Raw genomic sequence first — 72,089 nt, 5'->3', positions numbered from 1 at the left:
AGCTAGGCAGGCCGAACATGTACTTGCCGCTTCACGCTTTCCATACTCATGGTTGGTCAATATTTCCCTTGCCCTTACCTGCACCATAGAGCACCTGTTAGCCGAGGGCCAGCAAGAAAACTCAACATAAAACATATAATATATACATGACAATTCATAGTATATAACAAAATAGCCCCAGACACTATACCAGGCCCTGGGTTCGCGGTCTTTCCCAAGAGGGTGTTGTAGCACCCTAGGAGGGTCTCACCCTAATGGCCTGCACTCTGCGTGCTCAACGCCGATCCCAACCCATTGCCGTTCCCAGCTCCTTGCCGATGTCGGCCCTTTCGCCGTACCCGGCCCTTGCCGTTCACTCACAAACATGCGTCACATAGCATAATATTTATAGATATTTAAACACATACTAAACATAAAAAATAGGGCTACACCCTGAAATTCAAAGAATAAGGCCACGCCCTACAATACAAACAATAGGGCCACGACCTGCTCTACGGGTACAACAGTTCTCTAACCTTTAATCTGAGTGCTAGCAGTCAGGCAAGAAATCACAACTTCAGAGAATGATCCTCTCCTAAGTCCCATTGGTAACCTAGTCACACACCATAAGTAACGTTCTCATTACTACCCGATTTTAAAATTGATCCCCGAAGCCAATCCTGTGCTCTCGGGACCTCCCATTTCTTCGCACGGGGTGGTGAAATCGTCCCCCTAGCCCTTTGGGTCTAATCTCTAAAAAACACAAATTTAAGGGCCCTGAAAATGGCCTAGCATCACGGCTCTGCCATACAGGCGCCGCGACACCCAGCCAGGGCTCCCTGCCCTGGATCATCCTTGTAATGCCCCAAAATTTCCTAATAAGGTTTAGGACCTTGATTAGAAGGTCGGGAGGGCCATAATTGATTTAATGTGTTATTAAATGATAATATGCATGTTTAGGTGTATTAAATATGCATGTGAACCCATTTTTGAGTAATTGAGTGATTTTCATATTTTGGCAATTTCGGGTATATTTGGCATATATGTGATATGTGTGTGGTGCTTTATTATTGTTTGGTTATGCCAGGGTTACTCAGCACAAGACGATCCTAGGAGGTAAGCTAGTGGGAAAGTCACAACGGGATTTATTCTTGACTCGGAGTGAGTCAAGGGGTATTTAGAGCATTACCAGGTTATTGGGTAATGGGATTTAATATTTGGTGATAAATTAGGAGTTAGTAAGATCAGGGGGAAATTATGGAGGTTTTGACTATTTTTCCCCTGGGGATGTTTTCGGGACCTCGAGCGTTAGGATTTGTTTGAGGCTACTTAAGCTTGAAGTAACCCTTTACGAAATAAAAAGAACATCATGCACGTTCTCTTTCCCTCAAAGTTCCATTTTCTTCTCTCGATCGCATTTTCAAAGGTAACTTGAGTTCTAGGACTCGGATTCAAGCGAGGATCGAGGCATTGCAATCCTAGGGAAGATTAGAAGCTTATTAGCCGGAGGATTTAGTTGGGAAACAACTCAATCGGAGGTAATTCAAGTTTTAAGTTCTAAGTTTTTAAAGTTTTTAAGATTGAATTGGATTTTGTGTTTTGATGTGGTTTTGGGTGATTTGAAGCTTGGGTTTTATGGGTTTTGGATCATGGGGATGTTTGGGAACTTTGATGTTTGAGTTTGGAGATGTTTGGATATGTTTTTGAAAGGTTTTTAGATGAAGAAATGGAGGTTTTATGGCTGGGTTCAAGGTTGAGCTGCAGCTCTGTTCTTGGGCGCTGCGGCTCAAGCTTGAAGAAGCTGGTGGTTTGGGGCTGTTGGGCTATTTGAGTTGCAGCTCTATTGGGTAGAGCTGCGGCTGTAATTGCTGTCAGAGAAGATTTTTTGGGCCCGACTTGAGTGGGGCTGTGGCTCTAATGATTGCGGCTGCAGATCAAAAGAGGAAAAGTGACCAAAGTGGGTTTTTAGTCATGGGAACTTAAACCTTAGGCCTCAGAATCATTCCTAATACCCGGTTCGGTGGGATTTGATGTCTTAGAGGCTAGGTCTTGTTTCTGGGATTGGTTTTAGAACTTGAACTCATTGGATCATTGTTTATAGTTGTGACTAGGTTATCACTAGAGGCTTGGAATCAGGATCGTGCTTGTGGCTCATTTATTGGCAACCTCTGCTTGGACCAAAGGTTAGAAAACTGCACCCCATATGTGACATGCATGGCTATTCTTGATGCATGTTGGATGTCTAAATGTGAACATTGATAGCATATTGGATGCTTAGCAATCTTTCTCACTTGTATATGGTTATTATTGAGGCATGTTGGATGTTTAAATGTAATGCATGTGATGCACGAGAAACAAGTGATCAGGGCATGCCATGAATATTGAATATGACACTGTTCAGAGCTTGGGTCTCTCTGTTTATGCGTGATTCCAATTATGCTAGCAATTGTTAAGTAAGCATGCTGAATGCCCTGTATTTGGAAATTTGACATATGATATATGTTTGGTAGCATTGCTTACTTATGCATGGCCTTGATCATTTAGATTTGGCATTGGTCGTGTGTTACCGACTTGGGAGCCAGAAACGGCATAAGCGTCATGAACACAGAGCCGGTAAAAGATTAGATCTAATTAACATCTTCATTAGATGACCCAATAAGAGCATTAATGCCAGACCGACCTCAAGTTTGATGAAAACTAAAAGTGCTTGTGTGACTTACCCATCAGTCACTCATCTATTTAAGCTAGTAACTACCCATCAGTCACTCATCTATTTAAGCTAGTGATTACCCATCAGTCACTCATCTGTTTAAGCTAGTGACTTACCCATTAGTCACTCTTCTGTTTAAGCTAGTGACTACCCATCAGTCACTCATCTGTTTAAGCTAGTGACTACCCATCAGTCACTCAGCTGATTAGAGCCATTGCAGGAAGCCCAGGTAATAGTTTCGTTACACGTCTATGGGCACCAAGCCCCATAGTGACTTGCTTGTCAGTCACTCATTATGGTTTAACATAACCTCAAAGTGATATTCACTCATCTATTCAGGGCTATAAGCTCTGTATGATCATTCTGATCATCATTTGCATGGCTTTGGGTACTGAGCCCCGTGATGACTTGCTTGTCAGTCACTCAATATGGTTTAGCAGAACCTCAAGTGTTAAATCATTCATCTGATTAGGATTGACTTGATAGTCATCCAATCAGGAGGGCAGGATTTCTTATCCTTGATTCCCCAACATTATCTGAATTTACTTGCATGCTTGAATATAGCTATGTTTGATAGGCATGCCAGATATGATTTGATATCATGATATGACTATTCATGAGCATATTGAGTTTTCTTGCTGGGCTTCGGCTCACGGGTGCTATGTGGTGCAGGTAAAGGCAAAAGAAAGTTGTACCATCCTTGAGTTGGAGAGCTTAAGTGACGATGTGTACATATGCAGCGGCTTGACCGCCACGGCCGAGGTTCGAAAGAGGAACTAGGGTTAAACCCTGTTTTTCCACTTAGATCGACTGGTTGTAAATATTTTCTTGTAATAGACCTTTAAATTATATTTTTGGGATCCCAATGTATACAGTAAACGTTCTAGTGAAACGTTACATCTTAACCAAAATTTTTAAATCCCTAAATCGCTAATCATACTTAGTTACAGGATTTTGGCCAAATGACTCGATTAGCGAGTTTAGCACTGTTTATAAGGCACACCGTAATGGTCCCTGGAGTTTAGGGCGTTATAATCCCAATGCCGCAGCCCAGAATAACAGTGCCGTGACGCTCCTAAGCAAACCCAGAAAACTGGGTTTTTCCACAATTTTTTCCCTGAGCCAAAACTCACCCAAGCCATGCCTAAAGTGTACCCAAGTCCCAAAGGGTCTTAAAATTCCAAATAATACCACATACACAACATATATGCATTAAAACCCAATCCAAACTCACACCTAAACTCAATTTCAATCAATGGTTTAAAATTCTACAAAAACTTAAACCAAACAAGAACTTTCAAAACTTGATGGAATCCTTACCTTTGGAACAGATTTTTGACCCTAGGCTGCCTCCAATGACACTCCAAGCTTCAATACTCAAACTCCTAAGCTCAAGTTTTCAAAATCTTCATACCAAAACCCAAATTCAGAAATAAAAAATCATATTCCTCAAGAACAACATAAAAGTCCTAATCCACACAAATGAAATCCTTACCTCTTAAATTTTGAGATTTTTAAGTGTGAATGGCTACTACTCCCTATCCACAATGTGCTTAAATTATCAATTAAAGGAGCTAGGTATACATCAATATCATTTCCAGGTCATTTAGGACCAGATATCAACAAGGTCAACATAGTAAACTTCCTCTTCATACACAACCATGGTGGTAGATTATAGATGACTAGCATTACAACCTGTTGACGGTGAAATCTCGTCAACGAAATTAGATCGGAAAACTCAAAGGTAAGTCAGGCGATGTTTATGTAAGAACTGAGAATAAACTTATGAAAGGATAAACACAGATGAACAATGGAGTGAGAAATGTATATTGCTTAATAGCTTCTGCATACAATGAATTTTCCAACCCCCTTTTCAGGTGGTCTTAGGGTTCATTTTATAGTAGGCTCTAATGGCCTTAGATACATAGTGGTCCAGGGGACCAAGTGGTACATACGTACTGTGTCAGGGAAGTGGCTTCAGAGGTTGTGGTCATACATCCCGTACAGAAGCAGGTGTCAGGAGGATGTCTCCACTACTTGTAGGTACCCATGTCTAATGCGTGGTGGCAGGCGTAGTGGCGCAGAAGGTAGTGGTGTCGGCTCTGACATATGGCCGTAGACGTACAGACCATAACTCCTATCCTCGCATACCCACTCCTGGCGTTCCCACTACTTGTCTGGTAGGGGTACTATATCCGTACTCTGACTTCTTTAGGTTTGTAGGCACATTCCATATTCATGCATGTACCTTGCCCCTTGTGAGTATTCTCACCTCCAAGGCCATGGGCGAGGCCATGGGCCATGCCATCTCGCGAGGCCACCTGGTGCTGGGCCTCATGCGCGCGGCCGAGGCATGGCTGGGGCACCATTTCGCGAGGTGCCTTACTAGCGAGGCCACCACCAGCGAGGCCATCATGTGCAGCGAGGCCACCATCAGCGAGGCCACCATCAGCGAGGCCACCACCAGCGAGGCCACCATCAGCGAGGCCACCATCCGCGAGGCCACCATCAGCGAGGCCACCAACAGCGAGGCCACCACCAGCGAGGCCACCACCAGCGAGGCCACCATCAGCGAGGCCACCACCAGCGAGGCCACCACCAGCGAGGCCACCAGGTGCAACTAAGGCGTGGCTTCGCTAAGTACGTGGTTGGTGCGAGACAATGGGAGCCCGAGGGCATCGCGGCTCCATCACGTAATTAAGTGCTTATGGGACCTTAGTGCGTGCCTTTGATCCTTTGAGGGCGTGGAATTTTGAGCCTCAACACTTGCCCCTCCAGGCTCGAGTCCAATTGTATGATGAAGTGGCCTTTATCCCTCTGTTCTAATCAGGGACTAGAGATTTCTTATTTGGTGGATTTTTGGTATCCACACTTGCCCCCCAGTCTATAGGGAGGCCTTTAGGCGTTCTTGTAGACTCTTCCATTCCTTTTTATCATTCTTATTCTTCTTCTTCTTTTTTTTTTTTTTTTTTTTTAGCATGTTCGAGGTCCTTTGGAACCCACGCGAAAGGCGGTTCGGTAGGTCTCTCTTTGGTGCACCTTGGTTGCACCTATAAGGATATATTGACCCCTTGGGTTATAGTTATCCTTTTATATATTTTCGCGCGCGCTTATTATATCTTGCGAGAAGCGTCCTTCTCGTCATTAGGCATAGTACTATTTTTGCAAGCGTCTTCTTTGAGACCCTTTTTGCAAGCGTCTTCTTTGAGACCCTTTTCGGAAGCGTCTACTTTGAGACCCTTTTTGATAGCGTCTACTTTGGAGACCCTTTTTGGAGGCGTCTACTATGGAGACCCTTTTTGGAGTTGTCTACTTCGGAGACCCTCGTTGGAGGCATCTACTTTGGAGACCCTTTTTGGAGGCGTCTGCTCTTGAGGTGATTTCCCCTCGGGTGGGGGACTTTAATGGCTAGAGGGTCTTCGTTCAATCTCAAACATGGTCAGCGACCCCTCTAGCGCGACGCCCCTTTCTATATGGAATCTTCGATCGTGTTAGTAGTAGGGCAACTGGAGGAAGGTTCTCTTTCTTCCACATAAAAGTTCTTATGGCCCTCTTTCACACGTATGTACTTCTGTGCTCTCTCGAAGAAGTCATCCAGATTCGTGACTTCTCTTTTGAGCATGCTCCCCCACAACTTACTTCCTGGGCGAACTCCGGCTGTAATAGCCATCTTGTGCTCTGCTTTGGTCAAACCTCCCACCTTTGTTGATTCTATACTGAACCTATGGATGTAGTCCTTCAGACTTTCATTCTCGCCTTGTTTTATGTTAGCGAGGCTGGTAGTTGGCATGACGTAATCACATGCTGCATGGTGTTGCTGAAGAAATTCATTAGAGAATTGTTTCCATGACTCAATTGTTCCTGGCCTTAACCTCTTGAACCACTTGTAAGCCACTCCTTTTAGTGTAACAGCAAAGCAATGACACTTTGCCCTGTTGTTGACCCCTCTTAACCTCATCAAGTTATTGAAGGAGTCTAAATGATATTTTGGGTCTGTGGTACCCTCGTACGGAGTCATGCGAGGCTCTCTAAAGCTAGTGGGCATTTGCTCAGCTTGAATCTCCCGTGTGAAGGGTGAATCACGGTCGAATTCTTGGTCATCCTTGTGCCCCCCAAGTGCAGTGGTGATCTTGCCTTGAGGGCTCCACATTTTGGTGTCTAGTCCCCTCCTCTTTTTGCATAAGGAGTTTTGCGGGTTCTCGGGCTGATCCTTTGCCTTGGTTGTGTCCCTTGGGGGAACCGCGGGGGGTACGTCTCTCACTTCTGACATCTCTCCATGGAGCTTTTTCCTTAGGCTAGGGGGTGCTTCTTTTGAGGGGACTTCGACCTTATTCTTACGACCATCACCTTCCCTCCGCCTTTGCTCCTGGGGACATTTCGCTGGCCTAGGTCCCTTCTGGTACTTTGCCTGGGGGGTTTTACTGGTGGAAAGTTGGGTCCTCCCATCGTCTACAGGGACGGTGCTTTCCCCTTATTCATGCCCCTTCCCTTTACATTTAGGGAGGGGTGTGCTTGACTTCCCTTGCAGTAGGTCGTCTAAAACCTCCTGCATGTTCTCTATCATGGTTTCCAGCCTTCGAGTCTTTTTATGCAACTCGTGAATCTCATCCTTGTAGAAGCGCGTCCTTGAGCTGACACTTACCGAGCGTACCCCGGGACCCTTGCCTGGCCAGTGCGTCGAGGGACCGGGGTCCTGGTGGCCTGAGCGCGGGGTCAACCGGGGCCGGTTAATTGGATACACTAGTGGCACTGAATGACCTCCGCCGGGCTGGATAGCTGGGGACGATGCTTCCTTCTCCTCCCCTGGGGGAAGAGGTTCTTCTGGCCCACCTCCATGCCCGGGCAGAGGGGAGTCTTTCTTGGAGGCCTTCCGCTCTACCTCGCCTCGGTGAATCTCAACCTTTTGTATTTGCCGTAGGCGTTTTGAACGTCTTAGCATCTTTCTTTGTTGGAAGTGATGGAAGAACACTGGCTTGATGCTTGTTCTTCCCACAGACGGCGCCAAACTGTTGACGGTGAAATCTCGTCAACGAAATTAGATCGGAAAACTCAAAGGTAAGTCAGGCGATGTTTATGTAAGAACTGAGAATAAACTTATGAAAGGATAAACACAGATGAACAATGGAGTGAGAAATGTATATTGCTTAATAGCTTCTGCATACAATGAATTTTCCAACCCCCTTTTCAGGTGGTTTTAGGGTTCATTTTATAGTAGGCTCTAATGGCCTTAGATACATAGTGGTCCAGGGGACCAAGTGGTACATACGTACTGTGTCAGGGCAGTGGCTTCAGAGGTTGTGGTCGTACATCCCGTACAGAAGCAGGTGTCAGGAGGATGTCTCCACTACTTGTAGGTACCCATGTCTAATGCGTGGTGGCAGGCGTAGTGGCGCAGAAGGTAGTGGTGTCGGCTCTGACATATGGCCGTAGACGTACGGACCATAACTCCTATCCTCGCATACCCACTCCTGGCGTTCCCACTACTTGTCTGGTAGGGGTACTATATCCGTACTCTGACTTCTTTAGGTTTGTAGGCACATTCCATATTCATGCATGTACCTTGCCCTTTGTGAGTATTCTCACCTCCAAGGCCATGGGCGAGGCCATGGGCGAGGCCATGGGCGAGGCCATGGGCGAGGCCATGGGCCATGCCATCTCGCGAGGCCACCTGGTGCTGGGCCTCATGCGCGCGGCCGAGGCATGGCTGGGGCACCATTTCGCGAGGTGCCTTACTAGCGAGGCCACCACCAGCGATGCCATCATGTGCAGCGAGGCCACCATCAGCGAGGCCACCATCAGCGAGGCCACCACCAGCGAGGCCACCATCAGCGAGGCCACCATCCGCGAGGCCACCATCAGCGAGGCCACCAACAGCGAGGCCACCACCAGCGAGGCCACCACCAGCGAGGCCACCATCAGCGAGGCCACCACCAGCGAGGCCACCACCAGCGAGGCCACCAGGTGCAACTAAGGCGTGGCTTCGCTAAGTACGTGGTTGGTGCGAGACAATGGGAGCCCGAGGGCATCGCGGCTCCATCACGTAATTAAGTGCTTATGGGACCTTAGTGCGTGCCTTTGATCCTTTGAGGGCGTGGAATTTTGAGCCTCAACACTTGCCCCTCCAGGCTCGAGTCCAATTGTATGATGAAGTGGCCTTTATCCCTCTGTTCTAATCAGGGACTAGAGATTTCTTATTTGGTGGATTTTTGGTATCCACACAACCCAACAACTATATTTATTACTAAGGAAAGTATGTGGATTAATTCCGTAAGAAGAAAGACCAAAATGAATATTCCTCAGTTCATTGCAAAATTCAGGCCATTTAACATCTACTATTTTCCAAGCTGGCGAGTTAGCTGGATGTCTCAGCTTACCATCCTTTACTCTGTTTTTCACATGCCAAATTAAATTTTTAGCATGATCATCATTTCGGTAAAACCGAACAAAACGAGGTATCGATGGTAGATACCATAAAACATTTGCAGGGACACCTTTTCTAACTGCATCTGATTTTTTTTTCTTTTGCCATCTAGACTTGCCACATGTCAGACATGCAGTAGCATCAACAAATCTCTTTCGATATAAGATGCAATTGTTAGGACAAACATGTATTTTTTCATATTGCATGCCTAACGAACGCAATGTCTTCTTTGCTTCATTAAATGAAGCCAACATTTCATTACCTTGTGGTAATAATTCTCCTGAAAACGCTAACAACTCTGTCATTCCCTTATCACTCCACCCATGTTTGGCTTTTAAGTTATACAACTAAGCAGGGCTAATAATTTAGTGAACCTTGTACAATTAGCGAAAATAGGTTTCTCAGCATCTTCTAATATTGACTGAAATTTAATTGGATCCACATGTGATTCATCTTGTGCATCATCAATCATTTCTGCAATATCAACAACTTCATAATCCACATCAAAACACTTATTATTCTTAGATGGTCCCTCATCAGTGAGTTTCATTCTTCTAATCTTCTCAATAGCCTCATTGGTCTTATGAACTACCTCAGGTTCCAAGTATCACCTTTCTTCTGTCTCTTCCCAATGAATGGGAGACATGCATTTCCTACCATACAACATTTATTAGGAGCCACTACAATGTTCAATTGATAACTGTTATAGTATGGAAACTCTATCAATGGTAGATACTTGCTCCAGGATCCATCAAAGTCCAGCACACATGCTCACAGTATGTCCTCTAATATCTTAATCGTCCTCTCAGATTGTCCATTTGTCTGAGGATGATAAGCAATACTGAATTTTTATTATATACCCATGGCCCTCTACAAACTTCCCCAAAACTTGGAAGTGAATGTAGGATCCCGATCTGACGCAATCGACCTCGGTGCCCCATGAAAGCACATTATCTCTTTCACATAGATATCTACGTGCTGGTCAACTGTATAAGTCATGCTCATTGGTAATAAGTAAGCTAACTTGGTGTATCAATTCACGATAACCAACAACGAATCATGTTGACCCACAATCCTAGGTAACCCCACCATAAAATCCATCGTGATGTCCTCTCATTTCCACTCTGGGATGTCTAGAGGCTGTAATAGCCCTGGTAGTCTCTGATGTTCAGCCTTCAACTATGGACATGTCAAGCACTTAGCCACATATTATGTCACAACCCTCTTCATCCCAGGCCACCAATACAACGATCTCACATCCTGATACTTCTTTATGGTGCATTGATGCAAAGAGTAAGGAGTAGTAGGAGATTCTTCCAGAATCTCCCATCTAATAACAATGTCCATTAAAACACAAATCCAATCTTTGTATCTCAACCAGCCCATATCTTACACTGTATAGTCCCTAGACAATTCTGCTAGGATTAGGGCTGCACATCGGGTGGGTTTTCAGGTTGTCGAGTTCGGGTGCACGAAAATGGTACCAAACTCGTCTGATACATTTTTCGAATTTGGGGTATTTTCGGATATCAAGTTTTCGGGTGGGGTCAGTTTTGGTTGGGTTCGGGTTTGGTCGGGTTTGGGCCTTGAATGGGCTTTGACAGCATTTTTTGAGGTTTTTTTTAAACTTTTGTCATATAATTTTACCAAAATAAAATAATTTACAGCAACATGCCAACATTCAAAAGCATAATTGTTGAATTGTTTTTGGTTAGACAAGTGCTTTATTTCACACAAAAATTATAAAACAAAAATCTATAAAAACATAATATCATAACATAATTTCAAGTTCTCTTTCGGGTTTCGCATTTAAACCAAACCCACAAACCATAAGAAGTTTAAAGCCGAACCCAAATGTGTTCAGATCGGTTCAGGTGCACCAGAATTTTTTTTCAGATTTTGGCTAAAACTGGGTTTTGCAAGCTCGAGTCGGTCAGGTTAGCCGAGTTTTCCGATTTTGCAGGCTAAATGTTCAGCCCTAGCTAGGACGTCCTTTCTAATCTTTGTTAGTTGAGGATCACCCAACTGATCTTTATTCTCTCTAACAACGTAGATTGTAGCGTAATATTGGCCAACCGACCCACCAGTAACTCTATACTAGCTCTGGTCATATCCTATGTCACCTCTCTAGATATCAGCCTCACACTGTAAATCTTCTCTGATCCCTTCCAGCTTAAGGCATTTGCCACCACGTTGCCCTGTCCTAGATGATGCAGGATTTCACAATCATAATTTTTCACCAACTCTAGCCAACGCCTCTTTCTCATGTTCAGATCTTTCTATGTGAAAAAGTGCTTCAGGCTCTTGTGGTCAATGTATATCTCACACTTCTCCATAGCTGGAGTGGCTAATGACTATATTATTTTAGAAATGGGTTTGCTGAGGTATAAAGAGCGGATTTGTGTTTTGATGGACTCTGCTATCAGACGTGAGATTCTGGATGAATCTCATTGTACACCTTATTCGCTACATCCAAGCACCACAAAAATGTATCAGGATCATAAATCGTTATATTGGTGGCCTGGGATGAGGAATGATTTGAATGAATATGTGGCTAAGTGCCTAAACTATTAGTAGGTGAATACTAAACACCAGGGGCCAATTGGGTTGTTACAGCCTTTAGGTATTTCTTAGTGGAAGTGGGAAGACATCATTATGGATTTTATGGTGGGCTTGCCTAGAACGGTGGGGCAACATGACTCGGTATGGGTGATTATAAACATATATAACAAGCTGACACATTTTCTGTCGGTGAGGACCAAATTTACAGTGGATCAGTATGTAGACTTGTATGTGAATGAGATAGTACATCTTCATGGGGCTCCAAAGTTTATTGTGTCAGATCGGGACCACACCTTTACTTCCAAGTTTTGGGGAAGTCTGCAGAAGGATATGGGTACACAGTTAAAGTTTAGTACATAAATCAAATATTAGAAGACATGCTACGATCATGCATTTTGGACTTTGGAGGGTCCCGGAGTAAGTATTATCCTTTGATTGAGTTTTCCTACAATAACAACAACTATAAGTCTACTATTGGAGTAGCTCCATATGAAATGTTTTATGGTAGGAAATGTGGATCACCCATCCATTGGGATGAAATGGGTGAGAGGAAATATCTGGGTCCTGAAGCAGTTCAGAGGACCATTGAGGCTATTAAGAAGATTAGAGCTCGAATGCTTGTTTTACAGAGTAGAAAAAAGAGCTACGTTGATCCTAAGCATAGAGATATAGAGTTCCAGGTTGGGGACTATGTCTTCCTTCGAGTTTCACCTTTTAGAGGAGCTAAGCGGTTTAGGAAGAAGGAAAAATTGAGCCCTAGGTTTGTGGGACCTTTTGAGATCCTGGAGATGATTGGATAGGTAGCCTATAGGTTGGCTTTACCCCCGTCACTGTCAGGGGTTCATAATGTATTCCACATCTCGATGCTTTAGAAATATGTGTTAGATGCAACTCATGTGATGAGTTATGATGATCTGGAATTACAGACAGATTTTTCCTATGAGGAGCGACCGGTTCAAATCCTAGATAGAAAGGATAAGGTCATGAGGAAGAAGACGATACCTTAGTTAAGGTATTATGAAGGAACAATAAGATTGAGGAAACGACCTTGGAATTAGAGTCAGACATGCGGGATCAGTATCCCAAGCTGTTCAAGTAAATTTTGAGGATGAAATTTCTTTTAGGAGGGGATAGATGTAACATCCCAAATTTCCTAATAAGGCTTAGTGCCTTAATAAGGTTGTTGGGAGGGATCTATTGGAATTTTGTGTGATTATAGGTGATATTATTGGATATTTATGCGATTATGTGAATTGCATGAGTTATATTATAATATGACTAGTTATGCATGTTTAAGTGTATTAAATATGCCTAAAGACCTGCATTTGTTAAAAAGGGGCATAATTGCAATTTTAACCCGGTGAGGGTATAATTGTGATTATATGTGTATTATATGATTGAGACCACATTATTATGTGGATATATTTGAGATATTCGGCAAGAGTTGGTCTTTTGAGAAAAGTAATGGTAACATCACAACAGAAGATATGTACCCAGCTCGGGGTGAGTCAATGAGTATTTTGATAATTTAGCGAGTTGCCAGGACTCATTGGAGTATGAGTTATATTTGATGGAAATAATTATATTTGGAGAATTAGAGGAAATTAATTGGGAATTTTAAGTTGAATTTGAGGTTTAGGGGATTGTGGTATGAAATGAACATTTTTCCCTGGGGGATAGTTTTGGGGTTTGTACTTGACAGGGGTATGGTGGTCTTTTTGAGACCACTATGGTGAGTTAAGTCAAGTGTTGAGTTGATAACTCAGATTACTTGTTTTCTTTTCTCTCTCCCTTGTTGATGGCTTTCTTTCATTTTGGGAAGGAAAGTCTTGAATTTCAAGCTTGAGAGGCAAACCTTTGAGGGATTGGAGGTTGTTTAGTGTGGAAATTCAACTAGGAATCTCATTGATCACAAGGCTAAGCTTTCTCTACAAATTTTTGTAAGTTTTAAGTTATTTTTTTGGAGTTTATGGAGAGTTTTTTAATGTCTGGGATTTGGTTGAGTTTTTGAGGTTTTTGAATGTCATTTTTTTGTGTATTTATGCTTATGGTCTCATTTTGGTGATCAATTCTAGTTGAAACTGTGTTTGGGCTGAGTTTGGGAGAATTGCGAATTCTAAAATTTTCTTATTTTCTGGGTTTTGGGGTGGCGCCGCGGCGCTTGGCAAGAGCGTCGCGATCTGCTTGAGTGTTCTTGAGGCAAGGGATGCCTCGGCCCGCGACCCTTAGTGGGCAGCACCGCGGCACAAATTCAGGGGGAAATTTGGCAGGCTCTTTGCCTAGTCAAGCACCGCAACTCTAATTGGGTAAAATCTGATAATGAAGTTTTGGGTTATTGGAACCAAAACCTAAGGGCTCATGAATGATTCTACTTCATAGTTTAGTAGATTTTAAGGTCCCGGAGACAAGGGTTTGGTTGTGAAACCCTTTATAGGTTCATGTGTTGATGGATACTTTGTATATGGTTGTGAATGGGGTGTACCGCTAGGCTCGGGAGGAAAGAATTGCACTCAGGGTCGTTATATTCACGTGCTCAGGACTCGAGGTAAGAAAATTGTACCTATACTGTGATTAGGGCTTGAGCCCTGGTTATGGAACATGGTTATAACCATGCTTAAAATGTTTGATGAAACATGATTGAATTTCACTATGCATATGTGTATCAAGTGATAAATTCTTTTCTTGATGTATATAATTGAAAAGCTCGGCTTATATGTCGTTGTCGGCATTAGCATGCAGAACGCAGAATGTTATGGTTGGGCCAATCTGGAAGCATGATATATGCTTGCACAACTCTATAGCCGCTTGGAATATAGAGTGTGGCTCACACTTGGCTGACTCTATAGCCGTTTCAAAAGAGACAGTGCAATGGGCACCTATGCGGTTCTATGGTTGCTTAAAGAGATTGAATGCATGCCTGAGTGTTGGTTATAACTTCTAAGCCTGCTATTTATGATTTGAAAACTGTTTAATACATGTTTATGTTATTATCTGTGTTTTCTTGCTGAGTTTTGGCTCACGAGTGCTACGTGGTGCAGGTAAGCGCAAGGATAAACTGGACCAGCCATAAGTTGGAGAGCTTCGAGGGCGATGTGTACATATACGACCCGCTCGGTCACCACGGTCGAGACCTCTTTTGTGGATCTAGGACCATAGTTCATTTTGTCACTTAGGTCTGCCACTTTGTACCTTGTTTATGGTTGTAATGACTTATAAACTCTTTCAGGGATCCCATGTACAATCTTAAACCTTTTTAATGATATGATTACTGTTTGACCAAAAATTTTAATACCTGATCCTTGAGTTAATTTTAATTACACATTTTAAATCCATATGACTCGTTTAGCGAGTTAACCACTATTTAAAACACACAGTGTAATAGTCCTTAATTAGCAGTGCATTACATGTAGCATACATTGGACCTCTGTCCTTCTCATGCATGGTGCAACCTTCCCATGTGTGCATGCTACCAAGTCCCATGAATGGCTATCGATGCCATCTTGTGTTGAGACTCATAATCCAACACACAACCAGATTGTCATGGTAATGCCCACGAGTATTCCTACTCATCGAGACATATATGTCCCTTCGCGGTTCTTATATGCCCACCTTACTCGCCCCCATGGATAGGAGTAGCTTACTTAGCACTCTTGTGCTAAGGGATGGTCAACAATTGACACCAGTGGCTCCTCCTTCACAAAGCATTATGAGAATTTAGCCTTCTACCACCAACATATATAATTTTGGCTTGGTTTATATATGGTCATCAACAATCACCAATTTTCTGAATCTCTAAAATCTAATCACACCATAGCGCCCATTGACCCTTAATTACACTAAGGTAAAATTCAAGTCGAAATACATTTTACTTTATGCAATTATGAAATGGTTTCTACAAGGCTTATGAGTTATTTAATCAAGTGGGGGAATCTTATATTATAATATAATGTTTGATTGATTAAATGAATGTTGCAAATCATGTGTTACAAAAGAATTAGTATTTAATCAAGTGGAATGTTATATTAGTTTATAAATAATATAGTATTTTGATTAAATGACTATGTAATAAATTAGAGGTGTGACAAAATCATACTTTGTCAAAATGTAATATTTATTTGGAGAGTATAAATCTATTATAGATTTGTAACTCTTGTAATTCCAAAAGATTCACCAAATTAAATATGTAGATGAGAGTTACATATCATTAAATTTGAATTTCGTAAGCTATTATGTTTGATAGTTGTTGGAGACGTGATTTTTACTGCAATTAGGTACATGGATTTAAAAAATCAAACGAGAATGAATTGGAAAGTTTTATGTGACAAAATGTAAATTGGATTTTGGCTTAGCACTCTAGGCTACAGCCTACAGCACTATGCTAGGCATGTTGTCAACAAATTTCAATTTTGCATTCTAGAAGGTTTTGAACGTTTTCAACACCTCTTCTAACTCTCAATTCATCATTTTAATTCGTTCAACACCTAATTAATCATTGGTAACAATCGAGGGTGTTGGTGGAGTTTGAAATTCAAAGGATAAACAAAAATTTTATAAATAGAGATCATTTTGCACTCGTGAATGAGATTTTTTAGCACTTTGCTGGAAAATACAATGCTTGATAATTTCAAAGAGTTATTTCCTAAACTTGAGAGTCCCTTAGTGCTAAGAGAATATGGAGAAATAAGCTTTTGGACAAAGATTTTGAACCTTGTTCAAATCTAGTGTTCCACACTCTACTCTTTACTCAAGGTTTGTGTGAAGAGTGTTCTTCATATTCTTTTATCGTTCTTATTTCATTTGTATTGTTATTGTCACGAGTTTGTAATCTCCTTTTCTTCTACTTCTCCATACATCTATTATATTTGTATCTTTTCCATTAGAGTTGTAACTTTATTTATCCATCAAATTGTCCAATTGTAATTTCTTGCTTTAAAGTTGTATCTTGGTTTCATATTTTTATTGGAATATATAATATTGTCGAAAAGTATCTAAATACTTAAATGTTCATAAAATAAAAGGTAAATGTGTAGTGATTCGCCTTAACTAATTTTATTTAAAAGAAAAATGTTTTTAAAATTTGAAGTATAATAAAAATAATAATAAACAAAACTTCACAAAGAAATAAAAAATAAGAAGCATAAATTTCATGGGGGTAATTTGTGGAACACTAAAATCTAAAACTGTGAAAATAATAAGAAAAAAGAATTGATATGTTTTATCCCAGTGTTGTTTTTTCTTGTATATGAGTAGATACGTTGGATCGTTTCATGATAATAGATTAGAAGTATCTCCTTCTGAAAAGAAGAAACAAAAAGAAAACAGAAATTTCACTATTTATACCTAATAATGTCTAATATTAATCTTTTCAATTTGATGCTAAACATTCCTATCATACCCAAAATACCCCTCCTATTATATCAAGAATCCTAAAACCTTATCTTCCTCTTCCTCCCTCTCTCTCCCTCTCTCTCTTTCATTCTCATGAAATCCTCCCTAACACCTACAGGTTTGTATGATTTTCTTGTCAAAATCTTTGTAAGCCATATCCATTATCTCTATGAAGTCACTTATATCAAAGGCAACATCCATTTTGAGGGTTTTTGAAGGAGAAAAACCATGGGTAATAAGATTTTTCATTTTATGTGTTGGGTATTATTTGTTTACATTTTTTTTGCCTATATGGGTGTGTTTTTTGGGTTTTTTAGAAAGATTCTGTGATCTGCATTTTTTTGGGTTTCCTGCAACTTTTTTACTCAATAGGAGCTCGATACCAGTTCGACAGGGGCTCGATGGTATGTATAAGAAGGTTCTTTATGAGCTCGATGTGGTTCGATTATAGCTCGATAGTTGTAGGCTTTGTTGCTCGATTGTGTTCGATGGAAACTCGATAAGGGTTCGATTGGACCCTATAATATTTGGTGTAGTTGTTTTCTCGATATGTGCTCAATAAGAGCTCGATAGGGTTTAATGGAGGTTTTGGTTAGGTTTTATGTTCAGTTTAAGAAATGGTAGCTCGATACTAACTTGATAAGAGCTCGATTATGGGCTCAATGGTGTTCGATAACAACTCGATAAGGGTTCGATTGGACCCTAGAATATTTAGTGTAGTTGTTTTCTCGATAGGAGCTCGATAGGGTTCGATGAAGGTTTTGGTTAGGTTTAAGAAATGGTAGCTCGATACTAACTAAATAAGAGCTCGATTATGGGCTCGATGGTAACTAGATAGTGTTCGATTATAGCTCGATAATGTACTTTTTCATGAATTTATGAAAAATTGACAGTTTTCTTGACAATTTCAATGTTTTTTTTTCCAACACAGATTCCATTGTCTATGTTTTTGTATCCTACAATGGTGTTTGGGAATTATAAGGGAATAAATGGATTTTCAAGGACCCTCAATGCATGGTGATACCAATGGAGGATACTGTGACGTACTTGCAACTTCTTGACATATTTCATAAGGAACTTAAAGTTGATAAATAGATGTATGGGTTGAAATTGGAGGTTCCTTACACATGCGGCGATCAACCGTTTACACCCATTCATGTTGAAAGTGATCTTGGTGTTCGTACATTCTTAGGAGTAACATCTAAAGAAAGGTTGGCCTTGTGTGTCACTCCTGTTAAAAATATTTTCATTGCAGATCCATATTCCACTCCTGGACCTGAGGGAGCAGCCAATACTTTGGGATGTCTTATTGGTGACCTGAGGGACAACCAGTATGAGTACAACCCCTATGCGAATGACGATCCATTAGCTGAATATAATGAGGACTTAGGATACAATTTAGTGAACGACGATCGACTAGCTGAACATTTGCAAGTAGAACAAGCACAAGCACAAGAACAGCCAATATGTCCTATTGCACGGGCGAACCCACCAAGTCAAGGACATCGAACACCTGGCACCAGCTCTAGTCATCCTGGTGGAACAGAATATAACTATACAGGGAACGTTCCAATATGTTCAACAGAAGATTACAAAAAATGGAGTGCTCCCATGTTTACAAAAGAAGATATCATGGCTTCTAGTCTTTCTGAATCACCCTCATCCAGTGTATCGTTGGGAGAATTACACCTTGGGAAGACTTTTGAGAACAAGATGGAATTGAAAACCAAAGCGGCTCTCTTCGCAATGAAGAATAATTTTGAGTTTTTGGTTAAGAAGTCTGGTACTGATGTGTTGTATATCACCTACAAGGATCCTGATTGTGGTTGGAGAATAAGAGGGAAAAAAGTTGAGCGACTGGAGATGTTTGAAATCACTATTTATAATAGTGCACATACTTGCTCACTAGAATTGCGACATAAAGACCACTGTCAAGTAGCACCTTCGGTCATTAGGCACCTTATCAAGAACAAATATTCTACTGATGGCACTAGCCACCCAGCAAACAACATAAAGGAGGATATGAAGAATAATTTTGGGATCGATATGAGTTATATGAAGGCTTGGAGATGCAGAGAGAAGCACTCAGTTATGTCAGGGGGACACCTAAAGAATCATACTCCAAGTTACCTTCTTACTTGTACATGCTGCAGCAAAAGAATCTAGGTACAATAACTGATTTTGTCACAGATGATGGTTGCTTTCTTTACTGTTTCTTCTCGCTGGGATTTTGTAGAAGGGGTTTTACATCATGTCATCCTGTTATATGTGTGGACGACACTTTTTTTGAAGTCAAGGTACGGTGGCTACATGTTGTGTGCTGTCGCATTGGATGCGAATAACCACATTTATTCAATTGCGTTCGTGATTGTTGACAGTGAGAATCATGCTTCTTGGAAGTATTTCATGATGAAATTGAAGGAAGCCATTGGAGTTGTTGATAATCTGGCTTTTTTGTCAGACAGGCATGCTAGCATTATTCATGCTTTTGAGTTGTCTTCCCTGATGCCTACCATGGCGCATGCTACCATCACATAAGTATGAATGTAATCACTAAGTTCAAGATTGATCACTGTCACAAGGAGATATGGAATGCGGCATATGCATTTCGGAAGTCAAAATTTCACAAGTTCTTCAACAAAATAAAGCAAATGGATCCTGCCATAGCTCAATATCTCGAGGGTATTGGCTTCGATAAGTGGACTCGTGCTTACTTTCCTGAGAATCGATACAATGTAATGACAAGCAACTACGCTGAAAGTTTCAACAACAAAACCAGAGATGCAAGAACCTTCCCAGTCACTACTTTTGTGGAATTCATTAGTTTCACAATTCAGTCATGGTTTGCTATGCGTCATGAAGAGGTAGAGAAGTGCACAGCCAAATTAGCAACAATATATGAGAAAGATGTCTCAGGCATTGTGGATGAAGCAAGGTACTTGAAAGTCCAGAAGGTTATGGTTAGGTGAATTTGATGATCAAATCATGCTCTTGTAGCCAGTTTCAAATAATAAGTTACCTTTGTGTTCATGGTGTGGTTGTGGCCATCCTGCGCGGTGTCAACATTTACTCACTGTGTGCCCCATATTACACTACTGAGATGTGGAGGGAATCTTACAAAGAAACAATTTACACAACTGGCAACGAGGATGATTGGGAAGTTCCCGAGAACATGCAGTACATGCAAGTTGGGGTTCCCGTTGAGAAACAACTAGTTGGTCGACCGAAGAAGAATAAGGTTGGAAGAAGGAAGACAAACCGCTATCCATCCAGTGGTGAAATCATTCGCAAAGAGCGCAAATGTAGCATGTGGGCTGGGCTTGGCCACAACAAGGCTACATGCAAAGATAGGCTATAAACTCTTTTTTCCCATTTGGACTATTTATATTAATAACCTATGTTGTTTTCCCTTCTTTTTTATTTGGTTTTTCTTTAAAGTTATGTTAAGCTCGATGTAAAATCGATGAGCTCGATTGTAGCTCGACATCAACTCGATAGTAGCTCGATTTGAACTCGATAATATGTTTGTTAGCTTCAAAACTGACTTCAAATAACTCGATAATAGTTCGATAGTGATTCGACATAACTCGATGGTAGTTTGATAATGGTTCGATATTAGTTCAATAACAGCTAGACAATGGTTATGAAAATGATATTACTCGATTGAAGCTCGATATTAGTTCGATAACGGTTCGATATAGCTCGATATTAGTTCGATAATGTTCGATATGAACTCGATAACAGACATATGAAAGTTACAAAAAAATGTGAACAAAAAACTGCACAATTAAAGACCCTATATATATATACAATCATCAAGGTAACAAATTTTGATACCACAATCCTGTGGTTCACTTGTTCCTGAACACCTCCATATTTTCATCGCAAATAGTTTCTAATGGAAGGTCGACCATTAGATGCTCAATATGCTTGACAGCATACACATCACAATCTCCACTGTGAAAAAAAAGTAAACATTAAGTGTACATTGATATAATTTTAGTTAGAAACAAATTTAGTATGAAGATGATATTTGTTACCTTCTCTTTGACTAAGTGAGCTCTTGTTTCTGTTTGCGACGCCATGTGAATTGATGCGGCCACTTTCCTGCTGCAGGAATCTTCAACATCAAGCTATCAGTGAAAAGTTTACTCTGGAATAACAGAGAAGGAAGCAAAAAGCACCATGGATTCATAATTTCCTCCAGCTTTGTGTCACTAATCACTGAGTTGTCCGAATTATAAACAGTGAGGGTCCAACTACAAATAGAAGCCTCAATGGCAAACCAATGTTGTTGTCGATAGTTCTGGTACCAATATACATCCTCAAATCCTCCCCAAGATGCCAGAAATTGTTGCTCGATGCTGGTCAACATGGACATAACGTCAGAATCTCACGTATACTTTGTTTTGTCGGCAATATTTTCTTATACTGATCATATCGGGCAGGTATCACTTGTGAGAAATACATGTTCATCACAACTTCATTTTGTCAATATATATTGGGAAATTACTTGCGACGCATACAAAGCATGTGTTATGCCACATCAATATGCTACAAAGAGAGTATGATATTAAAAGTTAGCAAACACCATCATAAATGGCTACTATCGAGCTCCATCGAGCTCACAACGAAATACTATCGAGCTCCATCGAGCTCACATTGAGCTAATCTCAAAAAGTAAACAACATCCTTAATTTAACACCCATATCGAACTACTATCGAGTTCCATCGAGCTATTCTCCAACAGTAAACAACAACCCTATTTTAACACCCATATTGAACTACTATCGAGCGCCATCAAGCTCACATCGAGCTAATGTCAAACACAAACAACAACCATATTTTAACACCTATATCGAACTACTATCGAGCTCACATCGAGTTCATATCGATCCTAGAAACCTCGCATCAAGCTCCTATCGAGCTCATATCAAGCTATCATCGAGCTCAAATTGAGTCAATAAAAACAGAACTTGTAAAATTGAAAACAAAACATAATTTCTACCACTATCGAGTCATTAGGTATAAATGGGTGACCCCATGATTGAGCCACGACTGGGGTGTCTTCCATGTCAGAAACCACACTGGACCATGATTCCTAGTCTTTACAAGCAGCCACTTGGGCATTTTCCTATACTGTTTGCAATCTAGCTTCTTGAGAGGTTCCAGCACTTGTGTAGCCTCCTCTTCTGGTGCAGCTGCATCAGTGCGAGGTCTTTTCCTTGTGGGATCGGTGTAATCCTCAAACCAATCTGGCTTGCATTTTTGGCGTCTAGTCCTCTAAAACCGAACCCTAGCAACATCCTCAGGGTTGACAATAATGACTCCCAGAGTCCTAGCATCAGCTGTCACAATGATGGTAGAAGGCGTGGTTGGATCATCAACATAGTCCAGAGGAATATCTAATGACTCTGAGTATGAATCTTCATTGGAGCCCCTTGGTTTCTCCTTAATAAACGTCAGGATCTGACTGACTATGTCCAGGATCATTAAATGGTTCTCCAGAAGGGTCTCTTGTCGACCCTCGACTTTGTCCAACCGCTCAATCAATTCGGCGAGCTCAGGGGCTGAGGCTGGTGTTGGGGCTGGGTCGGGGGCTCATGTTGGGGCTAAGGCTGAGGCTAGGGCAACAAGAGGGGTGGGACCTGCAACCTCCTCCTTCAGGGTAACATCATCAAATATCTTGGCTGCCTCGGCTGCCTGAGAAACTATCTTCGCGATTTTCTCAAAAGTCGCATCCTCCTCCTCATTAGCCTCCGAGGGTTCCTGGCGAAGCCCAGGATAAAGAGGAAGATCTCCCTCTGTCAACGACAAATAATAGTCTTTTTCTGCCAGTCGAGGCTTCAACATCGGAAGGACGATCAACTGCAAACAACATAAAACATTTGGTTAACTCAAATAATCATAAAAAATAAGAATATATAAAAAAATAATTGTTTAATGTCAATCAAATATAACTTACATTCTGCTTCGATAACATCGGTGAGATGACGGACTTGGTGAAATCCTAGTTCCTCCGATGCGATCAACTAAGCATCCTCGGGACCATGTTTCCCAAGCTCACAAAAAACTCCGTCGCAAGCTGCTGGATAGCCTCATCTGCCTAGTACTGTAAGGACGGGGCATAACCATAGATACTGCACTTGGACTCTTGCTGCACCTTGGCATCCTTCTTGTTGTCATAGTTGGCCTTTTGCTTCACCGTGTCCTTCTTACTAGACTGCAATAGCCTCCTATAAGGGTACTTCCCCCATGGATAGCTAAAGAAGTACTCTACGTCCTCAACAATTTTCAAAATATCTCGCTATATGTGCAACTTTCCCTCTGTGGCATTCATAACTCCCTCAACCAACCAACATAGACCAAGCTTGTACACATCTTCCACAACAGTACAAGTCTTGAAAGCATGGTCCACCTGTGAGAGCTTTACTTTCTCAGCATCGTTGAAATACTCCTTTATCAACTGGTCGCTGAGATTACGCTCTTCCAACTCTTTTGGTGACGGGAAGGTACTAAAATTCAACCCCGTAACCAGGGCAAACTCTCCCATTCCAAATCTACAAGACCTCGACCCCAAGAAGAAATGCACCTCATCTTCATTATTGCTGGCAATTTTCCTCACCAGTAGTTGATGCACCAAGACTCTAGAGAAATTAAACTCTAAAGCCAAAAAGAACTGCTTGAAAGGGGATTCCTTAGCCCTTTCAAGCAGCTCGAGCTCCACAAACCTAGTCTTAATGTGATTTAAAGTGCTACTACCCCAATATGTCACTCGACCAGGGAAGTGATCACTGAACGGAACAAGCAACTTAGGCATCTGCAACGACACATGAAAAAAAAATGGTAAGAAAACAGAATAAAAAAAATTTCATCAAAACACTGAAATAAGTTGTCATCAAGCTATAATTGAGTTGCAACATACCTTATCGAGCAACTATCGAGCAATATCAACAACCTAAATCTATAGAAACTATCGAGCCAGTGTCGAGCCTATCGAGCTAAGCAAAATTTGTCTACATAAATAACCATCGAGCTACAATCAAGTCTAATATCGAACCATTATCGAGCCCTTGTAATCTAATACCTTAGATCCATCGAGCCTACTATTGAACCTATCAAGCCCTTGTAATCTAATACCATAGATCCATCGAGCCTACTATCGAACCATTATCGAACCTATCAAGCCATTTTTATCTAATACCACACATCCATCGAGCTCCTATCGATCCACCATCGAACTGTTCAAACTACTCTATCGAGCCTACTATTGAACCATAATCGAGCCTATCGAGCTAGTTTCATATATTGCCATAGATTAATCGAGCTTCTATCTAACCTTCATCGAACCTATCAAGCTACTGGTTAAAACCCATAAAAAATGATAGACCTAAGAACTGCCATACCCATTCCACACCACCAGATTCAAAGGGATCAAAACAACAATAATGAGAATATGGGTTCAAGAATTTACCTTAATTCGATAGGTCCGACGAGCTCGACGAGGTTGGGTGGCCGACTTCGGAGAAGAAAAAGAGAGAGGGTGAGATCAATTGGGTTTTGTTTTTTGAGGTTTGCCTTCAGTTTGGGTTTGGGTTTCGGGGAGGAAGGGATTGAGAGAAACAGAGAGAGTGTGGGAGAGTGAGAGAGTTTGTGGGCGGGGGGGGGGGGGGGGGATTTTGGGTGGGAAAAAATGAGAGGGGTATTTTTGGTACTTTGTGAAAGTTTAGCACCAATTTGAACAAATAATTAGTCCTGGTATTATTTAGTAATTATACACAATATTATGCATAAATAATGAAATTTCCCAAAGAAAATAACAAAAACTGTAATGTGCTTTGTTGGACCCATGCATAGTCTTTTAATGCGAAAAATGTGAGTTGATTGAGCTCAAATGTTGCTAATGTTAAATGCTACTATTTAAGTTTGTCTCTTTTCTGCATACGTCAAAGCTATCAAATCTTTATTATATAAAAAAGGGAAGGTGACCATTTAGTGCCCTATAATTTTGTAAAGAATTGTTTTGATACTTATATTTATAATAATGCTCATTTGGTATCCTATATATTTATATCAGACATAGTCGACACCTTGTATTTTTAAATTGGACATATTTGATACCTTATATATTGAAATCGTACATATGTAGTATTCTACACTCAAAATTAAATTTTGCCAATTTAATCAAACTGTTCTCAATTATATGAGTTCCAAATTCATATTTAATTACTAAATTACATATATTTGATAGCAATTTGATCATATTGTTAAAATTTTATTTATCAAATCTAAATCTAAGCTATCAAAAATATATAATTTTATAAGACATTGTACTATATAAGCATTATTAAAAAAAGAGGGTACCAAAACGATACTTTACAAAAATACAGGGTACCAAATGAGTCAATTCCCCATAAAAAAGAAGCTATTGTAGAAAATACATATTGCAGGAACTTTATTTATTTTCATGTAATTTACATATTACCAATCAAACATGTAAATTCTCAGAACATGCTTCTATGAAATTGATACAAAACAGAGTTAAGTACAGAAACTTACATATACGCAGCAGAAATGGAACAACTCATTCCTTCAATCTCTCTAACCCTTGATTCCTTTCTGTAGCAGAGTATTATCAAGAGATTGAACTAGATCAGCCACACAGTCTTCCTCACCAAGCCTTTGATTAACCTAGAACTAGTGTGGGTTGGTTCTCAACACATGAGAAAGAGATCTAGAAGAGAGAGTGGCCAAGAAAGAGTTAGACTATCTAGGTTTTCACTTATCCAATGAATCAATTGAGACTGACTTCCTTATGAAAACTATACATATCATATTCTTCATATAGGCAACTTAATGGGCTTTATTTAAATTTAAATTTAAATTAATTAAAATAAGAAACAAAAAGATAAAAGCTTTGGGCTCCAACAATTGAACTTGGTCTCAATCCCTTTGTTTTGAATTTAAATCTCAATTGGGCTTAAATTCAAAACCTTTTATTTATTTTCTTAATTAATTAATTATTTAAATCCTTATTCAAATTAACTAATTATAATTTGAAACTTGATTTAATAATATTTATTTATATTGACACCATTTTATCAATATTAATAAATTTACCCAAATATTCTCTTTTATTCTCTAACTCTCTTATCTATGTAAATTTTCCAAAATTGATCTAGTCAACTTTAAAAAATCGTAATTGATAATTAAATCAATTAATTGAGACATTCTAGATGATTTACTCAAAGATGATGTGGGGACCATGGATCCATGAATTCAAGCTCCAATAAGTTATCGTGAATTTATTTACGAATAATTTCACTACCTTTTTAATTCCTTGTAACTCCACTATAGATTCGAAATTGAATTCTTTAATTCATAGAACGTATTTTCCAAACCATAAATACGTTATCCATTATTATAACCATTACCATCAGTCAATCCTCCATCGATGACTTACTAACGAGCCATGTGCTAATTTTCGTTTTACCCCTCATTATTATTTTATCCTTAACTCCCACTAAGTTCCTTATAAATGATATTTCCATGAACTTAATCATAGAAATGAGATCTCAATCATTTAATCTTTTGAACAAAGCAATTAAGGAGATCATCTTTTCACTTCTCATACAGAAGTTATAGATTTCATATCTATGAATAATACTCCCACTCAATTACACTACTAAATCTCCAAGATGTAAGTGTGGGCTAAACCATAGCGTAAGCTGGTAACGAAAAAGTCAAAAGATTTAAATAATATAATTAGTAGAATATTATCACTCAGAATTAAGATCAGCTTAACCTATGGTCAACGTTGTGATATTGATTAGATTCGATAACAACAATACTTACTTATCAATCAATAATAAATATCGGTCCTAGTCCAATGTAACTAAAAACATTTGATCTTATCTACTTGGTCAATGCCTTGGACAAGACATCACACCCCGAATGTGTAAATAGATCATATCGTAGATTGCGTAATCAGATAAAATCCAATGCACTGATCTAATCTTAGGACTCGTTCTTTTGAACATATAATTAAAACTATAATCCACTATGACCTAGTCGCTATAATTGTAACTGTTCATATGTTCGAGATTTTATAAATGTTTGTATTATTTCAATTATCATGTAATAAAACAAGCAAGCAACACGGTTGTCAAACTAAAAATTTCAACTACTTTTATCGACAATATAAAATTGTGTTACATGTCCGACATGAATTTATAAAGGAATAAAACCCAACAGCTTTCAAATCTTTCAATTAGGTATAATTGAAATTTTAAAGCGATTAATTAATGTGTAATTTCAATAGGATGACAAGCAGCTTTTTAAAAAGAGACATGTATAGTAAGGAATATGATCATATAAGATCTATAACACTTGGTTGTTACTAATGATTAATATATATATCATGCTTTTAATTTAAAAAGAATATCTTCATTGAAAAACAATTAATATAGTAAAACCTCTTTATAGTAATAATGTTAGGATCAACTTATTTTATTACTACGATGAGGTTATAACTTAATAGAGTTATGTCTATAAAATGTTGTAAATATACACATTTAAATCTAAATTGAATAATAATTGATAAAACATGTCAAATTCAATGTATAATCATTGATAAATGAAAATGACATAAAAGTATAACTACAATGTACATATCTATATAATGTTGGAAATACACAAAGTTATTTTAGAATTCTAAATTCATAATTAATTTTCTCATGAATTTTTCGTATGTATAAGATTTCATATATCTATATATATAAATATATTTAACATTAAGACAATTATTACTATATCAAGGCAAATTTACTAAAAGCGTGATCAAGAATTATTATAACTTATTACAATATGGAGTTTATTCATATTTATAATTAGTCTCAAGTTGAGACTAAAACTTTTTGTGACTGTATGAGAGTTATTCCAATATAGAGTAACACTTTATGGAGGTTTACTGTATCTATCATGCTTTTGATTTAAAAAGAAAAAACTATCTCAAAATATTTAGTCCAGCCTCAAAAAATATTTTCACCAAATCAATCAATGTGTATGAGTCTTACAATTTTTAATACTAGTATATTTCAAGTATTTGTGTGTGATTATGAAAGTAATGGTCATTGCTCTGTGCGAAAAATTTTCTATGCTTAGTATATTTATCAAAAATAGTAAAAAAAATACTCACATTAGATGCTTTCATACTACACTAAAGGTAGCTTTTTTCAATGGTAGCATATCATTTGCATAATTTTAGTTGCAAATATAGTTCCAACTTACACAAAGACGACTTTCACACACCAATATGCATAGCTATATGTTAGAAATTTTTTAAGACTTCACGGGGTATCAAAGACAAAATCTCTGACAGGGGTTCAGTGTTTATTTCAAACTTTTGGAAAGGATTACAAAAAGCAGTGGGAACAAGATTGAATTTCTGTGCAGTTTTTCACCCTTTGACATATGGACAATCTGAGAAGACTATTCAGGTTCAGGTTTTGGAGGATATGTTGAGGTGATGTGTCTTAGACTTTTCAGAGTCTTGGAGTCAGTACTTACCCCTAATGGAGTTCTCCTATAATATTAGTTAGCAGTCTACTATTGGCATGACTCCCTATGAGATGCTTTACGGGCGCAAGTGCAGATCACCTCTACACTGGGATGAAGTAGGGAAGAAACATAGATTAGGTCCGGAAGAAGTTAGGGAGGTCACTGAGGTAGTTGAGAAGATTTTTCAGAGAATGCTTGCTACTCAGAGTATACCAAAAAGTTATGCAGACCCTAAGAGAAGGGGCATTGAGTTTTCAGTAGGCGAATATGTGTTTGTGAGAGTCTCGCCAATGAAAGGGGTTATGCATTTTGGCCAGAAATGAAAGTTGCACCTAAGGTACATAGATCCATTTAAGATTTTGAACAGAGTTGGGCAGGCTGTGTACTGCTTAGCATTACCACCGCACTCGCTGAAACACATAATGTCTTTTATATCTTGATGTTTTGCAAGTACGTGTCGGATCCCTCCCATGTGTTGAGTTATGAATCATTACTGCCGAAGCAGGACCTAAGTTATAATGAGCAACCTGAGTGAATTATCGAGAAGGGAGTCAAGGAATTGAGGTTCAAGAAGATTCCATTAGTTGAGGTTCTGTGGAAGAATAGTATGGATAGAGATGTAACATGGGAGATGGAGGAAAACATGAGGAAGAAATACCCCGAGTTATTTGAAAGAAAGAATTTCAGGACGAAATTCCTTTTGAGGGGTATATCGTAGTGGACCAGAATTTTTATTTTATATTATTTAGTTGTTTATTTTTATAGAAATGAGATTATTGTGAATATTTATATGATTGTTTTATTTTATTAAATTGTTAATTTGAATGCGCGACATTAATTGATTCTATTTTCTTTTCTTGATATTGTGTGCATGTGTGTGAATGTGTGTTGTGTGCATGCTATGGTTCGTGTGGGTGCATGACAAGAAGAGTGTGCATGCATGAAGAAGGGCTTGTACATAGACTAGATCATGGAAATGGAGAGTTTTCCTTGTATAGAAAAGTCTAGCAATAAGAGAATAATATCCCTTTTAATTGTTTGTTTTGATAGCATGTGTTCAAATTAAAAAGAGAAGAGAACACAAGGAGAAATAGAGGAGTGGTGAGGAAGGAAAAGGGAGTTGCCATATTTGTAATTTGCATAACCTTGGACCTAGCTGTAGTAAAATTAACATAACTTGAGCTATTTAAGTCCGATTTAGGCAATCTTAGTATCGTTGGAAAGCTAACTTGATTATCTACAACTTTCTATAAATATCATTTTTCCAAAATCGTAGTGTAACTGGGTCAAAAATGGGTCTCAATTCAAAGGTTGTTTGGGTCACGAAAAACTCAATTCTATTTTTTTTTCCCTTAGCCTTGTAATCACCTATAAATTGGTTCTTCAGCATCTTTCTCTCATTTTTGAAGCCCTGAATTCAAAAATTAAGGATAAAGATAAGGGAAGAAGAACACTAAGGTAATGTCTTTGAGTTTTGATTGTGTTTCCATTTTCTTCTTTCTTCTTAACTCAAACAACTTTGACTAATGTTTGTCATAGGTTAGAATCTCACCAAGGGAAGGCTCTGTAGTACTCTAGGTTTGATTCTCACTTTTTTCTACAAGAGGTAAAGAATGATTATTATTGGCGCCTTGCTTCTCTATTCTTGTTTATGGATTTGAAAGAGTTGTTTTCTTTTATTGGATTGAATAGAAGAGCATCCAATGATTGTAGATGGATTTTTGCATGATGAGTGTGATTTGATTATTGTAGTTTTGTCTACATGTTTTGGCCTTGTTCTATTAGAGAGCATGATAGAATGTGTTTCTTTAAAGGGGTTTAGATTCTTTAAAATTTTCAATTGGGTATGGAATATGATTTTGTGCTATTATACAAACATGCTAGGCGTGTTTTCTCGTTATGTTATAAATCAATGATTTTATGTGTTTATGTATTCAAGAAACAGAATTAAAAACTTGCTAAATATTTTCTTAGTGATTTGCAAGCTTGTATCAAGGTTTTTATATATTATTTATGTGTTTGGTGTTAATTTTGTGATGATTGAGGCATGTTTAAATGGTAAGTTATGTTGCATGAAATACCATGTATTTTTTGCTTTTATAGGTTTCGACCAAGGGGTGTAGAATTTGTTTTATTATTTTTTAATTTTTTGTTGTAATTTGAATAGGAAGCATGTTAGGATTTGTTTCATTATGAAAATTGACGCATGCAAATTTCTATTATATTGTTGTTGGCTTTATAGGTTTCCGCCAACACTATTTATTTTTAAAGTTGTTTTATTTATTTCAAAGTGATATATGTTATTATTGCATGATTCTAAGATGTTTTAATGTTGCAAGTATGCTTATAAATGTTTATAGGGTTCTATTGTCACGGCATGTTGGGAAATATTTTTATTTTATATGTGACTAGGGTTCTAAATATTAATTTTATGAATATGAGAAATTTTATTGACAATGTGAATTGTCTAGTAAGCATGATATGATCTTGTTCTTTTATTATGTTTTCTTGAAGTAAAATTTTTGGGATTTTATAACTTTGATGCATGAATTACAATTCTTGAGGACTCTAGGGTTTCGGCCATAAGTTGATGATGTGTATTGGTATTGTTTCCATGATTTTATGTGTGACATGGAAGCATGATTATGTGTATGAGTTATGTTTGATTCTAGAAAGGTAATGTAGATATGAGGTAGTTGGGAAATATTCTTTTACGAGTTCATGTGTGTTCTACATGATATTAAGACAAGTGTTTTGACTATTATTTTAGGCTCGTTGGGAAGTATTAATGCTCTTTTATTTTGCTTGGACTTGAGGTAAGGAAGTTAGCTAGACTTCTGTGAATTATGTTATGAATGTTTGAAAGTAAAACAGGTGTCATATGTGGTAAGTTAAACCAATTGCTATGACTGTTCTGTTTGAATGATTGCATGAAAGAAACAATGTTGTTAGCGTTATGTTCGATACACAACAAATGTCTTACTAAGTTATGACGTAACTCATAGGGCAAACGTGCCATAGACCCCAAGGTGGGGACAAGAGGATCACTTTCCAGGGTTTCCTGGTTCCTCATAGAATTATATTTTATTTGTTTATGTAATTGTTTCTCAATAAAGTATACATAGATGAAATGACTATGTGTTATATTTCAGTAAAGACATGATAGTAGTATAGAAATGTGGTATGATTCTGTTGTTTGTATTATTTGTATTTTCTTATTGGGCTTTATCTCACCTCCTTACTTTCCTCCTTTCAGGTAGGTGTTAGGTTCTTTGATTAGCACACATGGTGAGGTGAGTGGTTTCCATTGAAGTTAATATGTATGCTGTGGGGAGCCAGTGGACGAGAAACGATCCAGAACGCCATATAACAATTACTAGTTTATTTTGTTTATTATTGAACTCAGTGGGATGTATTTAGTTTTTTTTAAATTGCACAAATATATTTTTGTTTTGAACGTTGGACCCATATTACATTGTTTTTAATAACGTCCCACTGCATTTTCTAGAGAATTGTTGATATTTTTCTGTATAAGTTTCAAAAGTTGTATTTTCCTAAAGATAGATAAGTTAGAGGGTTGCAAAATATTATTATAATAATGATAGTTTATAACATTTAAATTTATATTGATGTAATTATTAAATATCTATTCTTGTATTAAATATTATTATAATAATGATAATATTTGAATTTATATTAATATAAAAACTAAATATTTATTCTACAGAAATTTTATAAAAATTAGGATTATATAATAATTTTTTATAACATTTGAATTTATTTTAATATAATTATTAAATATCTAGTTTTGCATTATATATTATTATAATAATGATATTTTATAATATTTGAATTTATATTAATATATTATTAAATATCTAGTCTTGTATTAAATATTATTATAATAATTATAATATTTTAATTTATATTAATATAAAAACTAAATAATTAATTCTTGTACCCTAAAAACACGAGCTCAACTATCTAGCTCAGGATACAGCTCGAGGTTTTGTCACTAAGTCCAGAATAGCCTAGGATCTTCTAGATCGTCAGAGATGCCAATGATGGAGATCGAGGTACCAACATCCCACCTGCATCAAGCCCGGGCATTATCTAAGTCAAACGAGTCTGTTCAAGTCATATCGAGCTCGAGAATGGCATCTAGCTAGGATGGGAGAATCCCTATGGACTTGGAAGCCCAATATGCACAATAAATGCATATTATCTTTATATACATTTATAGATCAATGTAAAACGACAATAGGCTTTATTAAGATATTTAAATGTCCATTAACTTTGGATGTTAACCAATATTATACGGTACTAGTTATATTACGGTTACCCAGTATTGTCCACCATAATTCCCTACAAATACAAGGGGAATGGACAGTAAAAAGGACCGACACTCAGTATGCAAAAACTCTGCCAAAATTGTCATAAACACTTTTGCCTAGAGTTCCTAAATAGAACAATAATAGTGACTCATGGACTAGGTGGATTTTAATCACTGAACCACGTAAATTGTGTGTGTTTTTATATTTCTTCATATTCGGTTTACAATAAGCTTAATCTCTATATTTCAGATTCCTAAATACCCTATTGACGAAAAAACGCGTCAACAAATTAGTGCTTTCATTGAGAGCAGATTAAGCTTGAAATCTCGCACGATATTCAGCCCAGCAATCATCATGGTGGTTACTCGTTCCGTGAGCGGCAATGAAACAGAGAAACCTGATGATCAGGGAGGTCATCATATGACCATCCCCACTGGAGTAGGCACGTCTGCACAATGCTGCCTTGGAAAGCAACATGTTGATCAGGACAACACCAGAAGTTCGGCCTCATGCCCACCGAACCCCAATCTTGGGTACCTGACTGCCATTGAAATGGAGAATACTCAGCCGAGGAGCAAACTTGACAGGGAAACACATGCATAGACGAGATCATTCATTGACTACTTCCTCCTACAATCGACGAGAATGTCGGAGGGAGGCAAAGTAGGTGTAACGTCCCAAATTCATTATTAAGGCTTAGTGCCTTGATTATTATGCTAGGAGGGCATAATTGGATGTTGATGTGTTAATTGTAAATATATATGTGAATCTTATGAGTTATAGCATGATATGACCACTCATGCATGTTTAAGTGTATTAAATGTATTTAAAGGCCTGATTCTATTAAAAAAAAAGGGCATTTTCATAATTTTGACATACAGAGGGTATATTTGTAAATATATGTGCTTTGTGAGTGTGGCCACATTATTATGTGGATATGTTTGAGATGTGTGGTGTGAGGAAATCTTAGTGAGCAATTTGGTGGAAAATTCACATAGAGGATTAATACCCGGCTCGGGGTGAGCCTAGTGGTATTTTAACAATTTGGTGAATTATCGAGGGTATTGGAGTATGAGTTAAAATTGGGAGAAAATATTCTTGTTTGGAAGATTAGTGGGATTAATTGAGAATTTTATGTGGAATTTGAGGTTTAGCAATAAAGTGGTGTCCAGTGAACTTTTTTTCCCTTGGGGACTTAAATGATAGATATTTAAGGTATGGGCATTATGGTCTTTTGCCAAGGGATAACTCAGACTTAGCCAAAATCTGAGGCAAAACCACACTCTCATGTTCTCTCCCTTTTGCCCTCTCTTCTCTCCACTTAGCTATAAGAAGAGAACTTTACAAGTGTCGATCCTAGAGGCAACCGTAGTGGAATTGAAGCTAGTTCTTGAAGTATTAGGCGCTGCTTAGCTTGGGAAATCCAATGGAGAATTCGAATTCTAGGAGATAATTTTCAATCCTAAAGCTTTAAGTTTTTTGTTTTTGGTGTTCTTAAAGAAATATTAGAATTATGAGTTAGATCGTGTTTAGAGGGTTTTGATAATTGTTTGTGGTGTTTTTTTTTTTGTTTTGCTGGTGTGATTTTGTGGTTGTCCAACAATCCATTCGCGAGCCTCATTGAACATCCCCTGAGAGTGAGAGCCCTTAACCTGTGTCGTCGAGCTCCCTACATCTATGTTGAGCCTCTGTACGAGCCTTGCCACCAACAGAGAAGAGAGAGTAAAAAAAATGAAAGAGATAGAGAGATTACCTGCTATATTTAAGCCTACAAACCCATGCTACCATGTGCTGTCCAGCCATCCCCGACCTTGCGCGATCGAGCCCAACCTGCCCCGACGTTGCCCCGTTGATCCCAACCCCCGAGACCCCCGCGCCGTCGAGCCCAGCCAGCCCCGAGAATCCCACCCGCCATCAAGCGCACCCCCGAGCCCCCATTTGTCATCAAGCCCTCGAACCCACAACCATCGTCGAGCCTAGCCCGAGCGAGAGACAGGGGGACGAAGGAGTGAGAGAGTCGAGCCCCTACCTCTGTATCGAGTCCGCCGCTGTGATCTGACCACCAGCCGTCTGCCTTGCTTGCGCGCGAAGACCTCCATGCACGTCGTCAAAGAGGGATAGAGGAGGGAATATGTGGTTTGAGGAAGAGAATTGGGGTTGGTTGGGTTTGAGGAAAAGAACGAGAAAGAGTGAGATTGAGGGTTGATACGGTTTAGTTATTATTATTGTTTGTTAAAAAAAATAGTTATTATTATAAAAATATATAAATACAAAATATAATGATATTAAGAAAAAACAATACAATAAAATATTAATGATACATGATTAGTTTTTATTTTCTAATTATATTTAAAAACTAACAACTTATCTTCTTTTTTTTAAAAAAATTATTAAAACATTTAACCATATATAAATAACTTACTTTCAACTATTGCTTTTTTTTTATAAATATTTTTGACATGGATTTTAAAAAATAAAAACATAAATATTATTAGTGAAATTTTATTATTTTACAATATTTAACCAATCAATGAAATAACTCTTTTTAAATTAATTTTATCATAAATGTGTTAAATAAATAAAATTTAAGTATATTATTCATTATATCATAATGAATTTAAATTTTGATATAGAAATTATTATAAATAAAAAGTTAATATAATTTTAAAATTTTTAAAACAAAAGACAATCTAGCTTTTAAAGTTTTTAATTAATAAATATATTTATATAATTTAGTTTATTTTTTAAATTATATTATTCATTAATTATAATTTTAGATAATTTTTTATTTGAATTTTAGCGACATTTTATAACTGTTGGTATTAGGCTTTTATTAATTGTCGGCATTGTGGTCAATAACGACAATTTTTAACTGTCGGCATTGGTCTCGAATTTACTATCGACGTTGGGGTCAACGACAACAGTTTTTAACTATCGACATTGGTCTCGAATTAACTGTCGGCGTTGGGACCAATAGCGACAGTCAAAAGCAATGGTGACAGTTATTAACTGTCGGCGTTGGTTTCTATGCCTACAATTTTTAACTGTCGGCGTAGAGTCACGCTAAGCAATTACGACAATCAATTGATTGTCGTGGTTGGGTGTCGGAAAAAGTCCAATTTTGTAGTAGTGACGTAAAATTTTTGTGTTCATTTTTTATATTCTAAAAAATATTAGCTTAATTGTTGTTGTTTTTAGTTGACAAAAATCTTCCTTAACAAAGATATATAAATATATATAAAAAAGCCACGTGATAAGTATGAATTAATATACAGAAAATACCCTCTAGTATAAATTATTTACAATATTAATTAAAGGAAAAATGCTGTTGCGGTTCCTACATTTTTCCTAAATACGTTATCAATTTCTGTATTTTGTTAAATGATAATTCAGATTCCGTATTTTATAAAATTGATCAAAATAGTACCTTATATCCAATTTTGGTAAAAAAAAAATCAAATATAATATTTCATTCTCAGTTCCTCGATTATTTTTTCAGCATCTCAGAACTCATCGCATCACTAATGACGCGAGAAGATCTTATAATTGAAAATATTTTAACCAAAATTGGGTTTAGGGTACTATTTTGATCCATTTTGCAAATCACATAATCTGAATTATCATTTAACAAAACACAAAGACCGAATACGTATCCAAGAAAAACATAAGGCCAAAATAGTGTTTTCCATTAATTAAATGATCACGGGAATCTCTCATTCCTTATGGGGCCGTTTGGTATGAAAAGTTCACAGTTTTCATATTATTGGGAAAGTTGAAAAAGGTAATCTGATAGTCTGGAAACTTACGTCACTGTGTTTGGTTGTGCACTGTAATCTTATCTATGGATCCTGGGAATATCACTTTCTGTGTTTGGTTGTGCATAAGAATCTGTTAAGTTTTCATAAAATTAATATAATAATATATTTCATCAAAATAATTTACAAACAATTTTACTTGTGAAATATTTTTTAACGAAATTAAAAAAATACATCTATTGAATACTAGAATCAAGTATAATTTTTAAAATTACAAAAATACCTTTATTTTATTTTTAATAATATTTCATTTGTTAGTTTAAACTAAAGTAATGATATAAAAGCTTTACAAATCAATTTCTTTAAATAAACAAATATTATTTATCATTTTATAGTTTGATATATGTATATGTATATTTGTTTTTTTTTTCTTCATATTTTCATAAAATTAATATAATATTATATTTCATCAAAATAATTTATAAACAATTTTACTCATGAAATATTTTTTAACAGAATTAAAAAAATACATCTATTGAATACTAGAATCAAGTATAATTTTTAAAATTACAAAAAATACCCTTATTTTATTTTTAATAATATTTCATTTGTTATTTTAAACTAAAGCAATGATATAAAGGCTTTACAAATCAATTTCTTTAAATAAACAAATATTATTTATCATTTTATAGTTTGATATATGTATATTTGTTTTATATTATAAATTTCAAAAATAAAATAAGTCATTAACTAAAAAATTATTGGTTTAAGATTTATTTATTTTTTTTAAAAATAATAATAATTTTGAAATGTTTCACATTTCTGGGTATCTGAAAACCACTTGTTAGATGGGTTTCACTTGAACCTAGAATCAAGGAAAGTTAAAACCCCTGGAGTACAGATTCTCAAGTTAGAAAAACTCATTACCCAGTACCAAACATGTGAAAGTGTTCAGATTCATATTCTCGTCTCCAGATTCCTGCATACCAAACGACTCTGTATGATTTAACATTAAGCATGCCTTGAAGTACTTTCTTTTAGTATAATATTTAATGTTGAGAGGGAAAAGATCTCCAAATATACTTTAATATTAATTAATTAAAAATGAAATTGCCTTTGTCCTTATTATCGTTATTATTAATGATAAAATATATTTATTCTTTGCTGGCCACTTTTGCAAGGCTCTATATGGTTTTTGTATATAAGGGATTAGAGAGAATTATAGTTGAAGAGAGGCAAATTGAGGCAGCCACAGCCATAGCCATAGCTAGCTAGCAAGCATGGCATTTACTCAAATTCTCCTCATTGTCTTCTCCTTTGCTCTCTCCGAAGCCACTTCTTCTGCAAAACCTGTTCCTTATTCCCAACCTCTATATAAGACCAGTTTTCCAAAAGACTTCATTTTTGGAGCTGGAACTGCTGCTTACCAGGTTTATATATTTACTACTTTTAATTACACATATATACCAAGAATTTTAGTCGATCCTTTTCGTATTTTTATTTATTTAAAACAATTTTGTCATGTTCAGTCTGAAGGAGCAGCATTCTTAGATGGAAAGGGTCCAAATATATGGGATACTTTTACTCGCCAACATCCAGGTCTCTCTCCTTACTTCTAATCACAAGCTATAAATATATATATATATATATATGATGCTAACTATATATAATTTCACTCTAAAATTATTTCTGAAAATTCACCTTTTTTTACACGGGAAAAGCATAATATATTATATTGATTATGTATTTCATATATTGTTATTAGTCCCTGCTAATTTATAAAGAAAATTGACGTGTTGACATGTATTCATAGATGTGCCTAAAATAAAATTTTATACTCATAATCATCGAACTAAAATTATATTAGATTAAATAATTCAACAATAAAAGGGTGCTTTTATGTCACTACAGTGCTGAAGAAGGAGCCATTTTTGCCTTGTCGAGACTATTACTCTTTTTTTTTTTGGAGATTAACTAATAGAGGCTTTTAAAACGGTTTTTTTACGTTACAGACGTTTTTTACGCAATGTTACAGACAGTAATGGATCTCTAACAAGAAGAGACAAGTAGCCTAAACAAAAAACAATTTGAAAGAGAGACAAGACAAGCGTGGACAACTATTTACAGACGCTTTTTACGCTATGAATCGATGGTGATATTTTTATAATTTCTAATACTTATTTTAGTTTAGATTAAAATAAAATAATAACTCTTTTTTAATAGTAGTGAAAATAGTAAATTGCAGCTAAAAATACATAATTTTTACAAAATTTTACATTTTTATACTTAATTTTTTGTAGTAAATATATTAATGTCTTTAAAATATTATACTTTATATTCAAGTTTCTTTTTCAGTAAATATATCCAATATATTTAATATATTACACTTTTATACTTATATTTTTTATTATTTTGATAAATAATAAATAAATGAAATTAATTATTTTTTCTTTTTTATTCTTTCTGAAATTAACTATTTTAAATTAAAAATTAATAAATATTTTATTAAAATTAATAAAAAATGATTTAAAATAATAAAATTTAATATTTTTCAAGTATTTTTTTTAAATGTTTGAAAAATATAAGTTTGAATTGTTTTGATTAATTTCAAAATCTTAGAACTTTTTTATTATTTTGAGAAAGAATACAGAAGTGAAAATAATAAAAAAATATATTTCTTTTACTTTCTTATTATTTTTTAAAATAATAATAATAAATAATTATAAAAGTGCTACACCTTGAAAATATTGTATATATTTATGGTTAAATAATTTTGGATATAAAAGTGTAAAATTTTGAAGATATTAAATATATTTACTGAAAAAAAATTAAGTATAAAAGTATGACTTTTTAAAAATATTTGATATTTTATCGGTAATTTACTATAAAATATAATAAAAAAGAACAAGTAGTGAAATTTGTCTGTACGCTACAAAAGGTCGTGCAGCAATAATTCGCTATATGTTAATTGATAATCACCACTCTCGTTTATCATGATGTTTATATTTTAATCATATATGGTATCTTGTCCGTGATACACGCTTATTCAAATTATAATAAAGTATTAAGTTCATTGACTCAATCTTAAATGAAGCATCGTTTCCAAAAATAATAAAAAATTAAAAACTAAAATGAAGCAGTAGATTAGGGTAGAAAAGTCAAATCTATATCTATATAGTATATACTTATATAAAATGAAAGTTATATAAAAGTGATGTATTTTATTGCGATTATATTTTTTTGGACCTTGTGTTTTTTTTTATTATCTGTTTAGATCCTATATTTTGACAAATTACTTTTTAGATCTTATGTTTTGTAAAATAATTAAAATAGAACAAAAACTCAATTTTGATGAAGAAAAAATTGAATATAACAACACAGTTTTTAAGCAGAATGATTTTATTTTTGTTCTGAATTGTTAATTTGATAAATTATTTGTGATTTTAGTTGAGAAAACATTGACCAAAATCAGGTTTAGAGTTATATTTTAATCATTTTATAAAACATAGGGTCCAAAAAATAATTTGTTAAAACACAGAGTCCAAACAGATAATGGTAAAAAACACATGTCTAAAAATGTATAAACCCTTTTATAATCAATAATATATAATTTTTTTTATAAGTTGTAGTTTTTCTAATTTTTAATTTAACAAATGAATTAATTAATAATTTAAAAAATTTATATAGTACCAAATATTTTTTAAAGACCATTGTTACAAATTATTGTGGGTTATATTTGACTTTTTTTTTTCTTAGGATTAATTTAATTCAAATTTTTCTAATAATTATATATATTTTTTTATAATTTATCAAATTTATATTAATATTTAACATATTATCTATATTTATATATTTAAATTTGTAGTCATTTTTATATATTATATATTAAAAATAATAAATATATTGTAACATCTCAATTTATCTAACAAATTTCCCTAACAAACCCACACGACACATGTAGGGCCTAATTAATGAATAAAAAACAATGAACAGTCTCGCACTTACTTCGTTTTAATTCTTGACAAAAATTTTGAATGACAGAAAAAATTTGGGATCGAAGCAATGGAGATGTAGCTGTGGATTTTTATCATCGTTACAAGGTACATTTATTAATATAACAAATATTTTTATACATAACTGAAAAACTATTATTCACAAACTATAAAACTCAAATCTAACAGGAGGACATCAAATTGATGAAGAAAGTTGGTTTGAACTCCTTCAGATTCTCTTTCTCTTGGTCAAGAATATTACCAAGTAAGTCATTTAATATCAAACTAAAAAGATAAGGACACAAATATTTTTGATAGCCACATATTCATAATTTATATATTTTTTTAATACTTATAATACCTCCTACCAATTAATTGCTTTATGTTACTAATTGTTTAGTAATTAATTGCATGTGGGAATTAAATGTATTATCATTAACCAGATTATATTATATGATCAGAGGGCAAACTCAGCGGAGGTGTGAATCCACTTGGCGTCAAATACTACAATGACCTCATCAATGAGCTTCTTGCCAATGGTAAATATATAAATATGATATATATACTTTGTCAGCAATTACAGGTTATATTATATAAATATGTATATACGAAAGAAACACGTATTTTATTAATTATTACATGAATGTACATTTTTTTAGTTTACCATTTTTAGACTTTTTTTGAGTTTACCATTTTTATACTTGAGTACTGAAAATTAATGGAACAAGAAAAACGAAACAACCAATGATTATAATATATACTGTCCATATTATTAATTAATTTATTTATTTTGATAAAGAATTCTTCGTTATCTATATAAAAATTATACATATATATATATAACTTTTAACTTTAAAAAATGATCAGATTTATAAGTTTAAGAAATTCACAACGAGGTTATAACTTCAAATTTTTAGCTAACAAATGTCCAATTACATTGATGGATTAAATTTGTTGATGTCTAACTTTCATGAGTACCACCCATGAATAAAGTAGAAAATTAATTGAAATTTATATACTTCATCAATTTTAATGTAGGAATCAAGCCATTTGTGACTTTATTCCATTTTGACACACCACAAGAACTTGAACAAGAATATGGAAGTTGGTTGAGCCCTAAAATAGTGTAAGTGATATAACATCCTCATATATATCTTTGAAATATACTATTTTAATACTGAATTAGTTCTAGAACAAATGACAAGTACTAAAATGGTATATTTCTTTTACCTTAATTTGATTAATTACAAGTCATTAAAACCTAATCAAAATGTTTGATACTATTATTAATTTTCATACATTTCATGTCTCATAAAATAATGATGAATAGGAAGGACTTCTCAGACTATGCTAATTTTTGTTTCAAGACATTTGGCGATCGAGTAAAATTGTGGGTCACTATGAATGAACCCAATGGATTTACAATGAATGGTTACAATTTTGGTACTTTTGCGCCAAGTCGATGCTCTAACTATGTTGGGAATTGTACGGCTGGTGACTCAGCTACCGAACCTTACATTGTAGCCCACCATTTGCTTCTTTCTCATGCTACTGTCGTAAAATTGTATAGGCAGAAGTATAAGGTTTGTATCTTGCATGTATTACAATTTTAACTACTAGAAGTCATTAGTTCATCCGGACCTGCAATCCATTTAAAGCAGGTTTACACTAAATAATTAAATAAATAATATAATCAGATGAGTATTATCATATATATATATAAATACAGGTTTTAGCTAAATAGATGTGATTTTTGCAGCCTTACCAAAAGGGGAAAATTGGAATTACCATAGTTACACATTGGTTCGAACCAAAATACAATACAACAACGAATCGAAAGGCAGCCTCTAGAGCTCTTGATTTCTTCTTTGGATGGTGAGGGCAGTCTTTATCATTATAATTAGCTAGACTACAGTTTGAATGTGAGAAAACAATTAATACATTGCTTCAAAATCATATAATGTTTATAATTTGAAGGGAAAACTACTTATATATATGTATGTATATGTATTGTATAGGTTCGCTCATCCAGTAACCTTTGGACACTATCCCCTAAGTATAAGATTAGCAGCGGGAAATAGACTACCTAAGTTCACTGAAGCAGAATCAAAGTTGCTAAAAGGATCAATGGATTTTCTAGGATTGAATTATTACACTACCAATTATGCAGAAAGTGCTCCTTTGACAAGTCGTCGTAACGTTAGCTATGTTGGAGATCGACAAGCCACACTTACAAGTACGCTTTCATGTCTTCATCAAGTCTATTATTTTACATTTATATATGATTTTTTTTATATGCGCGCATAATTAACGTTACCTATTTTTAATGACAAAATTTACATGTCAACTTGATCACGCAGCTGACAAAAATGGAATTCCAATTGGAACGCCGGTATTAACTCTCTCTTAATTTTTCCATATATATATATTCACATTGTCTAATATAAAATATATAGAATGTAGTGAAATTACATTGTTTTGTACATATAAGAATGACAAATTATTTATTCTATGAAGAAAAGGACAACTCCATCTTAGGCACTGTGTTACATTATTATATGAAATGAAAATGGTACAAGTGAGGTGCGCACATGTTAAAACATGCATATTAATTGTCCAAGCATGTGCTTATGTTGTACAGACTGCGTTGGGCTGGCTTTTCATATATCCACAGGGACTCCGAAAGCTTTTGCTACATATAAAGGATCATTACAACAATCCAGAAATATACATTACCGAAAACGGTACATAACGATCATTTTATACATATTCTAATAATATTAATTTTGAAGAGTTTTCCTATCATATTGTGAAACTGTCTAACTAATTGGTAATTTTTGTTGTAATTAACAAGTACAATTATTTATTGTTATTAGGACTGGCTGATGCGAATAACAACTCTTTGCCCATTAAAGAAGCTATCAAAGACAGCTTGAGGATAAAATATCTTCACGGCCATCTCTCATATCTTTTGAAAGCAATACGGTGAGATTATTATTTTTAGAATAATTTGTACAAAAAAATAAAATGGTTTATGTATTGTTGTTTAAAAAGAAAAAAGAAAAAAGAAAAGAAGAAACAATAGAACAAAGGTTTGAGAACATATATATTGTTATTACTCTTGCAGGGAAGGTGTTAAAGTGAAGGGATACTATGTTTGGACATTTTGGGATGACTTTGAATGGGATGCTGGTTATACAGTCCGTTTTGGCATAGCTTACATTGATTTTAAGGATAATTTGAAAAGGTATCTCAAATATTCTGCGTATTGGTTGAAGAGGTTCCTTCTCAATTAGTACAAAATATAAATATGAGTGATAGCACGTACGTAGTCCGATTTCCAATAAATTATTGTGATCCTTGATGGTTTTAAGACAATTTAAGTAGTTGTGTGAAATGCTGTGCTTACTAGTTTAAGGTATGTACTTGATTTTTGCTCAATTTCATTTTCTAATGTTAAGAAATAAAGGGAACAAGGTCAGATCTTCTATATATTTGCATTGCCTATAAGATATGTTTTAGCATTCGTTGTCTTTAATTTCTTCACATCTTTCTCTGGGTTTCTCGATCAATATAACTCTGACACATACATGCTACTCTGATTTGTAGTTTGAACTTTTTTAAGCACTTATAACGAGAATAAATCATCATCTTTAATGGAGGGCTATAAAAATGGATACACCATTTTTAGTACATATCTTGACAAAATGTAACACCACGGTTGGTGTAAAATGTGTGAGAAATTTGATATATACTAAAAATTGTGCTAAATTTAACCCTCAATAAATATCACATTTTTATTTACTTTTCTGTCATTGATTAATAAAATGTGCGTCAAATTTTTTTCTATTTACTTTAAGAGTGTTATTATTTGACACATTAGACCATCTCCAATGAGAGATGTAAATAGTGTGTTATATTTGGCACAAAAAATCAAAATATTATATATTTAACACAATTGTTAACATTATACCCTAATGCATAATTGTAAAAATTGTTGTAAAATTTAATATTTCATAAATGTTAATTTGATATTTATTGAAAATATACAAAAAAAAAAGTAATCATTTTTCTTTATATTTTATTGTTGATAGTATAAGATAATAATAAAATAATAAGATAAAATATATAGCATTTGTATAATATACATGACATAAAAGTAAATAAAAAAGCATAACATTTATGGTAATGCAAAATATACATCACCAATTATGCATCACCATTGGAGCAAGTTTTTTTGTAAAGAGATCTATATTTTAGCTATGCATCACCAATTTGGCACTCCATTAGAGATGCTCTTAAGGTGCATGTCACCTCCTTGTAGTGTTGGACACCACTGGTGTCCCTTAGAGCACTCTCAATGGATACTCTACTCCATCATTTAAAATACCTCCCCAAAACATACATTTTTCTATTTTACCTCCAAGTTTTACATTATATCATACATCAATTTCTCTATATATTTCTCTACATCATTTAAATATTATATCCTTAAACATATTTTTATTAATTAAAGTAAAATAAAATAATTGAAAAGAAAAAAGAAATAATAAATATATACTAAATGGGAGAGAGAAAGCTTATAAAGAAAAAAATAATAATATTAAAATATTATATTAAGGATATGTAAATGTAGATATAGATTAATTGGAGTTTATGCATAGCTATTATAAATATATGTATAAATGAGCTGATGAAAGATGTTTTTGTAAGTTTTAGCTAAATATTATAGAGAAAGTGTATACAAAATACATTACCAAAACATATTTTTTTTTATATAATTTACCTCGAACTTTTACATTATACCATACACCAGCTTCTCTATTTTTTTCTACATCATTTAAATATTATATTTTTAAAAAAATATTTTATTCATTTTAAGAAATAAAATAATTAAATATAATAGTATCACACTCATATATATACAAAAGTTTACAAACAATAATAAAATATTTATAGCTTGATGAATAGTGTTTCACTACATATAGAGAGATACTATTCATTTAGGTAAAAAAAAAAAAGTTTACATCACCCATTAGAAGACTATTTAACAATTTTTTTTCTATATTATAAACAATTAGACATTTTAGCTCATCTATTGGGAGTGCTCTTAACAATTCTCTTACTTTAAATATATGTGCATGGGTAGAGTTCATAAATTTGACATTAAAAAATATTTTTTTTGTATTTTTTCAATAAATATTAATGTTTTTGTTGATTTTTTATTTAGCTAGTTTGCACGTTGTACATTGGAGTACAATTATAAAAATAGATCTAAATGCAGCATAAACTTAATTTTTGTACCAAATTTCGCTCAAAATTTACACCATCCATTAGAAATTGTCTAATACAAGATTTATAAACTTGGAACATCTAATAAGTTACCATATATAATTTTGTGGTTTTTAGGAAATGCATATATAAAGTTAAATATGCAATTCCATGTTCAGCCCATTCTTTGATTAATTAGATAGCTAACTCATATCTGTTCAATTGGGTCCTATCAAAATCTATTGCCATTTTCCATTGAAAAAAGGGTAAATTAATGTGGAAAGAAATGAGAAGAGATATGCTTCTATGATTGAAAAAAACTCAGTGATACAAAATAGAGACTCCTGACTATATATATAGAGCATGACTAGGAATGATTAAGAAGAAAAATCTAACTACCTAACTAACATACCAAGTCGATGAAGACCCAGTCTGTAACGCTCTACTTCCTTAGAGCCGTTACTAAGTCAGTTAAAAATGTTTCATTAGCTCGCTAATCGATGTTTTATGTTAAAAGTGTAGCTAAACTGGAATAAAAAGTCATTTAAAGACACTTAATGTAAAAACGTGGTCATTCATTAAAATCGTAAAGAGTTAAACATTTGGGATCCCAAAGATACTGTTTAGAAATTGCTTTACATCTCGAAATACATTTACGATCAATTTAGGCGACAAATCTATACCAGTACATTACATTTTCCCAAAATAATCTTGGCCGTGGCAGCCAGGTAGGCCGAACATGTACCCGTCGCTCCACGCTCTCCATACTCATGGTTGGTCGACCTTTCCTTTGCTTTTACCTACACCATAGACCACTTGTGAGCCGAAGCCCAGCAAGAAAACTCAACGCAAAAAAATTTACATATTCATATCTATCAACAGGATATACACAAAGCAGCCAACAGACTAAACACATAGTGGCCATGCCGTCCCAGGCGCTTTACTAGGCCTTGGGTTCGCGGTCTTCACTGAGAGGATGAATCCAACATCATAGTGGGGTCTTGCCCTAACGACCTACACTCCGCGTGCTCAATGCCATTTTCATCCCCTTGCCGTACTCGGCTTTGCACTCCGCGTGCTCAACACCGTTCCCAGCCCCTTGTCATGCTCGACTTTCTGCTGTTCTCGGCCTTCGCCGTTTATTCATAAACAACAGATATTAAACATAGACAATAGGGCTTCGCCCTGCAATTCAATCAATAGGGTCGTGCCCTGCAATAAAAGCAATAAGGCCATGCCCTGCTCTACGGGTACAACAGTTTTCTAACCTGTGTCCCAAGCTATCTGAGAATCGCAATCCTAAGCATAGTCCTCTAACACGAGCCTCGCTGATAACCTAGTCACAACATAATTACAATAGTCCTTCGTCAAATTCTAATCCAATAAATAGCCTCGAGACATAAATCTAGCCTCCAAGACCTTGGATTCTACCAAACTGGGTAGTAGAAAGCTTTCCGAGCCTTAACATTTTTGTTCTCGAGCTAAAAACCTTTAAACAACCAAAATTTTGCATTTGAGCCGCAGCCCAGCCCCCCTTAAGGGCCACGGCGCGGCCTAAGTCAGAGGAAAAATGCCTCTCTGTTAAGAGATACAGGCCGCGACACCCAAACCTTGCGTCATGGCGCTTGGTCAATTTTTCCCGAAGTCCCCTGGCCTATAAAACTCAAGCGGGTCGCGGCACCTGATGAACAGGGTCGCGACACAAGCCCGAAATCCAGAAATCCCATGCAAATTTCACGAGCTAACTTCCCTAAAAATCATTCTAAATGCACCCCTAAAACATAATTGAGTCCCATAATCATTCTAATACACTTTAAGCAGCACTAGAACCCTAGAAACTATTCCATATCCTCACCAAAACTCAAAATTAGAACTCAAGTTTGAACCTAGAAGACAACACTTAAAACATGGCAGAAATCCATTAAAACAAGAGCAAGGAGCCTTACCTCAGTGAAGATTTTCGAGCTTAATCCAGCTCTCCAGCACCCTAGGTCTATCCTCCCCGAGTTCCAAGCTTTAGTTATGAATTTCTCCTCCAAAACTCCAAAAATCAACCAAGTCCTCTAGAGGATGAGAGAGAGAGCCAAGAGAGATATTGAGAGAGTGTGTGTTTCTGTCTTTTTTTTTTCCAATTCTAGAAGTGTGTCCTTGCTTTCAGATCAATTAAACCTACACTCAGCCTCCTAAGTCCATAAAATACCCAAAATACCCTTAAGTCCATTCTAAACTCTTTAATACCACCAAGGGCAATTTCGTCATTAGCCATGCCCGCTAATTCCTCGAGTGTTCCTATAAATTCCCGTTTAATCCCAACATATCCAAATAATTAACAAACTACTACACGTTACTCGATAAATCCCGAACACACATAATATTCCCGAAATACCCCTAGGCTCCTCCCGAGCCGGGTATTTGACCCCATTGTGACTTTTTAGCTAAATTGCTCCCTAGACTGTCTCGGATTGTGCATCAGAAATATATCACCACTCACACATGGTATCAATCACAATATACACAAATATTGTATTTATGCCCTCAACGAGCTAAAATTACGAATATGCCCCTAATAGCCAAATGGGGCCCCACATGCATATTTAATTCACCTAAACATGGATTTCTAATCACATAGTCATCAAATTCACATATTAACATATTTAATTCAATTATTGCCCTCCCGGCACGCTAATCAAGGCCCTATGCCTTATTAGCAAATTTGGGATGCTACAACTATCCCCTCCTTACAGAAATTTCATCCTCGAAATTACCTGAATAACTTGGGATATCGATCCGGCATATCTGTCTCAAGTTCCCACGTCACCTTTTCTACCTTGATGTTCCTCCACATCACTTTTACTAAGGCAATGGTCTTGCTCCGCAAGTTCTTATCCTTTCGATCGAGAATCTGAACCGGCTTCTCTTCAGACAATAAACCCTGATCCAGCTCCAAATTCTCATAACTCAGCACGTGCATATAGTCTTATACATACATTCGGAGCATGGATACATGAAACACATTGTGAACCCCTGATAGAGCCGGAGACGTCGCCAATCTGTAAGCTACCTCTCCAACCCATTCCAGAATTTCAAAGGGGTCAACAAACCTAGGGCTCAGCTTGCCCCGCACACCAAACCGTTTCACTCCTCTCAAGGGATAAACTCTAAGAAATACATGGTCACCGACTTGAAACTCTACACTCCTGTGTCTCAAGTTTGAATAACTCTTCTGGCGACTCTAGGAGGTGAGCATTCGAGTTCAAATATTTTTAATCACCTCATTGGTCCTCTGAACAACCTCAGGACCCAAATATCGCCTCTCACCTGTCTCATCCCAATGGATAGGTGATCTGCACTTCCTCCCATATAAAATCTCATACGGAGCCACTCCGATAGTTGCCTGATAACTATTATTGTATGAAAACTCAATCAAAGGGAGATACTTACTCCAAGATCCCCAAAATCCAACACATAGGCTCGTAACATATCCTCCAGTATCTGAATCATCCTCTTAGACTGTCCATCTGTCTGAGGATGATAAGCGGTACTAAACCGCAACTGCGTACCCATAGCCTTCTGTAGGCTCTCCCAAAATTTAGAGGTGAAGGTGGGGTCCATGTCGGATACTATCAACCTCGGAGCTCCATGAAGTTGTAGAATTTCCTTCACATACAACTCAGCATACTGCTCCACAGTATAAGTTGTCCTAACAGGCAAAAAGTGGGCGGACTTAGTATACCTGTCTAAAATCACCCACACTGAATCATGTTATCCCACGATCTTTGATAACCTAACCACGAAGTCCATGATGATATCCTCCCACTTCTACTCTACAATCCCTAGAGGATGCAACAACCCTGCTGGCCTCTCATGTTCAGCCTTTACCTACTGACAAGTTAAACGCATAGCCACATAATCCACCATGTCTCTCTTCATCCCCGGCCACCAATACAAAGTTCTCAAATCTTGGTACATCTTCATTGTAACCGGATGTAAAGAATAGGGAGTGTTATGAGACTCATCAAAGATCTCTCACCGAATACTAGAATCTATCGGAACACAAATCCGACTTTTGAACTTTAGTAATCCCATCTCCGAAACAGAAAAGTCCTTAGCCGCTCCGGCTAAAATGTTCTCTTTGTGCTCTCTTAATTGGGGATCCTCCCCGTGTGCCTCCTTGATCCTCTCAAGGAGCATAGACTGAAGAGTGATGTTGGCTAACTGACCAACCACCAACTCTATACCTGCCTCGAACTTAACAACTGTCCTGGCCCTTCTGACTCAGTGCATCGGCCACCACAATGGCCTTCCCAAGATGATATAGAATATCACAATCATAATCCTTTACCAATTCCAACCAGCATCTCTGGTGCATATTCAGATCATTCTGAGTAAATAAGTACTTCAAACTTTTATGGTCAGTGTATATTTCGCACTTCTCGCCATATAGATAATGTCTCCAAACCTTAAGTACAAATACCACCGCTGCCAATTCTAAATCATGTGTGGAATATCTTTGCTCATACTTCTTCAGCTGTCTCGACGCATAGGCTATCATCTTTCCGGCTTGCATCTGTACACACCCAAACCTTGTCTGGAAGCATCACAATAAACCACGAACTTCTCATTGTCTGACGGCAGACTCAAAACTGGAGCGATGATCAGTCACCGCTTCAATTCCTTAAAATTGTTCTCACACCTGTCTGTCCATACATATTTAGTCTTCTTACGCATCAATTCGGTTAATGGAGTGGTTTTTCTGGAGAATCCCTCAACGAACTGCTGATAGTACCTGCCAATCCCAAAAAGCTCCTAACCTCCGGTACACTGCTCGGCCTTGGCTAATCTCTCACTGCCTCAATCTTTCTTGTGTCAATCAGAATCCCCTCCTTACTGAAAATGTGACCCAAAAATGTCACTTGTGGTAGCCAAAATTCACACTTGCTGAACTTAGCATATAACCTATGCTTCCTCAACTACTGCAATAACAAGCGCAGATGCTGCTCGTGCTCTGTCTCGGAATGAGAGCACACCAGTATGTCGTCAATGAACATAATCACAAACTTATCCAAATAGTCCTTAAAGACTCTATTCATCAAATCCATGAAGGCTGTTGGGGCATTGGTTAATCCAAAGGACATAACCAGGAATTCATAATGTTCATACCTTGTTCGGAAAGCGGTCTTTGGTATGTCCTCCTCTTTAATCCACAACTGGTGGTAACCTGACTGAAAGTCAATCTTAGAGAACTCTGTCTTCCCCTGTACCAGGTCAAACAAGTCGTCGATCCTAGGTAGACGGTACTTGTTCTTAATGGTCAACTTGTTCAGCTCCCTATAGTCAATACACATCCTTAAGAGATCCATCCTTCTTCTTGATGAACAACACTGGAGCATCCCATGGGGAAAAACTTGGTCTAATGAATCTCAAATCTAGTAACTCTTGCAATTGAATCTTATGTTCCTTACACTCTTCCAGAGCCATTCTATAAGGTGTCCTAGATACTGGCTCCGCCCCTGGCGCTAACTCTATAACAAACTCGATCTCTCAGTGTGGCGAAACTCCTAGCAAATCTGGAAACTCACATACCAGTTTGGTCTCACTCGGTCCAACCGACACAACTCTAGAGGTATCCACAATGTTTGCTAGGAATCCTATGCAACCTTTCTGCATCAAGTCTCTAGCCTTCAGTGCCGAAATCATAGGTACTCGCGGTCCACTCACTTTCCCCACGAATGCAAAGGGTACCTCCCCTTCCGGTTCAAAAGTCACCATCCTATGCATGCAGTCAATCGTCGCCCCGTACTTCGATAGCCAATCCATCCCTAGGATCATATCAAAGTCATCCATTGCTAACTCAATCAGATCAACAGACAACTCCCTACTATCTATCTTTACTGGCAATGCTCTAACCCATCTCCTAGAGACTACCAGTTCTCCAGTTGGCAACAAAGTATGAAGTCCCCTAGCATACAAATCACTAGGTCTACACAGCTGATATATCAATCTAGCAGAGACAAATGAATGAGTCGCCCCTTAATCAATCAATGCAGTAAAAGAAGAACCAGCACTAGAAATCTGACCTGTCACAACCGAGGGGCTGGCCTCAGTCTGGGTCAAGGTAAATACTCTGGCATGAGAGAGACTATCATTCTGCTTCGGCTCTTCCTTCATGGCTTGTAGGCAGTCCTTCCTCAGATGACTAATACTCCCATAAGTAAAGCAGACCCTGATCCTGTACTCTCCTTGATGTCGTCGTCTACACCGAGGACACACTGGGAAACTCCTCTAGTTGTCTCCCTCGCCCTGACGGCCACTGAAAGCACCTCGTGCCCTCCTATCTGAGCCAGGAGGAACAAAAGAGTCTGGGACCTTTTTCTTTTTCTCACTGGGGCCACTACCCCGACTAGATCTAGTGAAAGAAGGCACCATCCTCTGAACATTGCGCCTAGCAGCGCCCTCTCTCCATAACTGATCCTTGGCCCCCTCAGCTATAAGGGCCTTATCCACTACCTATGCATAAGTACTAATCCCTGGATCCAAGGTTATCTTGACATCACGGGCGATCATGACATTCAATCCCCGCACAAACCAATCCTTTCGTGCCATATCAGTCGGCACTAGATCCAACGCGAACTTCGCCAGCTGATCAAACTTCAAAGGATACTCAATAACTGTCATTCGATTGTAAGTTAGGTTGGTAAACTCATCAACCTTCGCAGCTCGAACTGCGACACTGTAGTACTTCTCATTGAAAATGGTCCTGAACTCTTCCCAAGTCATAACAATGACATTTCTTCTTTGCGACACAACATCGCACCAGATGCGGGCGTCTTCTCTCAACATGTAGCCGGCACAAGCTACTCTCTCATTCCTTTCCACCCTCATGAAATCCAAGATGGAAGAAATCATGTTCGTCCACTGATCTGCCCGCAGTGGGTCTGGTCCACCCTCGAAGGTGGGAGGGTGCTTCTTCCTGAACCTCTCATACAAAGGTTCCCATCTATTTTCCACAGTAGGCTGGGCTGGCACTGGTGTCACAGCCTGTGGAACCTGGAACCCAATGCCCTGAGGAGGGGCCTGTTGCCTCAACTGTCGAAGTCTTCTTATGTTCGGTGAAGTCTAGCTTCCATCTTAACAAATAACTATTGCCAATTTGGTGGAGCAGGTGGAGGGTCCTAACCCTGGTTGTCATCCTCAGCCCTATTGTCGTAGAGTCTGATTGATCGACAAGGCATCACAACAATATGCCTGCAATCAATGACGTCGCTCATCAAGCATGATAACAACATCCAAAACCACCTCCCAATTCTTAACCATTCACAACCAGCAAATCCACATAACACAGATTACATACAATAATTAAGGGGCCATGCCCTAGCATCATGCATATGTCAACTCATTCATCACGCTCTATTAAAATAATCAGACAAACAAGGCACTTTAACAAATAATCAAGCATATAATTCAATAATTACCAACCAATCCTGAGTTGAGCTTGTCACTGGCAGCGAGGTTACATGTTCAGTCAATCTCCAGGAACCATAAACCTTGGCTTGCTCTGATACCAAGTTGTAACGCTCTACTTCCTTAGAGTCAATACTAAGTGAGTTAAAAACGTGCCATTAGCTCGCTAATCGAGGTTTTAGGTTAAAAGTGTATCTAAACTGGAATAAAAAGTCATTTAATGTAAAAACATGGTCTTCAACTGAAATCGTAAAGAACTAAACATTTGGGATCCCAAAGATACTATTTAGAAAATGCTTTACATCTCGAAATACATTTACGGTCGACTTAGGCAACAAATCTTTACTAGTACATTACATTTTCCCAAAATAATTCAGGTTATTGTAGGCAAGTAGGTTGAACATGTACTCGTCGCTCCACGCTCTCCTTACTCATGGTTGGTCGACCTTTCCTTTGCCATTATCTACACCATAGAGCACCTGTGAGCCGAAGCCCAGCAAGAAAACTCAACACAAAACAATTTACATATGCATATCTATTAACAAGATATAACAAAGCAACCAATAGGCTAAACACATATTGGCCATGCCGTCCCAGGCACTTTACTAGGTCCTAGGTCCGCGGTCTTCATCGAGAGGATGACTCAAGAATCCTAGGGGGGTCTTGCCCTAACTACTTGCACTCCGTGTGCTCAACGCCATTCCGGCCCCTAGTAGTACTTGGCTTTGCACTCCGCTTGCTCAACACTGTTCCCGGCCCCTTGTTGTGCTCGGCTTTTTGCCGTTCTCGACCTTCGCTGTTCCTGGCCTTCGCCGTTCATTCAAAAATATGCATTACATAACATAAATCAACTAATATTTAAACATATATTAAACATAGACAATAGGGCTATGCCCTGCAATTCAATCAATAGGGTCATGCCCTGCAATACAAGCAATAGGGCCACGCCTTGCTCTACGGGTACAACAATTTTCTTACATGTGTCCCAAGCTATCTGAGCACCGCAATCTCGAGCACAGTCCTTTAACATGGGCCTCGTTGATAACCTAGTCACAACATAATTACAATATCCGTTCATCGAATTCTAATCCAATAAATAGCCTCGAGACATAAATCTAGCCTCTAGGACCATGGATTCTACCAAACTGGGTAGTAGAAACCTTCCCGAGCCTTAACGTTTGAGTTCCCAAGCTATATACCTTCAAACAGCCAAAATTTTGCATTTAGGCCGCGACCTAGCTCTCATTAAGGGCCACGACACACCCCAAGTCAGAGGAAAAATGCCTCTCTATTGAGAGATACGGGCTGCGGCACCCAAACCTTGCGCCGCGGTGCGTGGGCAATCTTCCCGAAGTCCCCTAGCTTATAAACTCAAGCAGGCTGCGGCGCCTGATGAATAGGGTTGCGGCGCGAGCTCGAAATACAGAAATGCCATGAAAATTTTACGAGCTAACTTCCCTGAAAATCCTTCTAAACGCACCCCAAAAACATAATTGAGTCCCATAATCATTCTAATACACTTTAAGCAGCACTAGAACCCTAGAAACTATTCCATATCCTCACCAAAGGTCAAAATCAGAACTCAAGTTTGAACCTAGAAGAAAACACTTAAAACATGGAAGAAATCCATTAAAACCAGAGTAAGGAGCCTTACCTCAATGAAGATTTTTGAGCTTAATCCAGCTCTCCAGCACCCTAGGCCTATCCTCCCCTAGTTCCAAGCTTTAGTTTTGAATTTTTCCTCCAAAACTCCAAAAATCAACCAAGTCCTCTAGAGGATGAGAGAGAAATCCAAGAGAGATATTGAGAGAGAGAAAGTGTTTCTATGTTTTTTTCCAATTCCAGAAGTGTGTCCTTGCTTTTAGATCAATTAAGCCTACCTTCAGCCTCCTAAGTCCCTAAAATACCCAAAATACCCTTGAGTCCATTCTAAACTCTCTAATACCACCAAGGGAAATTTCTTCGTTACCCATGCCTGCTAATTGCTCGAGTGTTCCTATAAATCCCCGTTTAATCCCGACATATCCAAATAATTACCAAACTACTACCCATTACTCGATAAATCCCGAACACACATAATATTCCTGAAATACCCCTAGGCTCCTCCCAAGCCGAGTATTTGATCCCGTTGTGACTTTTTAGCTAAACTGCTCTCTGGGACCATCTTGGATCGTGCAACAGAAATATATCACCACTCACACATGGTATCAATCACAATATACACAATAATATTACATTTATGCACTCAACAGGCTAAAATTACGAATATGCCCCTAATTTCCAAATGGGGCCCACATGCATATTTAATTCACCTAAATGTGCATTTCTAATCACATAAATAAAACAATTATAGGGAAAATAAAAGGAAAGGAAACCTATGAAGTCTAATACCCCCCCCCCCCCCCCCCCCGCGCCTCAAGATGGACTGTTTATATCATGTACAATCATCTTGTTAATGTGAGAGTGAAGAGTGGTGGAGGGAAAAGCTTTGGTGAAAGTATCTGCAAACTTTAGTTGGCTATTGACTAGTATGAGGCGAATTTCTGAGGTTTTGATTTTGTTTAGAATAAAATGGCAATCTAGCTCAATATGCTTTGTTCTCTCATGTAAAGTAGGATTGTTTGCAATGTGAATGGCATAGTTATTATCACAATAGATGAAGGCCAGTGTTGGTGAGGGAACATGAAGATCTCAAAGAAGATATTGCAGCCAAGTGATTTCGCTGGCTGTGGCAACAAGAGCACGGTACTCTGCTTCGGCAGAACTCTTGGAAATGGTAGGTTGGTTTTTGTTTTCCAGGAGATGAGGCAATCTCCTAAGAACACACAAAAAGTTGTAGTGGAGTGTCGAGTAATAAGGCAGGACGCCCAATCCAAGTCTGAAAAAGCCCTTAGATTAATTGTAGAGGATGCTGAATATAAGAGACCTTGACCTGGGCGACCTTTTAAGTAGCTTAGAAGATGATGCACAACTTGAAAATGAGTAGTCCTTGGGGAAGACATGAACTGGCTGAGGCAATGGGCGGAATAAGTGATGTCGGGTCGGGATAGAGTCAAGTAGAGAAGTTTGCCAATGAGTTTTCTATACTGAGAGGGATCATTGAGCGGTTCACCTTGATGGTCATCTAACTTTAGTTGAGGGTCCATTGGAGTCTTGGTGGGTTTGGATCCTATGTAGCCAGTATCTTCCAAAAGTTGTAAAGTATACTGTCTTTGAGAAACAAAAAGTCCTGCCTTGGCTTGAGCAATTTCAAAGCCAAGAAAGTACTTTAGTGTACCAAGAGCCTTGAGTTTGAATTATTGGTTAAGACTATGTTGTAGCTTGTGTAAGTCAGGTAAGTCTGGGCCAGTGATGACTATGTCATTCGCATAGACTAGCAAGGCCATGAACGTAGAAGTTAAACCCCTTGTGAAGAGTGTGTAGTTAGCTTGTGATTGCTGGAAACCTTCATTGATGAGAGCTTTAGAGAGATTTTTATACCATTGTCTTGAAGATTGGCGAAGCCCATAGATTGATTTATGCAACTTTCAAACCATAGGTGTATCTGCACAAGTAGAATGAGACACTTTAAGACCTTTGGATAAAGACATATATACCTCTTCATTAAGATCACAATTTAAAAAAGCATTATTAATGTCGAGGTGAAGAGTATGCCACTGTCAGATTGTAGAAACAACAAGGAGAAGTTTTAATGTAACCATCTTGACAACAGGGGAGAAGGTATTAAAGAAATCTAATCCTTCTTGCTGGGAAAATCCTTGCGCTACCAATCGAGCTTTAAACCTTTCACTTGAACCATCACTGTTGTACTTGATCTTATAAATCCAACGACAGCCTATAGGTTTCCTATGAGGTGGCAGTGGTACTATAGGCCATGTATTGTTGTCTTGGAGAGTTGTTAATTCTGAATTCATGGCTTGAACCCATGAGTTATGTTGAGCAGCTTGTTTGTAGGTTTGTGGCTCATGATTGGTAGCAACTGCACCAATAAAAGCTTTGTAAGAATAAAAAATATTAGAGCAAGAAATAAATTTATGCATTTTTGTGAGGCATTGAAGAAAGGTCCTGAATGACCGAGTGACATTTAAAGTCTTTCAAGTATGATGGTGGCTTAGAAACTGTTAGGAGTATCTCCTAAAAGCATGTAAAAGACATTTATTATTTCAATGAATAAATAAATACAATGGTCTATTATTGTTATATTTAGATTATTAAATTATTGTTTGAATAATTTTTGTAAATAACTGAAAAATTCCATATTCATTATTGAGGATGTGATCTTGTATTAGTACGAGAGAATTAAGATCACATGAATGAATAAAAATAGTCAACAACAAATTGAAGTTATTGAATTCTTTAATTGGGGTTGTAAGTATGATTTACTGAGTATCATGTTGATACAAATAATCTAGATTTGGATTATTGATGTGGTAAGACATCTCGGTAAATGTGCTTTATATAATATGATTATATATGACAGGGACCAATATGAATAAAAGTCTTTATCCAAAAACCATTTAATAATAAAGATTTGTAATTCATATCATAACTGATGATCATTTATAGATCAACCTAAATCCCGAGTGTTCATGAACTCCTATTTATGTTTATTAAATCTTTTGATTCATTCGTTAAGGTTTTTTCATAGAATGAGGCTAATGACTTTTGTTTTGGAGATTTAATATCATGGATGGCTGGGAACATGTATCAACAATACAGAATCTAATATTTCCTAACGGATCGTATATTGGTTCCCTTAAGGGTTAATTTTGGAACTGAATGATTTTGAGCTCAAATCTATAATTAGATTATAGATTAATTATTCACTAGTGAATTAATGGTACTTAATGAATAAGAAGTAAATTAGAAAGGTAAAATGGTAATTCTTCCATTCTAATTTATGAACTAATTAATTAGAGGGTTGAACCATTGTAAGATGGTTATATCAATGGATAGCTTAAAATAAGATTTCTGTAAAAGTATATCTATAACATAAAGAGTTCAATTCTGAATTTATAGTGGAGAAATATCAGAATTAATAAATTAACTATAATGATTAAAGAGTTTAATTATTTAGTTTTAATTTATTGGAGCTTAATGTTATAGGTCCATGGTCCCCTAAATGGCTCAAACAAATACTGACAAAGATAAATACAAAAATTGGCAAAAGGACTTATTTGATAAGTAAAATATTTTTCTACGCACTAAACATAATTATTGTATAATTATATGTAATTAATTAATTATTTTATTTAACAAAAATATAATTAATTTTGAATTAATTTATTTTTGGGATTTTTTGGTATTTAAATAATGATGAAAATTGGGAAAAATCACATGCCCTCCTTGGCATGAGGTGGGCGTGTAGCACAGTCACTGTGCTACACGCACAAGAAGGTTCTAGAAGGATCTTGGTTCAACAATTTTAGTTATTTAAATATTAAATGAGATATTTTAATATGATTAAAATATTATTATTTAAACAAAAATCTGATAACTCATTAGTTATTTTTAAATTGTTTAAAATAACTAATATTATTTATTTTTAATATATTGGATATATTAAATATAGGAGATTAGTTTTTCAGAGCGATACTTTTCAGTGATTGAAAATATATCGTGAAATCTCTTTGAGATAAAGAGAACAATGCTACAAGCATAGGTCACTATTCTTCACAAATTTAGGTCCAAACTTTATCAGATCTCATGTGTTGAGAACATTTGATAAATAGATCTTGCCTATTGTTTTGTATAACAAGCCCACACTCGTTCTTTGTGTGTTAAGAACATTTTGGAAGATTTTGGTCTGAGATCTCAAGGATTTTTGCTGTACAAAAAGATAGCATCAAGGAAGGACTTGAGGTAATTTTCAATTCATTTCTTTGATTCAATATATATATGTATGTGAAGAAGTAGATCTAGAAATCTTGTGGGGTTAAATTAACAATTTTGATTGTTGTTCCGCTGCGTATAATCTCTGATTCGATCTATTAAAACCAACAAAAAATCTGTTGGATCTTCTTAGATCTTGTTGAGATTGAATGGGTTGTGCTAAAGTCAGATCTGCAGTATCAGTTTCAGGATTTGAAGCAGTAGAAATAGAAGAAGGCATGTCTAAAAGATCAGATGTATATGGAGGCGACAAAGTGACATCCGGAAGAGGACTAGCTGTAGAGGAAACATTATAATCTGCAACAGGGGTGTTACAAATGATAGTGGAAGGTAAAACAATGGTAGAAAATGGATCGAGATTGTTTTTACATGGATATAGTTTCTGAAAATTGGAAAATTTTCTCATGAAAAATAATATTTGTGGAAACAAAAAATTGTATCCTATTTATATCATAAAGTCGATAACCTTTAATCCCTTGGGGATAACCCATGAAAACACAAGAACGAGCTCTAGGCTCAAATTTAGTTCTATGGGCAGTTAAAGTTGAAGCAAATACTAAACACCCAAAAGTTATGAAATGATCATAAGTTGGAGGATGACCATATAAAATTTCATATGGTATCTTATTTTTCAGATTTGGGATAGGGATATGATTGATAATATAGGTAGCAGTTAATATACAATCAGTCCAAATGTAATAGGTAGATTGGCCTGAAAATTAAAGCTCTAGCAACATTCAATAAGTGTTGAAAACTTAATTTAATTCTGTTGTGTTTTAGGTCTGATAATGCTCCACAATTAGTGTTTAAAGATTTATTCTCTCTAATGGGATTTTTGCATCAATTTACTTGTGTTGAAACACCTGAACAAAATGTCATTGCTGAGGAATGATAGCAGAAGCATCTGATTTGTGTTTGAGCAAATAAAACCAAGTAAACCTAGAGCAGTCATCAACCAAAGTAAGAAAATATTTGTGTTGAGAATGAGAAGTAATATGATAAGGACCCCAAATATCACAGTGGACAAGATCAAAAAATTTAGAAGAAAAATTATTATTATTGGAAAAAGGTAACTTCCTTTCTTTAGCCATAGGACATATATAACATGGTAAATGTTTATGTAAAGAGGAAATGTTACAAGGTAATCAGATTTAATCAAATCTAAGCGTTTATTGGAGAGATGTCCAAGCCACGAGTGACAATTTTTTCGCAGACACAGAGAAAACAGGGGATGTAGATGATGTGGAATCTAGAATATATAGACCATTAAGGGATCTATCTCTTCCAATCATCCTCTGATTGTTGGTGTCCTGCATACGGAAGGAATCAGTGGAGAAAGTAACAGAAATAGTACCTAAAGAGATAAGTTAGCTAACATAAATGATGTTATATTTGAAAGAAGGTACATACAATACATCCTTGAGGAGTAAAGTGTTTGTGACAGCAATAAAACCACATTGTTTTACCAATAATGTGTCATTAATGGGTAGAATTAGTTTAGTTGCAGGGATAGGACAGAGGAACTGAAACAACTTTATATTTGAACAAATATGACGTGTAGCACCCGAGTCTTTAATCCAAGAATCAACTAAAGGAGTAATAGAATTGTGTGAAAAAATTATACCTGTCGATGAACTAGGATCCATAGAGGGCATACTAGTTTGTTGAGTGGCCAAAAGGTTCAAGAGTTATTGATATTGTGCAGAAGTCAACTGAGGAAGAAGAGTGGAATTGTCACTAAAAACCGAGTGAGACTAATCTGTAGTTTGAAATTGATTGGCAGCAGCATCCTTTGATTGTTTTGGCTTGTTGTATCCAGGAGGACAGCCATGGATCTTGTAGCATTTTTCAATTGTATGTCCATGGACATTAAAATGGGTACAAAAGGGTCGATTCTTTCGTGGAGGGTAAGCCCGAGAGGTGTTGGAATCACTTCTTTGAGAATTGGTTTTGTCCCCTTGCAGTGCAAATGCCATTGATGGAGTAGAATCTATTGGATCATTTGTAACAGTCTTTTTTTTATTTTCTTCCTAAGTAACCAAGTGAAAAACCCTGCTGAGTTCAGGAAGGGATCCACGAGTAAAGTATTCCTCGAACTTAAGAGTATGAATCTTGAAGTCCCATGAGAAAGGACATGATATACTCCTTGTGATAATGTTCTCGAAGTTTCTTGACACCCCCGCATGTACAATTGTTACAAGTGCAATTGGGTCTGTAATTTGAGAGCTCCTCCCAAATGGTTCTCAGCAATTTATAATACATGCTCACAGTTTGATGGTCTTATTTGATATTCATCAGCTCCTTTCTCAGATTAAATATGTGTGGTGTGTTTCTTCGATGAAATCGAACCCTAAGATCAGACCATATAGCAGCAGTTGATTCATCATATAAGATGCTAGCAGAAATCTCCTTACAAACAGAATTTAAAATCCAAGAAATGACAATATTATTATTTCTAAGCCAAGAATTATACAAAGATGCATCAAAAGTAGGATGTTTAGGAATTGAACCGTCTAGAAAACCCTGTTTATTCTTGACAGAAATTGATAAATTCATTGCTCTACTCCAGGATGAATAGTTATCTTGTCTTGTTAAAGGTTGTGAGACCAAGATGTTTCCTGGGTTGTCGGCATGGTGGATGTAGAATGGATTAGATGGGTCTTTAAGAGGGTTTCTCGGCCGAGTATTTGGAGGTCTCGAACCAGGGGGTATCGTAGGAGGCTGATGTTCATCAACAGCTGAAGAAGTGTTCTTAGTAGATGGGGATGTGCCATCGGAAGACATGAGTGAAATCTTGGAATTTGAATTGACACAGATTCAAGAATTCAGGGAAGAATTAAATTGGAAGAAAGAAACGAAAAACAGATCGGAAGAGAAAGAAACAAAATTGGAATGAAAGATGTAGAAGAACTAAAAGTATCGAGTTTGGAGAGGAGTGCTACTTCGCCGGAGATAGAGACACGGCTGGGTAGGTAAGGGATTGAAGATTAGAGGGAGAGTTTAGCTCGCCCACTCACATACCATAATGCGGAAAGAAATGAGAAGAGATATGTTTCTATGATTGAAAAAAAATTCAATGTTACAAAATAGAGACTCCTCACTATATATATAGAGCAAGGCTAGGAATGATTAAGAAGAAAAATCTAACTACCTAACTAATATACCAGATCGATGAAGACCGATGTCAATAGAATAAAAGAGAATAAATAAAACAATTACATGGAAAATAAAAGGAAAGGAAACCTATAAAGTATAATACAAATCAATGTAAATTAAAAATAATTATTTCATCAAATAACTTCATTTTCATCCAGTCACATTCCTCTCCAACCAACATTATTGTAAGGTGGGAATAAAGTGATAACTTTACTAAACCGATGTGCATAATCACAATCCAAAATTCAAGTTTAAGCTTATTTTAAAATCAATCAAATAACATATTCATTAGTCATTGGAACTTAAACTATGTGAAGCAATCACATTGAATTAGAGTTTTTTTTAATGCATGATTACAAGATTTGTGCACGTAACTATAAAGCGTCACTACAACCTACGTAAAAAAAGTGTGGAGAGCCTATTTTTCTTCCTTTTGTGATTTTTATTGTCAGTGCATTATAAATGCTTGTAAAAGATTACTACAAAGAAAGAAAAAAAATACTTCTGGTACAAGAAGAGTCTAGAGTTATAATCAATGAGATATCTAATAGAAAGAAACGAGGTCATTTTATTGATGTAAATCTAATTAAAAAAGTTACAATAATAACCCTTGGAAAGAGTGTTAACTAACCTAAAGATCAAATTGACTAACTAATAGAATTAGTTAGATAACTAATCTATTTTTAATACTCTCCCTGAAGATAAGGTGCACATATTAGTTACACTCATCTTGGATAAAAAATTATTGAATTGCGAAGGAAATAAAGACTTGGTGAAGATGTTAACCAAATTATTTTTGGAAGAAACATGTATAAGCTTCAACTGATAACTTTGAACTCATTATCTAACAATATGGGAGTCTATGTCTACATGTTTGGTGCACTCATGAAAGACTGTGTTATCTGAAATATGAATTGCAGCATTGTTATCAAAGTATAAAAAGGTGTTGTCCGTGTTTTCATAGAGTGACAAATGGCATGCATTAGGAGTAATCTAGTGTACACGGAAGATGATTAAGCTTATGAGAACTTACCTAGAATCCCCCGGAAGGGAGGTTTTGCTCATTATTGACCGTTCACCACCTCTGGAGAAGTATGTCCTCGTGGAAGGTTACTTCTTGAGGACTACTTACAGTATCTCTCCAGTTCACATCTCCTCAACATGTCCTCCGGGCCAGTGAGATCCTTCCTCCGAGCCTGGAGCAGGATGTCCAAACATCATGCACAACGACATTGGACCACAGACAACCTTTTCATGGTCATTGTAGCACAATGTGTGTTTCCAACTTTGTACAAGTTACAAGTAGGATGTCTCACGACGCTGCCTGACATTGGAAAGCATCCAGCTGCCCCCTGACATTGCCATGGACATGTTACCCTAAAAATGTTGTGGGTTGTAACCTTGTAAATGGGGGCATTGTGATACGCCTGGGCCCACCATCACCTTAACTAAGGGAATGTATCATTTATTATTTATTTAATACCCCATTAAGGGAGAATGTTTGTAATAAATCCCCATTAAGAAGTTAATTGCCCTCAGCCATCTATAAATTAGGCTAGGGAACACATTGTAAAGGATCCATAGTTTTTTTTATATTCAGAGCATTACTAAAACGCAACGTGAACTCTATAGAAGCTTGAACTCCCAATCTTCTCAAATTCTAATACAATTGACTTGTGGACTAGTGTTTATTAATAACTTGAACCATGTAAATCTTCGTGTCTCCTTCTACATTTCTTTAAGCTTTTATTTAATTTGTTGTTATCGAAAAATCTAGTCAATATTTTGGTGCTTTCATTGATAGCTTAACGAAAGCTTCGAGAAACAACCATGGTGATTACCAGACACAGCATTACTAAAGAAATCTCTCCTCCCACCATCGCTGAGGGAGTAGAACCAAGCCGAACACCTCCACCAGCTAATCCAGAGGTGCCCCACAACGTGGCTACGAAGAGAACGATGGATATGACAACGAGGACAGAGATGACTACTACAAAAGTGAGTACTCTTGGTAACACCTCCATATTGAGAATATCTGTCAATTAATCACAATATTGACTTTAATCATAATTAATTATAATTATGCTTTTTGGTAACTCTAATTAATTTAATAAAATATTCTAACATCCTCCTACTTAGTCTGCATTTAGAATAAAGTACCACTTAAGCCCAATGATTATCCTTGTTAGGCAACAAACACTTGAATCATAGCGATAGGTCCTCTTTTTATGACTTCCATGTATTACAATGTATTTATTACTTAATGTGGTGATGTAACTTAATGTGGCGATGTAACTTAATAAATAAACCCTATGTTTATTCAGGTCCAATGAAGATAAATTTTTACAAATGAAATTTAGGTGCACATGAATATGAGAAAATATCTAAATAAGAGTTTCATTAATAACTTTTAATGAAAAGTTACACAGGGGAAACATAATATATCCTTGAATTTATGTAGTGGTTGTAACATCCCATGTTTTGAACACTGTTAATAGCCAGTTGGAGGCGGTGAAGAATTATGTGATATATTATTTTGATAAATGATATTATATGAATTTGCGATGGTTAGTGAATATTATAGCTGCACTAATCATCTGGTAATGGATCTAGCTTTATGCAAAGAAAGATTGGTCTCAGACCAAGGAATAAACCCTAATGAGAGAAAAATCTCATATTAAATTAAATAGGAAATACTATGGCATAAAAATATTAATTTTGTGTGGCAACTAGGACTTTATAGTCGAGCCAATAAGTTTAAGAAAAATTGATTGAGGTTTGAATTTCAATCAACCAGTCTTAAGAATGAGAATTTCTTGCTTAGGCCTCTAAGGGCATTTTGGTCAATTTGATAAAATTACCAAAAATTATGTGATATGTGACAAATTTATTTTTGGGTCACATTTAATTTAATTAATCAAGCTTGGAGATATTTAAAAACTATAGGTTAAAAGTTAAGGGAAATTTAAAGCACAAAATTCCCATGGGGCCCTTGGATCCCATAAATGTGAGGTAAAATAAGCAAGGACATAAAAGTAATTTCGCAGCAAGGCTAGGTCCTAGGGCTCTCAAGAGCTAGGACACATACCCCAAAGAGATTAGGAAGAGTCTTATCCATTCACAAGCTAAGGGTGTAATCATTATTTTTTTTTCTCAAAACAATTTTCCCTACCATTTTTCCCCCAAAACCGAGGCACCCTCTTCCCCTTCCCCTTTCATTTATTTCTAACTCTGAAAAACAAAAATCAAAGGCTCCCTCACTCCCTCTTATTTCGTTCGTCTCTCTTTCTCTCTCAAGGATAGACTCCATTGAAGTTAGTGTTAAACCCTAAGCAAACCGAGTTCAAGGTAAATGAAATCCTCTCTTGTGATTCATTCTTCTCCTTCTTATTCAAACATGAAACCATAGGGTTCCTTGTGCATGCATGTGATATAAAAGCCATGCATGGACTTGTTCTTGTGTTCTAGGGTTCAAGAGAAGCCTTACTAGTCGGATCTCCAGGTTGAGCACCTTAGTGATCAAATAAATCAAGGTAAGAGGTTTTTGTGAGCTTTCATGTTCTTGTCCCTCATCTAAGTTTCTTTCTACCCTAATCCTTTTCTTAAAATCTGCATGTGGGACTTGGGGCTCGGTTTTCATAGTTTAGAGCACTAAAGGAAGGTCTTGAAGGGCTAAGGAACAAATCTCCAAGCTAGGGCTTAGAAAGGTAGAATCTATGGTTGAGTTCTTTATGTTTTGTGGTGATTCTAATAGATCTGGTTGTATAGGATGTTTCAATAGTTTTTGATCTTATTTTATGCTTAAGGTTGATATTTTTTTGTGGTATTATTATTTGCATGCATGCATGTAGCTAGGGTTATGCTAGAAATGCTTATTGATGTTAGGTTGTGTAAAAATGCATGCTGCCAAAATTTCGTGGTCTCACTTCCTACGGATCAGATCACACTCTACTGCCTCTCTCTATGAAAAATATTTGTGTAGTTTCATAGTTCTTTGTGATTACTTGATTATAGGCTTTTCAAAATCGTAAAAATATATTTTTAAACCCAACTTATGAACGTTTTGGCATTTTGATGTAAATCTGGAAAATTGCTGGGCAGCATGCACTGCCCAGATTGTTTTGACTTTTGAACGAGTTTTACTAATCAAAACGTTACAAAATTTTGTAGGGTATTATTTTAAATATGTATAAGGGTCACTGTGAAATTTTAGTGAAAAATGTAGTAATGTGTAAGAGATGTGATTTTTAAAAGTCTGGCCTAGAATCTGGAAACAAAACTTCTGAACAGCAAGCATTGCCCAGATTGCTTTAAGAATTTTTATGAGTTTTGTTATTCCAAAAATTATGAAATTTTTAAGGAATCTAATATAGACATCTATAAAGATTCCTGTAAAATTTTAGAAATATCTGGGCTACGGTGTAAGAGAAGTGAATTTGGAGAGTTACCTTAAAATCTGGGAATAACTTCTGGGCAACAGGCAATGCCCAGATTGCATTACAAATTTGAATAAGTTTTGTCATCCCAAAAATTATGAAATTTTTAGGAGAATTATTTAAGATGTGTATAAGGACTTCTGTAAATTTTTAGAGAAAAATGTTTCACAGTTTAAGAGAAATAATTTTTCTAAGTTTTCCCTAAAAACTGAAAGGTAGTTTCGAACCTTAACGAAAAATGATTTTTGGGAGGTTAGTTCTCTTAACCTAAAACAAGTTTTGATGCAAGGCTTTCACCTAGTTCCCGTCCTTATGACACAGAACAGGTGAACGATAGTTTAAGGGTTATTTCCCAAAACTCAACTTAGGGCAAAAGTTTAAAAAAGAGATTTTACCCCTTAGAGTAAATAGTGGAAGTAAAGTTTTGAAAATGAGAAGAAATAATCATTTGTAAAGATAACTAAGGATCTGGAAAATTAACCAATCATAAATCAGCTTGAGTTAATTTAAAATTTGATTTTTTTTTACCATTTCTAAGTTAAGGGTCCAATTTCCCTTCTTTTAAAAAATAATGTAAAAAGAGATCCTAAGTTATGGATAAAAGTGGTAAGAATGGGAGTTGGGATTTTTTAGAATCTTTAAGAGAACGAGATAACATTGCCATATATTATTTGTAAAAGAGTCAAAAAGCGGTATTTCGGTAAATGATAGAAAACGGTAAACTTTTGTGAGAGGACGACAAGTTGGTATTTTTCTAAGATTGGAGTTGAGTAGAACTCCTTTTTCTAAAAACCAAAATATGAGTTATCTGATAAGAGAGTTCTCTAGTTAATGAATATTAAGATGCACAGTACGAAGAGTGTGTTGCGGTGAGGCCAATTTTCTTATATTACTGTAAAGATTGAAATGAAATCTGGCCTTATACACTGTAAGGTGTATAAGAGGCTATAGTATAGAGTCTCTAAGAGAACGTTATTGCATGTAGCTATCATAGAATATTAGCTATAAGAGTATGCCAAAGTTTAATCCAAGTACATTGTATTAATTACAGTAATCGTGAAAAGGAAAACGAATAGCGGTGTTAAAGATCCAACTAAGAGCTAAGGACTCCAAGTAAGTTAGCCTTCTCTTTCTTGGCTACAACATGAATATACTAGTGTGTGCTTGTAGTAGTAGATTACACTAGTTTTGTTTGGGTCATTAAGACCAAGGTATGCTTAATACCTACTCTTGCAATGCTTTTGCATTCTGCGGCTAAATGGTAATATGGCCAGGGTTGTAGCCAGGACATGGTAAAAATATAGTCTGGGTTGGAGCCAGGCAATGGTAATATAGTCTGAATTGGAGCCAGGACATAAATGCTGGAACCGGGTTTAGGCCCGGATCCCTTGCTGTTAATTTATTGATGAGTTGTGATATGTGTTGTATATCTTGAATGTTCATGGATTTTCTGCGTGTAGGTTACCACGTTATGTGTAACGTTGTTTGTTAGGTACACTCCAAGTATTTGATTATGATTTGGCTATTGTTTGAGAATTGTATGATAGGGTTTGGATTTATCCAATACCCTAATGATCGATAGTGATAACTACCTTAGGACAACTCGTTACTGGGTTTAGTATATTTATGTGCAAGGTTATTCTTACTAAGTGTTTTCGCTTACCTAGTTGTTTCATGTTGTAAGTAAGTGCAAAAGCAAAGTGGAGCAGTGAGCGTCGGAGTCTGCATGTGGATATGTACCTGTGGCCTGACCTGGGGAGGTTTTTGATGGAACCCATTTTGAAAAGAAAAAAAAACACTGGGAGCTTGTTCTTTCTTTTATGACTTTTTTTTTGTTATAACTCTATGAAAGAGTAGTTGTAGTTCTGTTTACTAAACAAAAAGTGTGTGTGCATGATCTTTTAAAAGTTTTTTTTATATGGATTTCGGTACAATGAGTTAAAAGTAAAAAGTTTTAAATTTCTGCATAATTTGGTCTTGTATGTTTTGAGGGTCGTTACAGTGGCATGCCTTTGGTCAAGGGATATGTAATCATTCAATTTAGTGCTTGTGTGCTTAATGACCACTTTAATTTTCTTTAACATGCTTCTTCATGGCTAAATACTTAATGTCAATACGCTAGCTTTGACTACAACTATGGTTGTTTCAAGCCATAAATATTGCAACTGAATTTGTCGCAAGGTTTTCTTTATGGCTTAGAAATAGAATCTACAAAACTAAGACCTGAAACTCTATAATTATACACCATATGATGTATCCTCAAAACAATAAATGAATCCAACTTCTAAAGTGGAAATAACAATTAGGGTTTTCTGTGATACAACTCTACCAGTATTTATAAAATGTAATCGAATGTTGAATTATGTTAATCAATATAACTGGATATGTCTGAATCATAGTAGCTAACTATTTCCAGATTGTCAATTCTTCTCCAAAATGCATGTAATCCTTTGTATCATAAAGATACCTCATCACTTTTTATGTAGCTCTTAGGTGGTCTAATACGTAAGTTATCCAATCATTCCAACAGTAAATGCAATGTCAGGTTTCGAGCATACATCAAACTTGCAATAGCAGAAGCATAAGGAATGTTCTTCATTTCTTCCACTTACAGATCATTATATGAATACTGGCTCAAATTTAATTTATCACCCTTACTAATAGGAGCAACACTTGGTGAACAATCTTTCATCCGAAATTTCTCTAAAACTTTGTTGATGTAGGATTCTTGAGATAGACCTAAAATACCTTGATATTTATCTCAATAGATCTTAATGCCAATGACATAAGATGCATCACCCATATCCTTCATCTCAAAGTTCTTTGAGATGAATTGTTTCACCTCATGGAGAAAACCCGTTTCATTGGTTACAAGAAGAATATCACCCACATATAAAACAAGAAAATAAATCTAACTCCCACTAACCTTCTCTTATGTACATTGATCCATGACATTCTCTTCAAACCCAAAGGAAGAGATGACATCATGCAATTTTAAATACCATTGGCGGGACATTACTACAATTATAGGCTTTCTCTTTGCTTTTTTTTTCAACCTTTAAGAAAAAGCGCAGAGAAAAGGTTTTAATGAGTCTAAAATATCACATTTAATACCCATGTACTATTTTATTGTGGTTTAAAAAAAAGCAGTCTAAAGTTTGAAGTGTGGGGAGGCGGGGACTTTTCTCCGCAGTTTCTTAGAAAAAATCGCTGAGAAAAGTGTACAACTTTTCTCCGAGGTTCTTTATAGAAAATTGAATTTAAAAAAAACACCCAGGCCTAGAGGACTAGCTGTCGTTGGTGTAAATCCACATAAATCTCTAAGTAGTAGGCATAGTTCCTGGACTGTCTTCCTTGTTATGTTCAATCTTCCTCTGTGGTTAGTGATGAGAATAAAGTTTTTGATGCTTACGTTAATGATTTAAGGCCCAAAACAATTGGGACACGATATAAATGTTTATTTGGCACCATTAATTGATGATTTGAAAGATTTGTATGAAAATAGTGTTGAGGCATATGATGGTTTCAAGAAAGAATTCTTTAACTTACAAGTTGTGTTACTGTGGACTGTTAATGATTTCCCGACTTATGTTAATCTATCAGTGTTAAGCACAAAATGTTACCAAGGATGTCCAATATGCTGCGCAAACACAAGGGCTCTTTGTCTCTCGAATGGGCACAAAATGTGTTATATGGGTCATAGACGATACTTTCCCCTAAATAATCGTTATATAAAAAAAAAAGCATTTGATGGTGATAAAGAACAAGGTGTTGCTCCTTTGCCACTTTCAGGGCAACAAATTCTTAAAGAAGTAGAGAAAATTGATTTCAAGTATAGAAAAATGAAGATAAATAAGAAAGTAAATGGATGTTTCCAAAGGAAATCAATTTTTTTGTCTCCCTTACTGGAAAGATTTACTTGTTCGACATTGTTTGGATGTCATGCATATAGAAATAAAAAATGTCTGCGAAAATATTATAGGTACATTATTTGATATTCTTGGTAAAACTAAGGATGGTTTAACTAGTCGTTTAGATCTTGTTGTAATGGGTAAACGAACTGATTTAGCACCTAAAGAGAAAGGTAAACGCACATATTTACCTCCTTCTTGTTTCACGTTGTCCAGAGAAGAGAAAAAAATTGTACGTAAATCATCTGCAGAGATGAAAGTGCCTGGATGTTATTCATTCAACATTCAAAACATGGTATCCATGGGGGATTTGAAGCTAATGGGTATGAAATCACATGATTGTCATATGTTAATGCAACAATTACTTCCGATTTCCATTCGGTCAGTCTTACCGAAAAAAGTTCGAGATTGTTTGACAATTATTTTCATATTCTTCAATCATTTATGCGGAAAAGAATTAGAAATGAAAAAATTGGATGCATTTCATTATAAGATAGTGGAAACTCTATGCAACCTTGAAATATATTTTCCACCATCCTTATTTGACATTATGATACCTTTAATGGTTCATCTAGTAAGGGAAGCCATGTTGTGTGGACCAGTTTGGGCGAGATGGATGTATCCATTTGAAAGGAGTATGAAAGTGTTGAGAATTTATGTGCATAATCATTATCGTCCTGAAGCTAGTATGGTTTAATGTTACATATTGGAAAAGGCAGTACAATTTTGCTCAGAATACATGAGTGGGGTTGAGGCAATCAAAATCAACAAACCACGAAATAACGCAAATGGGGTTGATAAAGGACTACGAGGTAACAGAACAGTGATCACTGTATCTACGGCTGAATTAGATCAAGCTCAATTAGTTGTGATGCCAAATAATCCCGAGATTCATTAATATATAATGTAAGTAAAGAATATATTTCAATCATATTGTTGACCCTCGAATTGGCCATCGACGCAGAGTCAAATATACGATAAAAATATGGAATGACACTTGAAAAGATAATCTAATGAAAAGGAAAAAACACCAAGAAATTATAGTGGTTCGGCCCCAAAGGATGGTAATGACCTACGTCCACTTAGTGATATTGTTATTATTGAATCTTGAAGTCGTGATCAAAGAACTAGGGTTCCTGAGTTTCACAAACCTTAGATGTAGTACAATAGGATGATGAACCACTCACTTTAGCTCTTTCTCTCTCAATTTTAAGCAAAAAGATAATCCATCCAAAAGTCCATTCCTTGAGCTATTTCATGCA

At 36.3% G+C, this 72,089-nt stretch overlaps 1 protein-coding gene and 1 long non-coding RNA gene across 2 annotated transcripts; one reads left to right on the top strand and one right to left on the bottom strand.

The window, feature by feature from the left end:
* Positions 1 to 37,932: 37,932 nt before the first annotated feature.
* LOC133782255 (vicianin hydrolase-like) lies at positions 37,933 to 44,196 on the top strand. Its single transcript, XM_062221494.1, has 13 exons — positions 37,933 to 38,138; positions 38,238 to 38,307; positions 40,750 to 40,808; positions 40,890 to 40,965; positions 41,162 to 41,239; positions 41,739 to 41,826; positions 42,031 to 42,283; positions 42,460 to 42,575; positions 42,719 to 42,936; positions 43,061 to 43,092; positions 43,342 to 43,444; positions 43,577 to 43,685; positions 43,828 to 44,196. The coding sequence occupies exons 1-13, from the start codon at positions 37,989 to 37,991 to the stop codon at positions 43,994 to 43,996; spliced, it is 1,521 nt and encodes a 506-aa protein (XP_062077478.1). The 5' UTR covers positions 37,933 to 37,988; the 3' UTR covers positions 43,997 to 44,196.
* Positions 44,197 to 60,350: 16,154 nt separating this feature from the next.
* Positions 60,351 to 61,635, bottom strand: LOC133784066 (uncharacterized). The gene is made up of 2 exons (XR_009871105.1): positions 60,949 to 61,635; positions 60,351 to 60,634 (listed from the first exon to the last, which is right to left on the bottom strand). It is a non-coding gene; the product is annotated as an uncharacterized LOC133784066 (long non-coding RNA).
* Positions 61,636 to 72,089: the final 10,454 nt, after the last annotated feature.

The sequence above is a fragment of the Humulus lupulus genome, chromosome 6, assembly GCF_963169125.1.
Source record: "Humulus lupulus chromosome 6, drHumLupu1.1, whole genome shotgun sequence".
NCBI lineage: Eukaryota > Viridiplantae > Streptophyta > Magnoliopsida > Rosales > Cannabaceae > Humulus > Humulus lupulus.
Note: the sequence above shows the minus strand (reverse complement) of the source record. Positions and strands in the feature narration are given on the sequence as shown.

Excerpts from the sequence above, each read along its gene's own strand:
- LOC133782255 (XM_062221494.1), top strand. The coding sequence starts at position 37,989 with ATGGCATTTACTCAAATTCTCCTCATTGTCTTCTCCTTTGCTCTCTCC. Across the intron at positions 38,308-40,749 it reads TTTTACTCGCCAACATCCAG|AAAAAATTTGGGATCGAAGC; the intron begins GTCTCTCTCCTT and ends TTTGAATGACAG. Across the intron at positions 43,445-43,576 it reads AATATACATTACCGAAAACG|GACTGGCTGATGCGAATAAC; the intron begins GTACATAACGAT and ends TATTGTTATTAG.